The 58,121-nt window shown below is 37.9% G+C and overlaps 6 protein-coding genes across 9 annotated transcripts; 2 read left to right on the forward strand and 4 right to left on the reverse strand.

Moving 5' to 3' along the window:
* Positions 1-8,491: 8,491 nt before the first annotated feature.
* Positions 8,492-20,267, forward strand: LOC144628120 (glutathione S-transferase Y1-like). The gene is made up of 10 exons (XM_078486178.1): positions 8,492-8,670; positions 9,721-9,796; positions 10,277-10,341; positions 10,471-10,518; positions 17,460-17,493; positions 17,991-18,040; positions 18,213-18,266; positions 18,824-18,919; positions 19,514-19,624; positions 20,103-20,267. Exons 1-10 carry the CDS (start codon positions 8,635-8,637, stop codon positions 20,205-20,207), a joined length of 675 nt encoding a protein of 224 aa, XP_078342304.1. The 5' UTR covers positions 8,492-8,634; the 3' UTR covers positions 20,208-20,267.
* Positions 20,268-20,431: 164 nt separating this feature from the next.
* On the reverse strand, positions 20,432-31,556 carry LOC144628008 (DALR anticodon-binding domain-containing protein 3-like). Its single transcript, XM_078486055.1, has 14 exons — positions 31,237-31,556; positions 29,752-30,068; positions 28,637-29,001; positions 27,567-27,625; positions 27,117-27,230; positions 26,039-26,121; positions 25,821-25,879; positions 24,839-24,921; positions 23,797-23,911; positions 23,184-23,242; positions 22,443-22,553; positions 21,968-22,036; positions 21,313-21,378; positions 20,432-20,541 (listed from the first exon to the last, which is right to left on the reverse strand). Exons 1-14 carry the CDS (start codon positions 31,447-31,449, stop codon positions 20,488-20,490), a joined length of 1,767 nt encoding a protein of 588 aa, XP_078342181.1. The 5' UTR covers positions 31,450-31,556; the 3' UTR covers positions 20,432-20,487.
* Positions 31,557-32,237: 681 nt separating this feature from the next.
* On the forward strand, positions 32,238-38,710 carry LOC144628003 (uncharacterized). 4 transcript variants are annotated; one of them, XM_078486042.1, is made up of 8 exons: positions 32,238-32,323; positions 33,973-34,128; positions 34,270-34,365; positions 35,086-35,208; positions 35,308-35,397; positions 36,539-36,891; positions 37,413-37,610; positions 38,331-38,710. In XM_078486042.1, the coding sequence occupies exons 2-8, from the start codon at positions 34,008-34,010 to the stop codon at positions 38,664-38,666; spliced, it is 1,317 nt and encodes a 438-aa protein (XP_078342168.1). In that variant the 5' UTR covers positions 32,238-32,323; positions 33,973-34,007; the 3' UTR covers positions 38,667-38,710. The 4 variants fall into 4 exon arrangements, with proteins under 4 accessions (XP_078342168.1, XP_078342171.1, XP_078342172.1 ...); XM_078486045.1 differs by having other exon boundaries at positions 38,334-38,710; XM_078486046.1 differs by lacking the exon at positions 35,086-35,208.
* Positions 38,711-39,651: 941 nt separating this feature from the next.
* LOC144628004 (octopamine receptor beta-2R-like) lies at positions 39,652-40,916 on the reverse strand. Its single transcript, XM_078486047.1, has one exon. The coding sequence runs from the start codon at positions 40,757-40,759 to the stop codon at positions 39,746-39,748; it is 1,014 nt and encodes a 337-aa protein (XP_078342173.1). The 5' UTR covers positions 40,760-40,916; the 3' UTR covers positions 39,652-39,745.
* Positions 40,917-41,837: 921 nt separating this feature from the next.
* LOC144628088 (octopamine receptor beta-2R-like) lies at positions 41,838-43,264 on the reverse strand. Its single transcript, XM_078486145.1, has one exon. It carries the CDS (start codon positions 43,230-43,232, stop codon positions 42,213-42,215), a length of 1,020 nt encoding a protein of 339 aa, XP_078342271.1. The 5' UTR covers positions 43,233-43,264; the 3' UTR covers positions 41,838-42,212.
* A 2,491-nt stretch (positions 43,265-45,755) lies between these two features.
* Positions 45,756-46,894, reverse strand: LOC144628264 (octopamine receptor beta-2R-like). The gene has a single exon (XM_078486333.1). The coding sequence runs from the start codon at positions 46,873-46,875 to the stop codon at positions 45,859-45,861; it is 1,017 nt and encodes a 338-aa protein (XP_078342459.1). The 5' UTR covers positions 46,876-46,894; the 3' UTR covers positions 45,756-45,858.
* Between the last annotated feature and the right edge of the window lie 11,227 nt (positions 46,895-58,121).

A 58,121-nucleotide genomic window follows, 5' to 3' on the forward strand; every position in this document is an offset into this window, starting at 1 on the left:
TAAAAAAAATGAAAAACTCACCAAATCTGTTAAACATGATTGTGGTCCACTTAGTTTGGTCTGTCTTGGTCTGTTCTCTTTCTGGTGTAGATGTGTATGTCCTCTCGTCAGGAATGCAGGTCCTTGAAGATAAAATGCATACTCTAAGTTCAATAGTTAAACTATACTGTATTTATTACTATTGCTATTGTTTTGGTAGCTAGGGGCATTGTTCCTAATGTTTGTTCTACTGTTCTCTTGGGGGCCCATTACATGGTGAATTTCAGGCCAGTTTGCCAGGGTGGAATTTTGTTGCAATTACATGGGGAATTTCATGATCAGTCTGGGTTGAAAACTTTTACAACTAAAAACTTATTGAGGTCGCCATTTTCTTCTGTTGAAAACCATCACTGTGCATCCCCAAGCTCACTTTTCAGCCCCGGCTGAAATTTGAGGATATTTAGACTGTTTGCCCAGACTGAGATTGCCAGCTTGAAACCGGGCTAGAATTTTCAATCCAGGCTGAAATTTTTTTCATGTAATAATAGAGTATTTTTTTGTTTGTCTCACGACGTAGTCACATGTGATGGAGATTGTGACGTTTCGACTGCACACTGCTAGTCTTCATCAGGCGATAAGGTCGACTGGATAGTGTGAACTTATATAAAGCACGCTGCTGCACTGTGATTGGTTGGTTTTCAACAGCTGTGATTGGTGCATTGCCACTTCCTTGGTATTTCCCAGGGTACTGATGCATGGAGAAGGTCAGCTCTCACCTTCGTGATGTCCCTGACCCAGACAGTCATGCGCAGATGGAGAGTGCCACGTTCCTGAAACTCGAAGTAATAGAAGTAGGTGAGCACATTCCTCTCTTTGGGATCTTCAGTGTTTCCAAACAGGTGCTGTATCCACCGATTTGTGTTTGCTCCTGTGAGGTAGCTTCTGGCTATCTGCTCCAGGATGTGTGCAATATGTTTTCTTTCGCTGGAATATTCCCGCTGCAACTTGTTTCCTTTAAAATCATTGAGTTCAGATATCGCCATGACTTTGAAACAATATGTTTTGTTTCTCCTAAACTAGCTAAATTGCGAAGTTCAGTCGGGCCGAAGTTAGGAAGTTTGTATCAAAATTGACAATTTGATTCGCTAACTCGCAACGTAATTGGAAACTCGTAACAAACTTCCAATTTCCCCCAAAATATAACATAATTATTTCCACGTATTTATCCTGAAAAAGGCGTACACAAAAAAGGTCATTCCGGGTTTTACGATTCCGGGCTTTCTTATCCGGATTTCCGGCATTCCGGGTTTTAGGACAACCCAGCAATAAACATGATTTTCCACTGATACTGAAGCAGGAGACAACTGGTTGACTAGAGGTATAGCCAATTAACAATGTGGTGAGTGTTCAGACAGATAAAGATTGCCAATTTGTTTTTCAAACATTGTGGCAGTTATGGCATAGTTGTCAGACTGCTAGCCTGCTTTAGTGACAGTGGTGATAATGTTGCAAAGATTACACATGACAGTGAGTGTTAACGCAGTTGATTGACTTTCACCATGCATTTTAGAATGTAGTGTAAAACTATGCTAACTTACTTTGCATTTCGAAAAGACATGCCAGGCATTGTCAAGACAAGAAAATCATAGACTGTAGCCATGTTCGATAAATTAACCAACTGCACAATCAAAGAACTAACAAGCAAAAACCCTCTACAGCATACACAGCTGTGACATATGAACAGTCTTACATATCACAGATGAGTACCCAGAAGGTATTAAACATCAATGTAATACAGTAAAAAAATCCGAGTTAGAATCTACATTTTCCCAAGTTAGCCTAAACAGGTTCTTACATAAATGTAGACTATGTAGGTTCTTAATAGGTTCTTATTGTTGCTAATAGAATTGTTAGTGGTAGTCAGCCTTTTCCTTATATGAAATTTGTATACCATTTTATTTATTAAATGTGATTGTATTTTTGTGATTTTATGATTTTCAACATTGGCAACTGGGTTTAAACCTCTGCCTTATAATTGCTAAGCAAATTCCATCTACTCCGCCTCAAGAGAACAAAAACAGTACAGTGCAAATCACAAATCAAGTTAAGACTTTTTATGTAAGTCATCATATAAGTAAAAAAAAACTTGTATTATAATTTATCTGGCTAACCATGTAAAAAAAAAGAACGTCTAAAACGCAGACCATGCAGACTGCAGACCGTGCAGACTGTGCAGACGGTGCAGACTGAGTAATTTTTTTTCTACTTTTTTTACATTGTGTTTCACAAAACTTTTCACGAACGGTTCTAAAGTTCGTTTGAAATTCGCGAAGTTCGCTACGAACTTTAGGGGGAATTTCATTAAGTAATTGTCAATCAAATTACAAACTTCGAAACGAAATTGTGAATTTCACGTGCAGCGAAGTTGAAAGGTTGAGGAGTTCGCAAGTTGAGAAGAAGTTCGTCCAGTTCGTTTAATTTGGTGAAATGAATCCGTTCACAGTACAAGGAAAAGCAATTTCAAGTCCAGGAAGGCAGAAAATCATCGAAAGTTGGCTTCAAGGTCAAGGATTATTTTATTAAGGTCCTAGCTTGTTGAGTTTTCTTCTACTGTCAGAGAGCGCGTTTAATACACTGTAAAATTAACATTGGAACATATTAAGTTATAGGTAAAACGGACGCGAACTGAGCGGAGATAGCAGTTTATTTGTTAAGTTACATGTTTCTAGTTCAATTTTATAACGTAATCAAATGCTGCAGTTGGTACTTACACTTTGGGAATAGAGGGTTTTTCTTGAGATAAACTAATGATAAAGACAGGATTCGAGTCAGGATTCGAGCCAGGATCCGAGCCAGGATTCGAGCCAGAATCCGAGCCAGGATCCGAGCCAGGATTCAAGCCAGGATCCGAGCTAGAATCAGAGCTAGGATCCACCCTTTTTTCAGATAGAAATCCTAACCCTATTATAAAAGCTAACTGCAAGCAACCCAAGCTAAAGTAGGCTAACCGTAGTGCTATTTAGGCTAACCAGAGTGCTAGTTAGGCTAACCGAACACTATTTAGGCTAACCAGAGTGCTAGTTAGGCTAACCGAACGCTATTTAGGCTAACCGGAGTGCCATTCAGGCTAACCGGAGCGCTTAATAGTTAGTCCCATTCTTAATTATCCTTGCTCAGATCCTAGCTCGGATCCTAGCTCGATTCCTGGCTCGAATCCTGGCTCGGATCCTGGCTCGAAGTTTAGGTACCGTATTTACTCGAATAAGCGCCGCCCCCAAATAAGCGCCGCCCTCGAATAAGCGCCGCATTTGGGACAAAAAAGTTAATAAGCGCCGCCCCCGAATAAGCGCCGCAGTCCCGATGTGGCGCTTATTTGAAGAATTTCGTTTAACCTAACGGCGGCACAACAAAGCAACTCTAAAACAAGCTTGAACATTTCTTTGCATCAAAAGCGATGTTTTGCAGTTATGAGTGAATGTTTTATCGCTCTCCCATTAGTTTTTCTATTCAACACTCTTACAATACGTAGTTCTGTAAATGTTGTGAAGGCCGCAAACTTTGCCACGACAGCTAGCGCCACTTCTGTCTCAGCAAGAGACAACTACTGACAATCAAAAGACGCTCTTTTCAATAACTGTATAAAATAGGATTCTTCGTGGCGTCCAAATTTTAAATAAGCGCCGCCCTCAAATAAGCGCCGCCCTTGAATAAGCGCCGCACTTAAGGCGCGAAAAATTTAATAAGCGCCGCGGCGCTTATTCGAGTAAATACGGTATCCTCGTTTCTCTTGAGAAATCCCCATAAATTTTGTATTTCATTACACTGTCCTTAATAATAAAATATAAGTAATTCGTAAATAAATACACATTTCAATTGTTCCAAAGCAAGTGTTATTTATTGGTAAATTTATTTAAGGAAGTAAAAAAAATTTCAACCAAAGCTTATTTTTTTTACAAATGAAGGGGCGAGCGCAAGAAACGCACTTTGAGTTTTGGCCAAATTGAAAATTGTCACAAACAACTCCAAATTTCGCACGCAAGTTCGTTTACGTGTGCTCAACACTGCCCTGTATTTAATTTTGCTGGTCTTTCCTTCGTTTTCGAAAAATAACACATGCAAAAAGACAAGGTTTTTGCTGGCGCGGCGTCTTTTGACTTTTCTTTTACAAACAATAAACAAAGGAAACCTTTTGTTTCTCAAGATGATGAAGTCAGCTAAATTTTTAGGGTTACAGTCCTAGCCCTAACGCAAAGGGAACCCCAAGGCCGTAGGGTCGGGGTTAGAGTTTCAGATTAGGGTTACAGACTTAGCCCTAACGCAAAAGCCTAGCCCTAACGCAAAAAAAAAAAAAAAAAAAAAAAAAAAAAAAGGCTTAACCCTAACCCCAAGGGATTAGGGTTAAGCCGTTTCAAGTTAAGTTTAGGATCAGAGTCACGCCTCAACCTTTAGATCGCGCTTTTAATGCAGTGAGCTTTCATGCCAGTTTGCTTGCAGCTAGCTTTCACTGCGGTCTGCTTGCGGTTAGCTAATTTTTGTTGTTTCGGGCAAGACTATTTTAATCTGTTACCGTTAGCTGTAATTTGAGGTGAAAGTGAAATAAAGATTGATTGTTGTGATAGACTGAATACGTTTGCTGGTGTTGCCACTTTATACTAGTTTTGCTTTCAGTTAAGTGCCGCTGGCTTGCTCTCACTTCTATCTCCACTCCTTACATCATCACACATCTACAAAATCCCGCAAAAACAAGATAAACTTCTGAGGTTTTCGTTCGCACGAATCAATAGATTGATTGATTGATGAATATTTAATGAGACACAGAAAAAATTTTGCGAAGGGAAGGTGCCCTGCGGAACATATAAAGAATTTTTTAAAGTCTAAAACCAGGTCACTTCTCGGCAACTTTGCCGCGGCAGCACCCAAGCGGATCCTGCAAAACTCGCGTTGACCAAGTTCCCGGCAAGAAACCTCTTGTTTTAGGCTTTCTATGTGGCCAGGCTCAAAACTACCTTGGTTTGTGCAACGTTTTTTCCGAAGCGCTAAACAGCGCTGTTGTACAAAACAAAGGCAGAAACATCACTCAGTTCTTCGAGCGATGCTGTAAACTTACGGGTATTCAGACTTAATGATGTCCTTCAACCACCTGGCAGCCGCACTTACGCTAAAACTAACCAAAGGCTTTGATTTTCAGGAACAAACGGCCATTTTTTTCTCTTTCCTCTCACGTGACACCTATCAGGTGACATCGCGTCACAATGTGTTGTCCAGTCCTTTTCTTAAAGCGAATCGTCAATATGGCGGCTAGAAACTAAAAGCGTGGCTCTGACACGTTTTTCAACCTCCCCGGACAGTTAAATAACGCTAGAAGGAAAGATTTACACGTGATGTGTCGAAAAACTCATACTGCTGGCTGACTGTGGAGAACGTAAGCTTTGCAAAACGCCTTTGTTCTTTGCATACGTAATTTCTAAAAAACGAAGCTAGACCCAGCGAATTTGAATACAGATCAATGTTAAGCACACGTAAACGAACTTGCGTGCGAAATTTGGAGTTGTTTGTGACAATTTTCAATTTGGCCAAAACTCAAAGTGCGTTTCTTGCGCTCGCCCCTTCAAATATAAATTATTTCAGAGGAACAGAGTTAATCACGAACAGACAGTTGGCGCGACTTGCGTGTTGTGTAAACACAGAAGTATAACAACACGGAATTGAAAAGTTCTGGTTTCTGCGGTTTTTCCAAACTGATGTGTATTCGTGAAGAAAAACGTTTTTTTTTCTCTGTAGAAGATTTTTACGGCACAAGCAAACAGTATTTTTACATGTAAACCGGTTCATCTGTTGAAATTGTTTCCTTCGAAACTGCACACGGCAGAACTTGTAATCTATTTTTAGTCGGGTGTCGGGTGACATTGTGAAAACTCAGTTGTAACATTCACAAACCATTTTCAGGGCAGCCTTGCGTTTTAGTCCGTTGATTTCTTGCCTTACTGGACTTGGGATTGCTTTTCGCTGTACTGGGAACGGATTCATTTCACCAAATTAAACGAACTGGACAAACTTCTTCTCAACTTGCGAACTCCTCAACCTTTCAACTTCGCTGGCACGTGAAATTCACAATTTCGTTTCAAAGTTCGTAATTTGATTGACAATTACGTAATGAAATTCCCCCTAAAGTTCGTAGCGAACTTCGTGAATTTCAAACGAACTTTAGAAACCGTTCGTGAAATGTTTTGTGAAACACAATGTAAAAAAAGAAGAAAAAAAAATTACTCAGTCTGCACGGTCTGCAGTCTGCATGGTCTGCGTTTTAGACCGACCGATGGATAGAAGCCCTTTAACTTGAACTTTGTGTGTATTGTGCTTTTATTTTCCTTATTCTCTTTTGTGGCTGTGATTTTTTAATAAATGCTTTTGCAAAAGAAAAACAAAAGTTATAGAAATACTCATGAAAGTTTGGGAGAACTCTAAAAAGCGGTGGAAACACTCGCCTTCAGCTGTACTGGCTCATGTTCCCCCAGCATTTCACATTCTCCCAAACTTGCACTAAAACAAATAAATCGTCTTTATTTTACGAGGGTAGCACGTAATAGTCTCACGACTAACAAACCTGTGGTCCTAATGGATCCCCAATCGAATTGGAATTTAGAAGTGTTGATTTTTGTGGAGGGAGAAAGAACCAGAGAACCCGGAGAAAAAACCTATAACTTTTCTTTTGCAAAAGCATTTACTGAACAAAACACAACTTAAATTAAGAAGAACCCGAGAACCAACAACAAACTCGACCCCCATATGACACCAGGTCCGGGAGTTAAACCTGGGCACTTGTGTTTCTGTAACTCGTTATAGTTCACCACTAAATTTTCTCTGATTCTGATTGGTTTAAATTGATCACCTGATGCAATGGTGTTCATCTGCAAAGGGGAAATATATCAACCCATAGTACCTTTCAGAGAAAAAAGTCCAGATGGATAGTACACATACTTGCCCGTAAAAACTTTTTGTAAAGCAGGCTTACAGAGAGAAAAACCCCACTAAATTCATTGCATCTAGTCAGTTTCTTGTCTGGTTTTGTTTTATTTTCAAGGGATTTCGGTTTTCAATTAGAAAAATATTTTAGTTAGGAAGTTGCATTATTTGGAGTCGAAACAAACAAAATGAATTCCAATGAGCATTACGCACCTGTCAATGTTAAGCCCCAGGGTGGGGGGGGGGAACCCACGGGAAATTGACTCAGCCAGCCCTGGGGAGGGATTTTGACACTTGGGAGCTGCCACTGGGTCAGGGATTTGCCATTGCTGCCATCTCTAACAGAACAATTTTCCCCTAGGTGTGGGGATTTGACATTCACTAGGTGCCCAGGGGTGGGGTATTTGACTCTGGCTTCTGCAGAAATATCAAATTCTCCTGGGTCTGCCCCCCTACCCTGGGGGGTGCATTAACACCTCTATTGCCATATTTTCGCAAATGACCACGAATTTTCTGCAAGAGTTATCTTGTTTATACGTTGAACCAGAAGCTTATCACGTAGGTGATAAGCTTCTACTTGTACTATACCTGACATTAAGTTAATTTTGCCGTACATGAGCTTAACTGAAGTTTTAAACAAGAATTATTTTCAGTGTATTTTACAACTAATCTGGACTAATACATAAGCTCTTATACATTACTGTAAAGTTAAACGCTTTCATTACTCACCAATAATTGGTTTAGTCGATCACCACATTAATGTCTTAATCTTCACGCTAATAAACCAATAGAACTGCCCAAAATAGAACGCCATGCTTGCCTTTCTCACCCATGAACTTAACTAGTCAGGACTCGGTCACACGAATTTGTGTTTTCCGCCATCTTGTTGCATCATTTCACGGCCAGGGTTCCCGGATAAAGTTCGCGTGCGTCGCGTACTGCGTCGCGTGCTCACCACGAACATTTTCGCGCCTTTAATTTTGCGCCAATTCCTCCATATTGACCATCCATAACATTTTGACAACTTTTTGTTAGGCCGATAGTTTTCGTAATTTTTCTTCGATAAAAACAGCTTTTTCCTATGCGGAGAAAATTACTGCTACTTTTCGCTTGGAGAGGGAAATATGGAGGAGGTTTTTGAGAGGAGGATCGAGAGGGACCTGGCTTTACCCGTCACCCTATCTATTCCCAACCTCTTGCGGAGATACGACAGACTGACTTTCGCGGGCTGGTCTTCGATGTCTATTATGGGGTTGAGTCCATTTTTTTTTCGGCTCGCGTTTGATAAGTGGAGTAATTAGCGATTATTACAAATTTGTATGCTCCGAATCCGGAATTTGAAGACAAAAAAAAATTAAGACTAAGAAAGGCAAGAATTCCTAAATTATGGTCGGTATATAAGCCCTATTTTTAGAAAATAAGCCCATCCTAAATAGCGTGATAGAATTCTTCAGATAGCGTGTAATAAACGTTCTCAACCAGAGGATAGAATTTCCTTAAATAGAGTTGTCTCAAATAACGTGATTGAATTACTTCAAATACAAATAGCGTGATTGCCTCACATAGCGTGACCTTGGTTGGATTGCAAAATTCACTCTCATTGTGCTGCTGGTACATTGCGACATTCCTTGCTCCTAGTTAAGGGGAAATTCAATTCTAACATCACAGTTTACATCAAGATTTTAAGTTGTAATGGCTCCGATACTGGGATACTGGAATGTACGAGGGGTAAGGTTTATTTTAAAGCAATGCTAGTGAATATTTATTTGCATTTGTTCTGTAAATTATAATTACAAACACATTTATTCGACTGCAGTTTGTTAGCTTGGAATATTTTTGTATAAATCGTTTGATCATAGAAGTCTGTATGTACGACAGAGTGAGCTGAATGTATATATATTCCGGTCTTTGGTCCAATAATACGTCGAATTTCAATACAGTCCCGTCGAATGTAATTCAACTCCCATCAGAAACTGTCTGAGATAACAACTGAGGGGCGAACATCTTGCTTCCATGTTTGATTCCAAGGGAGTCGAGTGAAGCAACATTTCTGCAGCTTGGATTACAATTACATTCGCCATGGACTGTGCGACGTATAAATTGTGCTTCAATTGACCCGTCGAGTACCTTATGTAGTTGTATGTTGCTGGCTAGTTTCAAAAACACGCACATTATAGATTCGGAATAGCTTAAGCAAACAAAGCAAGACCGGCTTTTGATTAACATTTTTTTCAAAAATAAGTGTCTTGGTTTATTGTTGATTGTTGTTGATTTACTGGCTGAAGCTTGTCTGGGTAAGAATGGTACTTTCTTGTACTGAACTTTTACTAAATAAACTTCACCTAATGGCTGTTAACTGACGTTTACTTTCTTCATGTTTTAGAGGGTTAAGTAGCAGTTTCTAGTCACGCAAAATCGTATTGAATGTGACAGCGGTTTTCGGACATCCATTTCTTTATAATTTAGATGGGTATCTAGGAAAGAGGCCGGGAAACGAAGAATTTTCGGCCTGGCCTTTAACTTGAATTTTTTTACGTATAACGGGGTTCCCTCCCTCCTCCCTCCACCCCTTTGTACGTGCAAGATCGGGCTCGTCTTCACCTCCGTCCATTGACATTGCACGGCCTTTCAGGGACATGGCGCTTCGGAACGTTTGTGCTGGAACGGGAATTGGCTGGAATTGGCCCGTAGCTAGGACGGGAAGTTAAACCGACATATGTTAGAGAGAATAGCTCTGCTCTATTTTACTTATTTGATATATATTTTTATTTTTTTAAGCTCGCCGAACCCATTCGCTATCTGTTAGCTTACACTGGAACAAAGTGCGAATATTGTGATTACGTGACAGGGGACGGTAAGTTCTTTGATATGAGAAATCGACTGAAAACAGGACTGAACCAGTGAAAGGAGCTCTTTTACTGAGTTGGTATTTTGTTGTAGGAACACAGAAACCGAATGATTAACCAAGGAGCTACCCAAGCGATGGAAATGAAAAATCGAACGAACAAACGAACGAATGAATGAAAACGAACGAACGAACGATCAAATAAATGAACGAACGAATGAAGGAACGAACGAACGAGCGAACGAGCGACCGACCGACCGACCGAACGACCGACCGAACGACCGAACAAACGAACGAACGAACGAACGAACGAAAGAACAAACGAACGAGAAGTGAACAACGTAAAAATAGTCTAGTATGTCAATGAAAACAGACGATAAATGCACTCACAAAGAAATGCAATTTGTTTTTGACTTTATCATAATAAATATTACATTAAAAAGTCATCCAAAAAGCCAAGCTTGCTGACGGTTATGTTTTAATCTCTAGCTCCTGGTTATGACAAAAGCTGCTGGTTATCTATTAAAGAAACTTTGGGACTGCCGTTTCCAAACGTAAGTGTAACTAAGCTTTCCTTCAGCTTTTACGAGACGCCTTTCTTTTGGATTTCCCTGTGGCATTTCCAGCTGAATAGTTAAATTCCTTGTAAAGAGTAAATCTAATTTGCAATCTTTACTTTTCAGTTACCATATTACATTGATGGAGATGTAAAGCTGACACAGACCTTGGCTGTACGTATCAAGAAACTAGCTTATAAAAAGTCTTACTATACACTAAAACTAGCGTTATTTTTGGCTACTTTAACCCCGGATATTGTAATCTTTGACAGGCATAAACTAGTCAAAAATCATTCTTTCGGGCTACTACGTAAGTGTGGGTGGCAAGTGGTGAATAGTTGTTAATATACCGTATTTTCTCAAATAAACGCCCCCGGCGTTTATTTCAAACTTGGCTTCGTGAACCCGGCGTTTATTTGAAGCCGGCGTTTAATCGGGGCCCGGCGTTTATTAACGGACTGCAATTTTCTGCCAATTATTTCAGATTGATTTATTGTTACCGATCTTCGAGACCAATTGAGACAGTTTGTCAAGGCGGGACGATTTTTCTCTTCGTTCTGCCCCGAAAAAGTGTCCTTGGGTATCCAAAGGTGATCATTACCCACTATTACGGATTGGATAGCTTATGTTGCAATCGAGATTTGTGACAGAATATGTTTTCTTGTTAGCTTGAGCGTTTATTTAAAAACTAGCATTTTTGACCCGGCGTTTATACGAGGCCGGCGTTTAATTGGGGTCCGGCGTTTAATCGAGAAAATACGGTATACTGATAAATAAAACAATTCTCACCATAGCGTCGAAGAGCGCGCGTTCGTGAGCCAATAAGAATGCTCATTGTCATCATGGACAAGTTGGACAACATTAAAAGATTAGAACATTAGACTTTAGAACATTAGACTTCAAACCGCAGAAAACTTAGTTTTTCCCTTCCCTACCTTTTTTCGACTTTTTTGCTTGTTTACAAGCAAAAGGAAGGAGAAAAGTACGCCAAATAAATCAGTGAAAGGTTTCGGCAATTCTACTTTTTTATAAAAAGGTTAACTCTCATTGTTGAAAACAGCAGAAAAATCAAGTTTCTGAATTTAGTTCAAACAGTACAAATGCGAAATTGTTGTCTTTTTTGTTAATGCTAGTCGAAAAGGTTGAAAGTTGAAAAAGGGTACCCTTTTTTCCAAAAAATGCTGGTATTGTTAGCTTTTGATTGAAAATATTTGCACGTCAACAATCAGTGAAAGGTTCCGGCAATTCTACTTTTTTATAAAAAGGTTAATTCTTATTGTTGAAAACAGCAAAAAAATCAGTTTCTGAATTTAGTTCACACAGTACAAATGCGAAATTGTTGTCTTTTTTGTTAATGCTAGTCTAAAAGGTTGAAAGTTGAAGAAGGGTACCCTTTTTTCCAAAAAATGCTGGTATTGTTAGCTTTTGATTGAAAATATTTGCACGTCAACATTGTCCGCTTTTTATGCATTTCCCACTGTTCCAAAAAAAGCTACATTGCTAAGAAGCAATGTTATGTTTACTACAAAAAGGTACCTTTTTTAAGTTAACAAGCAATCTTATCAAAAGCGCGAAAAAGGTACCATTTTCTCACTTAGCAATAATCTCATCGAAAGTGCGAAAAAGGTACCTTTTTCGCTGCACTTAGAAATGACGTTTTTTCATGCTATTGGGATTGGAAAGACATTAAAAATCCTTCTGATTGACAGGTGTCAACTGTTGACGCCATTTGAGTAATTTGTCTGCATGAATCGACTCCCACAAGTTTATTCACTAACTAGTCAAAAGACAAATATGGCAAAATATATGGAAAGCAACGTCGCTTTAATAACAAATCTTATTAGAGACAAGTCAGTGAAATTCTCAGGCAAAACTTTCCAGAGTAACAAGAGGCTTTTCATAAAAAACGCGAGATTGTTTTGTTCTAAATATGGGATAAGACGCATAAACGAATACGAAGTGGATTCGATTGTTCAAGATTGCGTGAACAAAGTAAACTTGTAATCTTTGTAGTTTTTGTATCTATGATTTAAAACAGTTTCCCTTACGGAAATTTGTCTGACAACTTAAAATTTTAGGTAGGCCCACTATTTTCGAACTTCTTTTCGTGCTTTTGACCGGCTCCAAGGAGCGAGCTAAAATCTTTTACTCCTCGTCTGTTATTTCTCAGCAGTACGAAAAAATTAATAAAGCCTCTGCGAAAGAGAGAGGACCGGAAAATACGCTAATATTAAATACACGATGCAATAATTATAACAATATTGAACTTCCATTTCTGTTTAATAGCAGATACGGATTTTGTTAGGCCGTGAACAGCCCAACGCGGCTAGGCGTTTTCAGGGGAGTCTCAAGGGCATAAGAATCCCCTAAAAACACCTCCGTACCGAGAAAGCTAGGCTATAATGGGCTCCTAATATATTCATCAAATGGCGTCAACGGTTGACACCTGTCAATCAGAAGGATTTTTAATGTCTTTCCAATCCCAATAGCATGAAAAAAACGTCAATTCTAAATGCAGCGAAAAAGGTACCTTTTTCGCACTTTCGATGAGATTATTGCTAAGTGAGAAAGTGGTACCTTTTTCGCGCTTTTGATAAGATTGCTTCTAACCTTAAAAAGGGTACCTTTTTGTAGTAACCATAACATTGCTTCTTAGCAATGAAAAGATGGACATTTCTATCTGAAGCTTTTTTTTTGGAAAGTGGGAAATGCATAAAAAGCAGATGATGTTGACGTGCAAATATTTTCAATCAAAAGCTAACAATACCAGCATTTTTTGGAAAAAAGGGTACCTTTTTCAACTTTCAACCTTTCAGACTAGCATTAACAAAAAAGACGACAATTTCGCATTTGTACTGTGTGAACTAAATTCAGAAACTTGATTTTTCTGCTGTTTTCAACAATGAGAGTTAACCTTTTTATGAAAAAGTAGAATTGCCGGAACCTTTCACTGATTACATTGTCCGCTTTTTATGCATTTCCCACTGTTCCAAAAAAAAGCTACATTGCTAAGAAGCAATGTTATGTTTACTACAAAAAGGTACCTTTTTTAAGTTAACAAGCAATCTTATCAAAAGCGCGAAAAAGGTACCATTTTCTCACTTAGAAATAATCTCATCGAAAGTGCGAAAAAGGTACCTTTTTCGCTGCATTTAGAAATGGCGTTTTTTCATGCTATTGGGATGGGAAAGACATTAAAAATCCTTCTGATTGACAGGTGTCAACCGTTGACGCCATTTGAGTAATTTTTCTGCTTGAATCGACTCCCACGAGTTTATTCACTAACTAGTCAAAAGACAAATATGGCGAAATATATGGAAAGCAACGTCGCTTTAATAACGAATCTTATTAGAGACAATAAAACGCACAAACAAGTCAGTGAAATTCTCAGGCAAAACTTTCCAAAAGTAACAAGAGGCTTTTCATAAAGAAACGCGAGATTGTTTTGATCTAAATATGGGATAAGACGCATAAAGAAATACGAAGTGAATTCAATAGTTCAAGATTGCGTAAACGAAGTAAACTTGTGTTCTTTGTAGTTTTTGTATCTATGTTTTAAAACAGTTTCCCTTACGGAAAGTTGTCTGACAACTTAAAAATTTTAGGTAGGCCCAACTTATGGTAGTAAGTATTTTCGAACTTCTTTTCGTGCTTTTGATCGATTCAAAGAAGCTAGCTAAAATCTTTTACTCCTCGTCTGTTATTTCTCAACAGTACGAAAATATAAAAAAAGGCCTCTGCGAAAGAAAGAGGACCGAAAAATGCGCTAATATTAAATACACGATGCAATAATTATAACAATATTGAACTTCCATTTCTGTTAAATAGCAGATACGGTTTTTGATAGGCCGTGAACACCCCAACGCCCAGGCGTTTTCAGGGGAGTCTCAGGGCATAAGAATCCCCTAAAAACACACTTTATAGGCTCTGTTGGGCTCCTAATATATTCATCAAATGGCGTCAACGGTTGACACCTGTCAATCAGAAGGATTTTTAATGTAGTTTCAATCCCAATAGCATGAAAAACGTCACTTCTAAATGCAGCGAAAAAGGTACCTTTTTCGCACTTTCGATGAGATTATTTCTAAGTGAAAAAAAGGGAACCTTTTTCGCGCTTTTGATAAGATTGCTTCTTAACTAAAAAAAGTAACCTTTTTGTAGTAACCATAACATTGCTTCTTTGCAATGAAAAGATGGGCATTTCTATCTGCAGCTGTTTTTTGGAAAAGTGGGAAATGCATAAAAAGCGGACAATGTTGACGTGCAAATATTTTCAATCAAAAGCTAACAATACCAGCATTTTTTGGAAAAAAGGGTACCCTTTTTCAACTTTCAACCTTTTCGACTAGCATTAACAAAAAAGACAACAATTTCGCATTTGTACTGTTTGAACTAAATTCAGAAACTTGATTTTTCTGCTGTTTTCAACAATGAGAGTTAACCTTTTTATAAAAAAGTAGAATTGCCGAAACCTTTCACTGATTCCTTTCAAACGGCACACTACAAGCAACGAAAACGTCGCCAACCAAAAAAGTTTAATGTGCGATAATGAGCGTAGCCTGCACGCGCGTTATAAATATTTGTACATTTCTTTGCTGCCGCCTGCAAAACAACAACGAAAATCAACCGAGTTCACCTAAATTTTTTATGCTTTTTACAAAATTTCCGGAAAAGAGGTCAACCTCGCAAGGTAGACCGAAATTTTCAAAAACAATTTCCAAGAACTCTCAATTTCATTTGATTTTGCGCTACTCACGTTTTTAATTGTTATATAACGTTTGTAAATTTGACAAGTCAAGTTTTTTCTACAAGAACGGAAGTGTTGAAGCACAACTATAGAGTGACACTTTTCAAGTCACGCGCTTTGATCATCCACAGAGGAAAGTATTCCCTTGAGAAATTAAAACAGTCCCTTGAGAGTTGGTGTACTATTTGGCGTACTATTTGGCGTACTATTTGGCGTACTATTTTGGCGTACTATTTGGCGTACTATTTGGCGTACTATTTTGGCGTACTATTTGGCGTACTATTTTGGCGTACTATTTTGGCGTACTATTTGGCGTACTATTTTGGCGTACTATTTGGCGTACTATTTTGGCGTACTATTTGGCGTACTATTTGGCGTACTATTTTGGCGTACTATTTGGCGTACTATTTTGGCGTACTATTTTGGCGTACTATTTGGCGTACTATTTTGGCGTACTATTTGGCGTACTATTTGGCGTACTATTTTGGCGTACTATTTGGCGTACTATTTTGGCGTACTATTTGGCGTACTATTTTGGCGTACTATTTGGCGTACTATTTGGCGTACTATTTGGCGTACTATTTTGGCGTACTATTTGGCGTACTATTTTGGCGTACTATTTGGCGTACTATTTTGGCGTACTATTTGGCGTACTATTTTGGCGTACTATTTGGCGTACTATTTGGCGTACTATTTTGGCGTACTATTTGGCGTACTATTTTGGCGTACTATTTTGGCGTACTATTTGGCGTACTATTTTGGCGTACTATTTGGCGTACTATTTGGCGTACTATTTTGGCGTACTATTTGGCGTACTATTTGGCGTACTATTTTGGCGTACTATTTGGCGTACTATTTTGGCGTACTATTTGGCGTACTATTTGGCGTACTGTTTGGCGTACTATTTTGGCGTACTATTTGGCGTACTATTTTGGCGTACTATTTTGGCGTACTATTTGGCGTACTATTTTGGCGTACTATTTGGCGTACTATTTTGCGTACTATTTTGGAAAGTGTTGAATTTCCGAAATGCGAACCATTCAACTGAAAACCCCGGAAATTCCAGAAGCAAAATCAAATGGAACTGAAAGTTCTCGGAAATTGTTTTCGAAAATTTGGGTCTACCTTGCAAGGTCGACCTCTTTTCCGGAAATGTTGTAAAAAGCATAAAAAATTCAGGTGAACTCGGTCGTTTTTTGTTGTTGTTTTGCAGGCGGCAGCAAAGAAATGTACAAATATTTATAACGCGCGTGCAGGCTACGCTCATTATCGCACATTAAACTTTTTTGGTTGGCGACGTTTTCGTTGCTTGTAGTGTGCCGTTTGAAAGGTCCCTGTATTTGTGGCCACGATGTCATTCACGGAGTTTATTTTCAGTGCTCGGAATGCTTTTTATTTGCGAAACAGGCCACAGTGCATTATTTTTATGCACCGTAGAAATTTCCATATTAGACGCACTACCTGACCATATGCAAATTTTGTTTTGCCTTCCGTGCAGTCAACCGGAAAAGTTGGAAAATGCTGTTCCATTTGGGTCCATTTGCACTGGAATTTTCTGGAAACTCAAACCAGAAGTTTTGGTCGAACGGAAAGCGCCCGTAGTCGTTAGAAATGGCATGTGTAGCCGTAAGGTAAAGAATAACGCGAGGAGAAGCGGCTTTTGGTAATATCCAAACGAAAATTTACTTATCAATGTGGGGTTAAGACCGGGGGTTAAGATTGCGTGACGAGACAAAAGGTAACTCTGTCGTGCGTAACCTTTATCGGGAACCCTGCATTAAGCCGAATAGAAATCTTTCTAACTCGAAAGGAAGCAACTATTTCGATTAAAGGTAAGCGTCAAAGTTTACTATTTTTAACCAAGCCAAAGTATATGAGTCACAAAGCGCCCAGCCGTCGCGACTGACAAATACAGCATTTCCTCCGCGAAAATAAAAAAATGCTTGAACTGAAAGGCGTTTGAATTCTTCCATGATATGTTCGAACAACAATGCCCAGGTTAAACCTTCTACTTATACTAACTTCATGCAAAAAAGTCGATATCTCGAAGAGATCTTTGATTTTTACATGGACCTTAAAATAAAATCGCGACTGTTAACAAATAATCATTCTCTGAATAGGACCGCAGAAGGCGATCGGAAATTTTGAGACATTTTTTTAGATTTTTAAACCTGTTTCAAGCGTTTTTACATTTTAAGCTATGAACACAGATCGCTCCAGCAGTTTTACTGATAGAAAAGCTACTAAGTAAGTAAGCTGTTATTAAAATCTTTACTGACTGGAAGATCAAAGCAGCTTGTGAGCACTAAGCACCATTGTCATTATCATGCTGTTGGCAACAAGTGACTCATATATGTTCTCTTCCTAGATTATCCGGCACATCGCGCGCAAGCACAATCTGTGTAAGTCCATTATTTTACTGAAATATTTAAACCTTCCTCTAGTTCCTTCCTCTATTTCTACATCCCTTGTGTCAAAGTAACGTACCTTTCTCTCCTTATAGAGGCAGAAAAGGAGTTTATGATAGTCAAAATAGCCTGCCTTGCGGTCGTTTCTTTCGAAGCGCATGAAAGCTTGTCGAGTGACACGATGCAAAAATGTATTGCGAGGGAAAAGGAGAAGAATTTGGGTGGGAGGGCGATCCGCGATCAACAAGTTGGAAGAGGGGTTGGAAACTGAGGGCCGAAGTCAACTTTGTTTTCCCTTGGGCGAGTTATCTTTCTCCTTGCTACGCTTCGCCCTGCCACGCAAACTAGTTCTTTCAACAACTTAAAATTAATATAAAGGGAACAAAAATATCATCAAACTGAGTTTGCTATCTCGATATGCGTAGAACTAATTCAAATAAATACGTGTGTGGTAAACAGTAAGAAAATTAATATTTTGAGCTTGTCCGCAGGTGGGACCACAGAAGAGGAAATGATGAGAGCCGATGTCATTTCAGGCGAGGTACGAATAGTTTAACTTGCTTGCAGTTGTGACTTGTCCGTTTGTTTCATTTTTCGTGACAAAAGGCCCAAAGATTGTTCTGTTCAGCCGTCGTCTGTTTTAAGCAAGAAAAGTCAAATCTTAAGTCAAGCCGCCCTGTAAACTTGTTCTGACTTCATTTCTTTCATTGCAGGCCATGGACTTCATCGGTGGATTCATAAAGTTCACCTACTTCAGTCCAGATTTTGTAAGTGCAAGTTTTAGAAGTTACTTTAACAAAGCAACGGTTCAAACGCCCCAATCATCTGCTTGTGAATAGTGGAAGAAACAGGGTACGCCATTTCAACCGAATAACATGCTACTAAGATGTTTTTCGTCAGTAGACACTGGTCTGTTGTTTTGTGAAGCCGACGGTGTGACGCGGAGCACGAGGTTCTTTCGTTACATACGCAGTCGTGTAAAACCAATATACGTTTGATAAGAGGACCTTTGCGATACGGGGTGTGTGTGTGTGTGTGTGGGATGGGGGGTGGGGGAGTTGCAGTCGTCTAGTGGTAAGTGCGCTGGACACTCAATCGAGCGGTTCTGGTTCATGCCCTGGCCGGGGTCACTGTATTGTCTTCTTGTGCAAGACACTTCGCTTTCTCTCTCTCCACCCTGGAGTATAAATAAGTACTGGCAAACTGTTAGGGTAACCGGCACTGATGGGCCACCTCGCTCCTTTAATCCCCGCCAGTGGATTAGAACAGACGCTTCTCCGAGTTTCATTTATAACAACTTACTTTTGACCTTATTTGTAACTAGGAAGGAGGAAGGGCGGAGTATTTGAATTCTTGCAAAGGCTTCCTTCAGCGTCATTCTGACTTCCTCAATACTTCTCCTTATTTCACTGGGGATCATGTAAGTATAACCCAGGCCTACACGTTTAAATCTGTAGTGTATCAATGATCTCTGTCCGAAGTAGTAATCGTACATTAGATTTGCTCTTTCTCTTTGCTTTAGAAAAAAAAAAACGTTCTCACTATCCTTTGAAATGAAAGCTATTAATAGTATTGTATTATAACATAGCTAGCAGGGCCGCGTTATCAAATTCAGTACACGTAAGCGTGCTCAAAATCCAATGCTGCATGCTGATAGCGTAAGCAAATCGCTTCCAGGTTTGTTTTCTCTCGCGCGAGGTTTTGGCGCGGGTCTAGATTTACATTTCCACTGGCAATGTTATAAAACAATTGGTTCATGCTTTAGCTGTGCACTATCGCGTTATGGAACACTTGGGAGGTTTGGAGAGCACTCAAGAGGCTAGAGTTGCTCTCGGCTATCGCCTCTAGTAACTCTTACACTTCTTTCGTGCTCTCCAAACTTCCCGCGTGCTCCATGAGCTCGATAGTGCACGCTAAAGAACCAATTGTTACATAAGTTTAACTTATTACTTAACGGTACAGTGACATTTGTATAAATGCCATCGATTAAACATCGCATTTATTCTTTCCACAGATTAGTTTTGCTGACTTCATGATGTATGATTTTTTGGATCAACTGCGAACCTTTGAACCATTAACTCTCGATCCTTTTCAAAACATAAAGGATTTTATGGCGAGGATTGAGGTAAGGGGATGTATAAAGAACAAACTTATGACTCAAGATAACATTGTTCTGAGATCCTGGTTTTTTTTTGACCGAAAAAAACCGAACAAGATTGGTTGATTGATTGACTGACTGACTGATTGTTCGATCGATTGATTAATGCAAAGCTTTCTCTCACAATACAGTGCAATGTTTTGTCTTGTATATTGTAAATAGACTGTCCACAGCGCTCTATTTTCTCGTGTTTTTTTGATCGATGAGCACGCGGTGAGAATGGCAAGAGAACTGGACGCCATACATACATACATACATACATACATACTTTATTTGAAATAGGTTAAAAACTACAGGCAGCCAGAGGCCATGGACTTCATGCCCTGCCCCCCTCCCCCGGCGCGCTCGCGCTTCGCGCTAGCTTCGTTTGCTTTTTTGCGTTAAAAAATCGAGAGGCTGTGGACAGTCTATATTGTAAACTATAACTTTCTTTTTTCTATCCCAGGCCATCCCTGCCATCAAAGAATTCCTTGACTCAGAGTACTTCCGTAAACGACCAATCAGCAACAAGATGGCTCACTGGGGAACCAAGCCTCTCCCACGTAACTAGTGCCAGTTTTATGGGTCAGCATACAACACATCCAGAGATGCACAAACAGTGGACGAGAAAGAGAATGCTGTTAAATCTGCCGATTAGTTGTTTAAAATAAAGAGATGCTTTATAAATTGTGTGAAGCTTTGTTGACAGTTCAACCTTTTATTACCTTTTAATTCAACTCAGTTTCAATAAGAATATATTTTTTCAATAATATTTCATCATCATCATCATCATCATCATCATCATCATCATCATCATTGGATAAAAATCAGCACACTGTGTGACTCTTGCTTTACATCTGAGTCAGAGAACTGACATTCAGGAGTTGCAGACAGTTCAGAAATATCTGCAACCGAAAAGTGTTTTTTAGTCTGTGAATTCAACAAAAAGAAAGCCTTATTCTCAGACAGCCCGTGGTTGTGCGTTCCTACCTCTTCCTCCGAGCAACCTCGGACTAAGGCTGACGAACGATAAGCTTAGATACTGGCATACATTGATGCTTCTATCAGAGAACAGAACAAGTAAATTTGTTTTGTGAAGAATTCCTGATTCAGAGAATTCGCTTAGCCTAAGGGATAAGCATTTGAAACCCCTAGGCCAATTTTGAAACACCCCTGGGATACACTAAAACACCTGGAATTCTTTTAAATCCCTGGATGTCCATAACCGACCATAAGCAGGGCTGTACCTAGGATTTTTTGTCTGCGGGGGCAAAGTCCGCTGAACTCCGCTGCGGGGGCAAAATCCAATATAGCTACAAGAAACAGACCAGCAAACTCAAACACTATGTAAGAAATTTAGTTTTACTGGCAGGGGCAACTGCGCCCTCTGCCCACCACCCCCCGCTATAGGTACGGCCCTGATAAGCCTGTCTCTGTATCTGTCAATACCAAATCAATTACAAAAACTCTCACAGTAACCTATCACCTGCAGCAAATTGTAACAATTGAACTTAACATGAGTGATCAAAATCCAGTTTCTCGTTACAATATTCATACAATGTCAAACAAACAGGTGATGAGAATAGAGCAAGAGATCTGACTGGGGAGGACTGGGGAACAAAAACTGAAAAGAAATGTCTGGCAATAGTTAAGAAAAATTACTAACTACTGCTGACCTGTTGAAGAGCTTTCATTAGATAAAGTCTTGCAAACATTGTTGGAAAAAGATGTTGCCTTGACTCCTGGAAAATTATTTTACAAAACAAAAATACAAATAATATTTTAAAAGTTCTTGCAGTTGATTCTTGGAGAAAACTTTACTGACAGCAGCAGTTGTTTTCATGACATGTTGTGTTCTTAGGGAAGACTTTTACTGTCACAGGGTCTCTTTCTACACAGGCCTACATGTTTTAACAAAATGCCAGGGGAGGGAGCTTATACCAGAGACTTCAATTACAGAGAGCTAAAATAGAAGTCACATTGTTTCTAAAAAGACTATTGGCAAAAGTGATTACAACCTTTGGCAAGTATGAGAATGTGCAGCGAGGCCAGTCACAGTTGCACGTGTATGGTTTCATTTAAAGACTCTCTAGACCGTAATGCATTGCATGCCTCGCCCGAGGTTTCATAGGCTATGTTGTCCATTATTTATCTACAACATGCTCTATACCATATTCATCCTTTTTTACTTGATTGATATCAATTGTGTTTTCTTTTATACTCCTAACTAGTAAGTGTTGCTGTTCAGCTTGTACATTTCCACTGGCAGTTTAGTCAGAAGAGGAATTATATCAATAATTTTTTTATAGCTCCCCCCCCCCCCTCACTCACTCCAAGGATGTGCACTCGTCCATAGTACGAACTGAACTTATGACTCAAGTTGAACAGGAAACAACAGATCTGAAAAGAAGTCAAACATAAAACAGTTAATTTTCTACTAAAAAACAGTTCTGCAGCAACAGAGCTAAAGATTGAGGTGATTGAGTGTTATGGGTTCCTGCAGGCCTGGCCAGGTTCACTGTGTTGTGTTCTTGAGTGAAAAAACATAACAGTAAATGGGTAACTGTGAATAATTTGCTTTGCTAGGGCAACCTGCAAAATGCTAGTCACTTCATGCTACAGAGGGCAGAATTGAATGCTGGCACTAACAAGCTGCTGACGAGCATGAGCCGCTAACTCCTTTGACTTAACCTAAAACAAGGTTAATGACTGGCATAACCTAACACAGGGCCCATCAAATGGTTATTTTAAAAAATAAAAAAATTGTGTCCTGTTTAATATTAAATAAACAATAACATTAATTGACCTTGTTTGTGTGGATGGTGAAATTGTGTGTCTTGGTTGTTGTTTCTGGGACAGCCTCCTTCACAACCGATGGAAATGCCACAATAAAGTTTAAAGTCAACTCCCATTCAGCCTGTTGAAGAAAGAAGAGAGAAGTGCTGCATTAGTCAGAGACTAGTTTGTCATTCATATTCTTCTCTGGTTATTTGTTATAACACCTTTTTGAAACTTGGTTTTTTATCATCATCATCATCATCATCATCATCGTCATCGTCATCGTCATCATCACCAATAGTGAGAGATTGGTTTTTATCTACCTTAGTAATTTAACAATATGAGTTTTCCTTTTATTTTTAACTCAGAGAAATTACTTCTTAACATCATTCAAGAATGAATACCAGTACAGTGACATACAGTTGAATCCCTATAACTCGAACCCTCAGTAACTCAAACCTCCCGCTAACTCGAACCTTTTTCGTTTTCCCTTTAGGTCATATTCTTACTAATTTTACCCTTGATAACTCGAACTCCCGATATCTCGAACCTTTTTCAATTTCCCTTGAAGGTTCGAGTTATCGGGACTCAACTGTAGTTATTTAAACATATAAAGTTTTCTGCCTTTTCCCTTAATAAAAAAATAGCTGGCTCTTCCATTTTGTTAATCTAAAATGGAGAGCCCCAATTGTTTTCACCTTCTAACTGATTACCGGTAACAACCTAAACCCTTTCTTTTGAGAAAACTGAACTGTAGTTTGCAACTCACTTGGTCACGCAGGAGGTTAAAATCCACTTCAGTTACTGGGGGTAGGGCTGGATAGACACCTATAAGTCAGAACAAATGCTCCAAAGGGTGAGAAATAAACATTTAAATTAACAAATTTTGCTTAGTAATTTCAGTAATTTTATATAAAAAATAAATGCGAGGCAGAGCTTGAAACTTTGAGAACTCAATTATTATATCAGCCTGCACACTAAAAAACTGTCTTGTTTTTTATATAAATTATATCTTGTTTTCATAATTATGTTATTGCTCATATAAGAAGCCAGTTACCCATATTTACTTAATCTGCATTCACACTGGTATTATTTTGATTGTGCTATCATTTTTTAGACAAGCCTGAGCCTCTGTATTTTTCAATGCGAAAAAGCAGTTCTCTCGTCTTTCTTTCCCCACGCTCATCAATCGAAAAAAATATGAAAAAAGGGCTGTGAACAGGTCTACCGTTGCGCACACCATGGACCTTAAATAAAGCATCTTAACTTATCTTAAATGCAAAGGTTTTTTCCTCATTTGTACTGCAAGTGAGTATTTATATGTGCCAGAACTCTGGAGCTGTTTTACCAATTGCTCTATAAATAGGTGGAGTTTATCTTACCTTTCTGGACATTTTCGTCAAAGTTGTGGAAAAGCTTGGCAAGTCTGGCACAGTTGTATAAAACAAAGGTGGCCTGCCGGAATTCTCTTGAAGTTTCGCACAAGTTAATTCTTACCTAGAAATGCAAGATTGCAGGAATGAATATGTGTTTACATATAATTATTTTTTAGAGCAGTTTTCGCTTGAGTGACAAAAGAAATTTGCATTGCTTTGGTTTTGCATTACTACTCTTAGTGATTGGTTTAAAAACCTGGTTCACTTTCTCGATTGAAAACTGCTCTATCAATTACCATTATTTAACATTACAGCAAGGTGCCCAAATGTGTGACCACTTTTAATTTATTCACATTCTTTCGTGCAGATTTAATCCAATCAAAAGCCGTGGATAGCTTGCAGTTGACTTCTGATTGGATTAAATCTGCACGAAAGAATGTGAATAAATTAAAAGTGGTCACACATTTGGGCGCCTTGCTGTAAATTGTTACATATCTTAGTTGCGCAAAAAGGAAGCATAAATAAATTGCAGATGGAGTTTAAACTATAATACAAAAATTATAAAGCCTATCCCCTTAAATCCACTAGAAAAAAAGTAATTGATTTTGAGAATCTCAACCCACAATCAAATACTATAGGGAGAAATAATCATCACTTGATAATGGTAATTTAAAAGAAAACCTTTATAATTAATTTTGATGAAGCTATTTGATTTGACCTTTTTTTGGCTTTTCCGTTGATCAATACAGAAAAATTTATGAAGTTGATATTATTTTATGGATATTCTTTGATGAGTCTCGCAAATGTGCGAGGCAGCGAGGCATTGCAGCGAGGCATGCGAGGCAGAAACACCCTTCTCCAAATAAAAAGGATAATCGCAAGCTACATAAGCTAACTGTAGGCTAACCGGAGTGCCATTTAGGCTAACCAGAATTCTGTTTAACTTTAAGCAAACCGGAATGGATTGCATGCCTCACTGCCTCGCACCTGTGCCAACACTTCTTTGATCTTCAACTTTCTTGTCCCTGAGAATCTTTATAATACTCACTTCACTGTTTGGAGCTGGAGAAAGAATTTCTAGTTTGATAGCAGCTACTGCCATTTGCCTGATTGATATGTCCCAGCCATGACCTGAAAATACAGCGAAAATAGTTACTGGAAAACAGATATATATGCATAATATAGTTAATGGTTTAGAATAAGAAGTATCTCAGTAAACCAGACTTAACACCACCAACAGACAAACCGGCTACAACATGACTCTGAAGATGACTTCCACTCAGGTTCTTAAAATATATGTCAGTTCACAATTCCTTTTCAGGACTAAAGTACCCTCACCAAGATGATTGCACTATACAAACTACAGATATGAGTACCGGTAATATTATTGCAAGTGTTTGTATATCTATTTTATGCCATGACTGAAATGTGCACAGGCCTAATTGCTAGTGTAAAATTATGGGCTTTAACCCTGAGGTTAAGCATTAGTGTGCTTGACCAAAACACTTAACTCTCCTAGTGGCTCTTTACACCCTTGTGTTTCAATGGGTACCACCAAATCCCTGGGGAAACCTGGCTGACATGATAATAACTGAATAGAGGGTTACCCTATTTGGGGGAATGTCGGAATGATGGACTGGCGATAGTACATTGCCATGACCAAAAAAAATGCTAACCGCAAGCAAACTGGAGTGAAAGCTAACCACAAGCAAACTGAAGTAACAGCTAACCGCAAGCAAACTAGTGACATTCAGACCGCCATTCCCCTGAATAGGGTTACCCCTGAAAAGACTATTCTCAGATGCTAACTGTCATAAATTTATATGCCATCCAGGCAAAATAGTTTCAGATAAAACAGTAAGTTAACACATACTGAACTAAATGAAAAGATTGAAGTAAAACATAACTTTTGTATACAAAACTATGATATGTTGGAATTTGCAAGACAAGTAAAAGTCATTAAATCTACATGGGTTTGTGTGCCACCTATACAAATATAGCAAGTGATAAACTTTGATTTAATTTCATACCTTCTACTTTATCACCATATTTTAGAATGTAAGATTCTCTTAGTTGTTTTTCACGTATTCTACCAAAATAAAATAAAAAAATATATCAATAAACAACCATTTAAATTTCTAAATAAATATCTTGTAATATTTTTCTGTGAAAATGAAGTAATGACAAGTCAGAAAGAGTTGACCATACAATTTTTGCATCTTGGTATAAATAAGAAAATCCTCCACACCTTAGAAGATCCACTGCATTGAGATGACCTTGGATCTTTTCTTTGTCATTATACACTGTTATTAACCCATGGTTCAGGTAAAACTGTAAAACAGCAACAAAATACACAAGTAAATCAACCAACAACATAAAGGTAACGGAGTAAGTTATGGCAGTGTGCCAAGCAAGTGTTACTTGGGAATGCAATTACTTCTTGGAAAGTACAACGCATCTGTGGTTTTTGCCACTGAAGTAGTTAAGCCGACATGATGCATCATTAAAATGCTGCCATTGTAATTGTGAAAAAGGCACCAAAGAAAATAAATAACATGAATTAATTAATCAATCAATCAATCAATCTTTATTAACGTGGTCAGCACGCTTAGCTAAAAATCCGGTTTACAGGTGTGCCACAAAATGAAAATACAAAATAGAAAAATAAAAACTTCTTAGAAGTGTATAAATTAAGTAGAAATTATCAGCAACAGTGTTTTGATTACCCATGCTAAGACTACCTCTGGCACTGGTATGTTGCCACATTAGGGGTGTCAAATGATAAATGCGAGACTCTGCGAGCCCGCGACCTTTTGAGAGCTTTTTAGCCTTGCAAAAGAAATCGAGACTCTGAGAAGGCGTCAAAGAAAAATTCGAGACGACGTGACCATTGAAATTTGACTAAAATTTTGCGAGACACACATTTTTTGAAGGACCATTCACCACCCCTCACATTACATTTGGCACCAATACCCTTACAGGTTGATAATCAGGAGTGTCGGCATGCTAAAATATAGTCAGCATGGTGCCAAAAATTTGCAGTGCCAATTTTTTAACACATCAATGGGGATATAAATGTATAGTTCATACAATCACTCAATTCTGCTTCATGTACCGTAGTTATCTGTCTAGTAGTTATCTGAGGGCTAACCCCTTTCCTTTTGTTCTCAACTACTCAGTGTAATTGGTTCTGGCTTTTGCTGTTTGTCAAACTATTTTCAATTGTATTTAAGATGCATATATGGGTACCCTTACTATTTGCATTTTAAATTTTTATAGTGAACATCACGGCATTTCTATGTGACTAGATGGTATAGTTTACATGCCTGTTTCCTGGTAAGTGGATTTGTAGAAGTCATTTGCCACACAGTTCTGATTTGCTGTTGAGTAAACGTTCTTCTACAGCTTGTAACATGAAGAACCATATCTGCATTTGCTGCCTGATGACACAGAAATAACCGTAAGATAGTGAAGGGGGAAGCCTCAAGGCCATGCGGCCCATACTGCCAAAGTTTATCCCAGTTATTGTAGCATTAAGTGGCTAGGAATATTTCTACTCCCCCCTGAATACAATGCTAGTCCATGGCAGGGTTACCCCCAGCATTATTTTGCCAGCAGAGAGGCACTAGGAGAGTAAAGTGTATTGCTCAAGACACAGGCCGGAGCTCAAACTTGGACTGCTCGATCCGGAGTCGCACTAACCTTTAGGCCGCCGCGCCTCCTAGTTACAGTAATATCAATTTGCGATACTCTTATTCAATATGAAGCTGCCTTACATTTTTTCCAGCTAGATCCAGCTTTGCCACATCTTTAAGCAGTGAGCCTGAGAGTGTAACTAGAAACAAATAATATAATTACTGGTGAAACTGAAAAATTTATGGAAATATTTCACATTCTGCAAATTGTGCTGTGTGTAATAAGGACTGCTGCATAAAGATTGGCAATTTTATTTTATTACCACGTATTTTTAAAGTGGTAACATGTTAACCAGGGCTGTTATTAAAGGCCGTAACCCGTAACACCTGTTACGGCTGAGTTCACTCAATGTTACGGGTCAAGATGCTGATTTGTGTTACATTACGCTGTCTTGCATATGGAATGAAATGCTACCGGTGATAACTTCAACGTTGCGGCTGCATTAAAACTTTATGACAGCCCTGTTAACTAGCTAGTGTCCCTAGTTAATTGGACACTTTTTCTAATAAAGTTACTAAACATAAAATATTTCATTGTCAATTTGTCTGTTTATCCTATAGTCTTCTACTTTATGATTAATTTACTCTCAAAACAGCAGCCTGGGTATATTTGCAGAACACAGAATAAAAATCCTAACCAACAAATAAAAGCTAATGGCAAGCAAACCGGAATGAAAGCTAACCACAGGTAAACTGGGTGACGCTAACTGCAAACAAACTAGGGTTAACCACAAGCAAACCAGAAAGAAAGCTAACTTCAAGCAAACTAGGGTTAAGCTAACCGCAAGCAAACCAGAGTGGAAGCTAACCACAAGCAAACTGAAGTGAAAGCTAACGTCAGTGACCATCATTCTGCATTCTGCGTTCTGCATTCTGCATAATACCCCTGCCAATCTTAAAAGCTGTTAAATGCCAGAAAGAAGGGAAACCAAAAAAGATATCATGCTATTCATTGGATTTACAAGCTTATATATTGCTTATATAAAGCACATGTTTGCTAATTATAGTGGACAGATCATTAGGGCATGCAATCAATTACAATAAAAAAATAAAATGGAATGCTTGTACCACAATCATGTACAATTTGATTGTATTTAGCAGCGATGAGTTCAATAGCAAATAAGACAGAAAAAATTACATGTGAACCTCACCTTTAAACTGTTTACTATCTTGACAAAACTCATCCACATCCAGAGTAAATACATCAAAGTTAAAATCAGAGTCTTTACAGTCACAATCATCTGCACAGCTGCAACTGTGAGTGTTGTTAGTGACCTGGGTACCAGTTGATTCTGCTGACTCATCACTTTGTTTGCTATATTTGCGGCTTTTTAGCAGTTCGTAAAGTTCTTTAGCTTTAATGGTAAGATCTCTGTCTGTCCATGTACCAGTTTTACTTGTAGTAAAACATGATGGAGAAAACAAGTGACATGTTTCTTGCACACTCTGAATGTTTCTGAGTTCATTTTCGTGTTCCATTTCGCACACATCACCTGGTGTTAATTTTACAACAGTACTGCAATAAAAAATTAAAAATGTGGTAATTTATTGACATCTGCATTCCATGAGAATATCAACTGTTAGGGAAGTCAAAAAATCTCTTTGAGAAATAATTCAGGGTTCATACACTTTTTCAGGTAAAAAATTCAAGGACTTTTCAAGGACTTTCCAGGACCCTTCTTGGAAATTTCAAGGGCTTTTTTCATGAAATATACCCCAAATCAATTATTTCCAGTCTGTTGTGCAATTGATGTGCTTGCTAAAGAACTAAAAAAAAATTGCTTATTTTGGTGGTCTTCTTATTTCCTTGCAGCCTTTTGACATTCAATAAAAAATCAAGGACCAAAACCGATTTCAAGTACTTTCAAGGCCTTGAAATCAAACTCCTGAAATTCAAGGGTTTTCAAGAGGCGTGTGAACCCTGATAATTACCTGTATGTTGCCTTAGTGGAAGAGTGGGTTTTGAATAAGCTTTACATTCTGTTTTTCACAGCTACAGGGATTGATTTTGTCAGCCAAATATAAAATTAAGTTGAAAAAAAGGAAGGGAAGGGGTATAGTAGGGAATATGTTTTGTTATAGACACTGCCTAACAACCAATTTTCCCAATTCCTAGCCTTAACCCACGTAATATATTAATTTTTTGTACATTACACCACATCCATCTGTAGGACATAAAATTTCAACGAAGAATCGTTGTACATTGAGGTTATAATTTTATTAAAACAATTTTCAGAAAATGATAAGCCAGTATTAAAACACATACCTATTAGCTTCTAAAAGTTCCTTGGTGTGTTCACAAATGAGAACTGTTCTTAGCTGATCAAGATTTAAATGATCTTGATCTCCATCATGTGATCTCAGTAAAATAGAAGGATTCAGCAACACACTCTGAGCATTTTCTCCAGTTGATCTTCCATACTGGTCTGTTTTACTCACAACATTTTTCAGTACAGCTCTCATGACCTCAGCCTTTTTTAGACTCAGTAGAAGATGACCTGCACTTGTTAATTGACAATGTTTTACAAACTGAACTGTTGATATGCAGTCAATGATTTTATCACACATGCTTTGGAATTCAACCTAAAAATGCCAAGTACAGTACACAAAAAATGTTAAAATATTGAAAAATACATCAATTATACAATTAATTTAATTTTCCCTTTTTGGTGGACATCGTGTTGGAGAAAACAAAAGAAGTTTTTTTACCTCCAACCCTTCAATACTGGACTGACCACAAGCTTTCCTTGTCTGTTTGTATACCATAAACAGTACACCTTTATAAGCCCCTTAACCCCCATTATAGGCCCATTTACATGTAAACAAAAAGTACATCCAATTAACCCCCACCCCCAGATATAGGCCTCTGTAGTTGTCCTTGTTTCCTCAATACTTCAACCAGAAAATTAGGGAAGGTTGCAGGACAATAAAGTTCATTACTATGTTACTATTATCTATTTTAATATTACAGTCGAACCCCTATTAAGCGGCCACCCATTAAGCGGCCACCCCCTATTAAGCGGCCAGTTACTAAAGTCCCGAAAATATTGTCAGTATAATACTGTAAATATAACCCCTTTTAAAGCGGCTACCCCTATTAAGCGCCCGCGGCTACCTTTCTGCTGTCCGGATGAGCGTTCTTCTATTGTTTTTACCTCTATTTAGCGGCCAATAAGAATGTAAGATACGATATTTAAATTATTTCCAACAAGCTCAGACCGTGACGGCCGATAAAATCATTCAAACACAGGTTTATTGTCGTCTTCCTGTGATTACATTATTCCTTTTCACCTTATATTGTATTGAAATAATGTAACCTTTTAAAAAGACATTATGCTAATTTTTGACAAACCCCTATTAAGCGGCCAACCTCTATTAAGCGGCCAGTTGCCATTTCCCCGAGGGTGGCCGCTTAATAGGGGTTCAACTGTACTATCTTGTTAATACCGTTAAAGTAACTGTTAAATGTTTAACTGTAGTGTTACTGAAAGTTAATAACAGTTTGAGAATCTGACAGGCATATAAACAAAGAATCTCTTTAACAGGCTTCAAATTAAAACTTCAAATAAGCATTTCTGTCAAAGCTTGATGTAAATCCAGTAAAATTAAAAATGTGTTTCGACCAGCACTGCTGTAGCTTCTGTGCATTATCTGTATTCTAATCAGTGGCCTTGGATAATAAAGCACTACATTATTAGATTAAGATAGTGACATAAGCTGAAAAACCTTCACATGTATTGATGTAGCTTACCTTGTCTCTGTCGACATCGCCAAGACAGTTTCGTACAAAAGCAGGGATAATCAATTCTCCATGTGCAAGTTTCTTATTTAATTTCAACGAAAATGAATCCATTCTGCTTTGATCCAGACCATTAACCGTTCTCAAAGCTTCGCAGAACAAGCGTTTTAAGTACGGTAATAGATCACTACTATCGAAGACATTTTTGTCGCCTACGTCCGCCATATTGCAGATATGCCACCTCTCCTTTTACAGAATTTGAGAGAGACTGGAAGCGACAAGGGACAAAGGGACTCGCTAAAAAAATATCAGGAACCCTGGCACGCAGCCTAAATTCGAGAAACCCGGAATACGCATAAAGGCGCATCAAACTTGTAAGCGGTGTCCATAAATGTAGAGACACAGGCCGTCGTACAAACTATTTTGTTGGTCGCAAATTCAGCGGCAAATTTTTCTGACGATGCCCGGCAGTGAGGTGAAAATGAAGTGAAAAACGCCTTGTTTGTTACCATTTATTCGAAATCTAACGCCAAATTGTTATTTTTTTTTATCGCAACTGGTTCAAACATAATCTGTTCATTTAGTTTATTTGAAGGTTCTTTTATAAGAACCTTGAAGCAGGTACAGGCGAAGCAAACAAACAATGATATTTTAATGGTTATGAAATATTTGCCGTGAAAATAAAGATTGCTTAGCGACGACATAAAATTGAAATGTATGAAGGAAACCGAACATGAAATATACAAATGTCCACGGAAAACGATGGATACCGGTAGTTTAAAAAACGTATTTATAAAAATCATATTGATAACGTTTAATTATATTTGATATTCAGGATTTCTGGTACATTAAATACTTTCCTACAACACATTCTAGGATTTGACTTTTTATTTTAACTAACTGACTGTTTTAGTGAGGAGAAAAGAAATTTGCATTGTAAACTGACTTATAAAAACCCTTCATCAGCTGTCAATCAAAAAATATGCGTGGAATAAAAATATTGTTTTGGATGAGATACGTTGAACTTTACATTTGAACATCTCTGTTCCGCTAGGATATAAGTGCCACTTCCAATCAACTTGTACAATAACAGTGAAAGGTAGGATAAATAAATACTATTATGTAGTTTACAAACAACATGAAGTGAAGCGTGGATGAGGTTTTTTAAAAGGTGTTCCGGTTATCTGCCTTCGTGGCAACTGGTAAGTTTAGTCGATCGGCTCGTGCGGAGAAACGCCGGATGTTATTATTTCTGATACCAAAAAAATTGTTTAATATCATTTCGTGATTCACACATGCACCAAAAGCTGGCTTGTTTTCATTCGAAATCCCCAGACTGAATTTTAGTTATACGTCAGTATTCAAGTCATGACATGAAATAAAGTGAATATAAACTCGTTTCCACTATTCCATAAGTGATATAAGTATAAGCCAAGCTAGTAAAAATCAATGCGACATTAGCGCAAGCACGTGTGTAGAAGATGCTTACACAGTATGCGGACGGGTATCGACAATACCGTAGGGCGAAAGCATGAGTAGCATGAGTCCAACTGAAAACCAAATTCTCGCGATATTATGTCTAGCTATCATATAGCTTCCCGGCACTATACCCACCTAGGGTTATGGCCATAAGTATCATATAGCTTTGTCAGTCGGGTTGTACAACTCAGCTGAATTGAGCATAGTGAAAATATGCGACAACTAATTCGCAAAGTTGATGAGAATCGAAAAAGACAAAAATGTGCATCAGCTTGTTCTTGTGTCGCTCAAGTCCTCTCGGTCTTTAAATATGACGCAAGAGTAATAGTGTAATACTTTTACTGAATACTATAATTTTAATGACTTTAACTATAGTTCATTAAATAATAGTAAAATTAAACAGTATATCAATATCATGAAACAGAAGTATATTTCACATTGGAATCAGACCTTACAAAACTCGCAAAAACTTAATTTTTATAGCACTATTAAAACAAATTATAGCCCTTCTACCTACTTAGATTTAGCAAGAAAGAACCCTTTAAGGAAAACATTAGTAAAACTGAGAATAAGCTGTCACAAACTTAGGATCGAAACAGGTAGATACGACAATACACCTCGCAATGAAAGAATATGCAACTTCTGCAATTGTAACAAAATTGAAGATGAAACTCACTTTTTGTTAGATTGCCCAGCTTATACTCAGATACGAGACATATTCTTCTCTAAAATAGAATCCAAACTTCCATTACTACGATTACTACCACGCGAAACCCTATTATCACATCTTATGAATTCCACTGACTACTTTGTAAACATTAAGCTGATCTCATTTATCTCAGCATGCTTTGAATTGAGAGACAATCTCGTTACAATGATCACCACTTCGAATAGTTAAATGAACAATTATTGTTAGTAATTCTTTCTTAGATTATTGTTATTATTATTATTATTATTTTTTTTTTCTTTGTTATGTTATGTTATTTCCATCTTAACTAATTATCCTAGTTAATGAAATTATATGTAATTAAATTCAAGTAGCTTTCGCAATTACTACCAAATTTCTACGTAGTCATGCAAATAAAGCTTGTTGTTGTTGTTGTTGAGTGACTTCTAAAATGAAGTAACTCTAACGTAGTGTTTTTGTTACGACCGATAATTGTTTGCTTGTTGTACATTGACTGCATGTAAGCCGAACTGATAAATGTTATTCTCGATGACTTTTTCCAAGTATTAACCCAAATAAACAATTTGTTTTGATATTTTTAGTTTTTTAGTTTGTGCTTCCCAGAATTATAAAGGAAATGTTTCCTCGCGCTCCTCGGTTGTTGCATCTGGTGTTTGTGGCAGCTTGTTTGGTGGCTGCAGCAGTGTTCATAACTTTGTGGCAAATGGATAGAATACATGATGAAAAGGTTGTCACGGGTATGTATTGCAAACAAGCATTAAAGTGAATAAATATTTTATATTTAAGTAAAATTTTCATAGTAAATTTCATTAAGTATTGGTAAGGTAAAAACAAACAAATAAGGCTTAAGGTTCCCAAGAATTAAAATTCTCTTTCAGATAAAGCGAACCATGGCAGTATTGTTAGTGATTCAAACACTGCAAACCAGCAAGACTTTGAAAAGGAGAAACCCTTACAAGACGATCTCGACGATGGTAAGAACTGTAATTAATTCAATATCCATAACACTATTAAATCACTAAGGTACACATGTAAACTACGACTAACTTGAGGTAAGAAGTTTATAAGTTTGACTTCTGTTGACATTGATTCCATATTATTACGTTGCTGATACATTTTTCTCTAAAGCAAAAATTGACTATGTTTACTGAATTAAAAGAAAAACCGTAATATTATGTACCGTAAATGATCTAATAAACGCCCGGGGCGTCTATTAAATTTTTGGGGTCCTAGGGGAGGCGTTAAATAGATATGAAGCGTTTATTAGAAAGAGGCGTTTATCTCAATTTAACAGTAACAACGTCAACAAAACAAATAGGATGCGTAGTTTGCTAGTGGAGTAAGATACAAAACAGAGTTTTTGGGAAGGAGACTAATCTTTTCTGCGCTAATACATTCAAACTTCGATATCGATGTTTTCATCGTCGTTGGGGTCAACCACGTTGGTGTAGTTGGTCTCTTCGATGTCGGAGTCAAGCAAGAAACTAACTATATTGCGTAATTTTATTCTTTGGAGCATTTCCTTGGTTTTTGAGGTGATTCTTCGAGGGGGGCGTATATTAGACACGGGGGTTTATAAGAGGGGGGCGTCTAATTAACTTGACACTTCAGGGGTGGCGTTTATTAGATACGAGGCGTTTATTTGAGAGTGGGCATTTATTAGATCATTTACGGTATTTATTTTTACACTCAAGAATTAGAAAGATATTCAGATGAAACGAGTGATGGAAGAGCTGTCAGTGATTCACAGCCCGCCGCAAACCAGCAAGACTTGGATAAGCTGGAGAATTCCTTACAACAAGAACAAGACAATATTGGTATGAGCACTTATCATCTGATATCAATAATTATAAATTAAGACTAGGAAATGAACTTAAAAAATAAGAAAGTGACTGAATGTGAAACTTCTGTTTCAGATCAAACGAGTATTGTCAGTGATTCACAGCCTGCAAACGAGCAAGACGTTAAAGAGGACAAATCCTTACAACGGGAAGACGCCGAAGATGGTAAGAAGAACACTAAATTTACAGGCGTGTGTTGCAAATTGACATCATTAATTATAAATAGGACTAATAAATCACTAAGATCCACAGGTAAACTGCGATTGAGCTATCTTAATCTCTATGTTTCCTCCGATTTGAAAATGATTGGTTCACGCTTTGCACCGTTAATTTAACTGAAAACTAAGGATAAATTGTGGCCTAATTCTGAGAACGTATTGTAGGGTAGCAAAGGGTTTATGCGTAACACGAGAAAAGGGCAAAAATTAGACCGTGACGCGTGAACTGAAATAGCTAGAAAAGACACGTGATTCGTGAATTTTGCTGTTTCAAGTATACGTGATACGTGAAATTGGTTACAATTTGTGCGTGAAACGGGATCACGATCCCCCCTTAATTTGCTACCCTCATTGCAATTGTGGCGAAGTTCAGACGGTTTCAAAGACTTCATTATAGCTACAGTACTGTACTTAATATTGCAGGCGAGTTGTACACCCCTCAGGTTGCATGCTGCCAGATATTTCTAAGTTCTATTCTGCGTATTAATGTTATCATTGTCACGAAGTTGATTTTAAACAAGTGACAAAAGTACAGTTTTCTTAAGTCTAAGGAAAGTACTTATCAAATCGTTGCTATTAAATCGAGGGAAACCTCAAAATAAAAGCTACTAAGGGAAAGGAGAGGTTAAAATAAAACAAAAAGACATAATGATTCTAAAGACTGAAAAAGATTCAAACTGATTACAAGTGACAAACTTGACAACTTTAGGCTGAAGTTTTCAAGGTGCGCCGTCCATGACAAATCATTTCTGTAAGCAGTGAAATATTTCACTCCTAAGTAAATGGCCTTTTTCACACTAGAAGACGGACAAATTGTCTAGACAACGAATTGTTCGTCTAATGTGAATTTAAGACGACTTTTAGACGACTTGTCCGTTTAGACGACTAAGTCGTCCTCGAAAAGTCGTCGTCCTAGAAGGCCAAATCGACGGACAAATTCAGACGTCTTGTACGTCCAAGATTGTGTCAGTCCCGTTTTTACACTAAGACGAATTGTCCGTCTCAGACGGTTGGTTCGTCTGTAGTGTGAAAACGGCCAATGTCACATTAATTTGGTCATTTAAACGATTAATTTGTATCTTCAACAGAAGAGTCTACAAGTGAAAACCAACTATACAGAGCCTATGACCATTTGACCACATTGCTGTTGTTTGTTGGCTACTCACGCAGTCGTCACAGCTTGGTGTCTTCGTTACTCGACGCTCATCCTCACATGATAGTCGCAGATGAATCCTACGCTCTGAGAAAATGGGTTTCAAACCCAGATTGGAAGACAACGAAATCAAAGTACGATTTCTTCGACACAATGATGGGAAACTCTGTACGGTCTTCCAAACACGGTCGAAGATCTCGCGATTCGAAAGGAAGTGCTGCCAATCTCCAGATATTTGGTTACAGTATTCCTGATCAGTGGCAAGGAGCTTACGATGAATATATACAGGTACAAAATTGTTACAGTATCGACACATACAGGTACAATATTGTTTCAGTATCGGCTCTTACAGGTACAATATTGTTACAGTATCGCCACATACAGGTACAACATTGTTACTGTGTCAGCACATACAGGTACAATATTGTTACAGTATCGACCAATATAGGTACAGGTGCAGGCTTGTGATTTGGTTTTTACTTTTGGGTGTCGGCGCGCGTGTTCGCAATGGGTTTATTATAAAACTGTGGGATACCTGGATTTCGAGCGCTCTGAAGTCCTTTTCTATAATCTGTTCCCGCGTTTTTTTCTTTCTGAAGTATAAAGGACGGATAAGGTGCAAATATTCACCTACGTGGTGCTAATCAAAATCGCTTAACCGTTTCAAGCCATGTAACAAAACTCTTTCTTTCCTTCCTTCATCGCACATCGTTACCATTGGCTGATTATCATAAGATCAGTCCAAAGGTCCGCTTTGATACAATTCTTCGCTTTTTAATAATCTTTCTTTTTTATGATACAAACTTAAGGTCATTGGAGACAAGACTGCATGGGACACCGCAGTAATGCTTCGTCTAAAAGGCACAGACGCAATTTACGAGATGGAGGAGAAGCTAGGCGTGAAAGTCAAATTCCTTCATGTTGTAAGAAATCCCTTTGACAATATTGCAACGTTTGTCCTACGTCACAGAGATATCCAGGCAAGAAATGCTGATCCGGATATTAAGGTATACACACGTGTTGTTTTGAGTGTTAGCATTGCAATTCGATTCTGATGTACTGCTAGTGCTCGAAATGTCATACAGCAGATTAAACTTGGTTGGGGAGATAACCTTTAATTTACTTTGCCGCTGACTCAGCAAGACAGTGTTGTGATGTACTTTTTCACTTGTATCCGAATCAATCAATTTAGGGTATAAAACATACACTGTCATAAGGCCGTTAGCCCGGACAAGTTTATAAATAACAAACCAAAGGCAGGCGAATTGCAACCTTTTTTGTTTTTCTAGCATCGAATGTGCGATGAACCATAAAAATGTCTCAAAATATGTGGTGGTCACTTCGTCCCCTGCGGTGATTTATGAAATCGCGGCACCATAGGTTTTTTCCTAGCGCACTGTTGGAATCAGTAAACAACTGGTTTAAACAAAGACATGTCCCGTTAGCAATAAACGCCATTCGGTGTGCCTTTTGCGGTTGCAGTAGTTGGCTAGCCTGCGTTGCAGACGAACTAAACCCCGGGTTTATTTCATCTGAGCGAGGATTTTGGTTTAAGTATAGCCAAATAAGCTGGAGCTGTAATTAGGCCTTCTAAGTGAACAAGCAAAAATAAGCTTAACTTCGACCAGGCTTCAGTTTTGCGTGTTGAATTTAACATAAAGATAATAAAAACGCTACCAAATATCACTGACTAATAACGGTTATTTCCTCTCAACTTGAACCGTCAGCAGATTAATGCAAGTGATATTCTCGACACAAAGATACAACTTTACAACAACTGGGCGGAAGGGACCTATGTGGCACAGAAAACCTTCCCAGAAGCCTTCATGAACGTAGTCAGTATGGATGCCGTGAAAAAGCCAGCGGAAACACTCAGAAAAATATGCGATTTCTTAGATGTTACTTGTTCAGAAAAGTATATCCAGGACTGCGCGGCTATAGTGGACCCAGTCCCCTCCATCACACGACATCGCATTGTATGGAAGGACGAACAGATAAACAGAGTGAATGAGATGATGAGGAAGTTTCCTTTCTACGACAGGTTCACATTTGAAGACGAATGACACATCGTCAAGATGAGAGTGATAAAATTACCTACCATATTACTTCGAGTTCAGCCTTCGGCGTTTTTTTTTCTTTTTTTTTTTTGGGGGGGGGGGGGGTGGGAGGGTGGGAAGAAGTTTATCAAAAGACCATTCCGAAAACGAAAAACTTTTGAATAAAACATAATTCTGTTCTTTTTTGTAAAAGTGATAACAAGTGAAGAAAAGAACTCGATTTTAAATATCTCCCACACGACTGGAATCAATTAGCTGCATAAGGTGGTAAGCCTATTTGAATAAATAAGCGCTGCTCTAGATCTCAATGCGCCGACTAATCGTCGTGTTCCTGTCAAGACGTGTGGCGCTTTTTCGAGGGTTCTCTCGGCGCGGCCGTCACGTAATCGAGAGAGGTGCTTTCTGGAGTAAATTGACTTAAAGCGACTATTAAGCAAACTCATATTTGACTTTGGTGCTTAATGAATCCCTTTAAAGCTGAATTACTGTGCATGTGTTCAGCCTATTTGATGAACAAAATAATGGCTCTGAGGCCACTCAAGATGCAAAATATTTCTCTAGCAAGTGTGTCTGCGCTTAATCGATTTTATCTTGAAAGCAGGAAGCCCCATTTTCCTTTAAATTTATGTTGGGCACTAAATTGTCAACACGAACATTAAAAAAGTGTTTTGAGCTCTGAGCTGATAGTGTTAAAGAAGTAGCTTTAGTATGAAAAGTGTTAAAAAATAATACAACTCCAACAGAATAAATTGAATGGACCATTAAACTTCTCTATATAGTTTATTTAAATTTCATTTTTTCCACTCTACAAAGGTGAAAGCTAACCCGGCAATAAAGACTAAGTATCTTGTCACAAAGGCTTAAAATTACATGTTTAAATTTCATAATTTACGACGGTTTTAAATGTATTTCCAATAGATAAATCATTCAAAGTACAAATAGCTCCTTCTGTCAATTGTTTCAGAATAAAGTTACACGCAAGTTCAAATTGTTAATAACCAGAATTTTTCTCTTTAGAGTAAGTGTTCTGCAGATCAGTTTTCAGGACAAACCGCGACATAGGTTCTAGACGGCGTGTTCCAACGTTAAACGACGTTCTCAGGAGTGTCATCCACCACATTTGACGCTGTTTTGTTGACATCAGTGTCTCTTGAAAATAGTGGAAACGAAAAGTGCCGTGATCGCTCGTTTTTACACAAAGATTTTAATGCCGTCTTAAAATCTCGCCTAAAGAAAGTATACAAAGCAGGATTTATAATAGAGGTAGCATACCTAACGAGAACAAACACGTGCGCTGGAGTTTCCAGCCCTTCTACTGCATTGTCGATCACCCTATACAACAGCATCAAAATAAACCATGGCAACCAACAAACAAGGAAGACTGTTGCCATGGAAGCGAACAAAATCAAGCACCTTTTTTCGAGACCAGCTTGACGACAAGAATGTGCTCTCGAACGAAAGCTCCCTTTGCATTTTCCCTGATTGGAAATTGACTTAAAAATAACCACAAAAGCATAAATCATCAACGCATATGGCAGCAGGAAAACTACAACGAGGCAAAATATCACATGCCCCAGGTCTAATTTTGCTTGGGTTTCTCTGTCTTCAATGGTCACCCAAGCGAACGGAATGAAAGCCAAAATGAAAGACACCACCCAAACAACTTTGAGCACATTAAACACTGTTTTTCTGGACATCAACCGATGTGTTACTGGCCAGATTATGGCCAAGTATTTCTCTGAGGTAGCAGCCAGTATGTGATAGCAAGCTGATATGGCGGTAAAATTTTTAAGCGCGCTCACCAAATCAATCGTGTAAACTCGAAAACCAAACGATACAAAAACCGATGTGAACGCGACTATGATGAACAAGGGAATGTTGATGATTCCGGTCATAAAGTCGCAAGCTGCCAAGCTGAAAAGAACGTAGTTTACCGGGGTACGGAGTTGTGTTCTTTTCGCAAATAAAACCAACACCAAGCCATTTGCGATGATGATCAAAAAGGCAACAGGAACTAGTTCGGCAATTGCTTCAGTGTCGATGCCCATGGTCTCGTTTTGGGATGGTTGGTGTACTTTTGCGTTCGTGTTGTTGGACATTTTAAACTCTTCCTTGATTATTTCTTTTCAACTATAACCTGCAAGAGCCGGGTGTGAAATGAAATTGCCATCGTTTTTCTCTCTTATATCCTAATTGGTCTTACGCGGCCAAAAATCAATTAACGTAACAATATATCCGTAATTTATTTTTAAGTGACTACAAAATTCACCGATTAAAAACATACTAAGAGATCCTCTCGAAAGACTTGAAAAGGTTGACTTTTTTTCTTAATTCAACTGCAGCCATCAACTTTATAGTATACTTTTAAGTTTCGCGCAAAGTAAAAAGGTTTCGCAGGGACATGCTTTTTAAAACTTTGCTTTTTTAAACATTTCAATTAAACTGTAAAGTCTAGAATAAAAATACGCAAAACTTCATCTATCGCGGAACTAGAATAACAGACGGCAGTGTTTCACTTCATCATCATAATTTTCCTGTTCTTCCCGCAGTTCTGATTGGTCGGTCAAGGTGTTACGTCACGGCCCCTTAAAATGACAAAATGTCAATGTCACTGTCTCCTTCACAATCCGAATCAAGTATCTACATCTGAACACAGCCTCTTCAAATAATCGCCGGTCTAGAGTTCAAGTGCTTAAAACAAGGTCGCCTTGTTGTTGAGCACGCACGCCCCTTATTCGCGGGAGGGGAGGGGAGGGGGCGGGAGAGGAGCTGTTAGTAGGGGAAGGCTTTTCGTTGAGTAAATATGATACTTGGGAAATTAAATGACGGGTGGGCGGGGACTAAAAGCGAATATTAAACAAATTTGTATTTGACCTTGGTGCCTAATGAATCACTTCAAAGCTAAGTTTCATCTTACTGTCTCACTCTAGTTTGGTGTCTTTAGACCACAGCTGACTTAACCTTAGAGTGCTCTTTTGTTGCAAAACTTTTCTTTAGCAAAACGTTTTCATTCTTAGCCTGCATGCAGATGTCACGTTTTCCTTTCGATTTATATCTAGCTTTTTAAAACACTTTTGGCCCTGAGAGTGATCAAAAGCTAGTTTCTCCTTGCAATTTCCAACACACTGTTAAGCAGACAGGGGATGAGAATAGGAAAACCATCAACTAGGAGAAAGGGCTTGATGGAAAACGAAATTCTCAGAACCGAAATTAAAGAAATGTATAGAATAAGAACAGAGAATTTATATTTTGAGCTTGAAGTGCTAAACTGGCTCTTCGATCAAAAGTGATAAAAAGTAATATAACCCCGCCAGTAGGGTCATTAAATATTAGAATGATCCATTAGGTGATTCATTAAAAGTCCATCAACCTCCTTCAAACGTCCATTAGGAGGCTTACAAGCTGTCAGTTACCGGTGATTAAGTTACAAGCAAGTTTTTGAATATTTGGCTACATTCAGGTCTCTTAGAGCAGTGTTTTGATGACAAGATTTCGCAGCAAACCGACACGCAGGATCTCGTGTAAACAACGTTTATTTGCAAGCAAGCCGTGCTAGACGACGACATTCTCAGCTGTGTCCGCTGCCTCTAGATTATTCAGTGGTGCATTTAAGCCTCTGTCTTTCAGTGAAACCATCGGAAAGGAACAGCGCTGCGATCGCTTGTTTTTAAACGAAGACTTAAGTGCGCTGTTAAAATCTCGCCTAAAGAAAGTGTACAAAGCAGGATTTATGATAGAGGTAGCATACCTAACGAGAACAAACACATGCGCAGGAGTTTCCAACTCTTCAACATTGTCCTTTACTTTGAACAACAGCATCAAAATAAACCATGGCAACCAACATACAAGGAAAATTGTTGCCATGGAAGCGAACAAAATCAAGCACCTTTTCTCGAGAGCAGCTTGTCGACTATGATGTTCTCTCGAGAGAATGCTCCCTTTTGTTTTCCCTTGATGGGAGATTGATTTGAAGATAACCACAAAAGCATAAATCATGAAAGCATACGGCAACAGGAAAACTGCGATGAAGCAAAAAATGACATGGCCCAGTCCTAATTTTGCTTGAATCTCTGTATCCTCCATGTTTGACCACGCGAAGGGAATAAAAGCAACAATAAAAGATGCAACCCAAACAGCTTCAAGCAAGTTAATAACTGTTTTTCTGGTCATCAATCGGTGCTTTACTGGCCAGATTATTGACAGGTATTTCTCTGTAGTGGCAGCTAGATTGTGATAGCAAGCTGATATGGCGGTTAAAGTGTGAACAGCAGTGACCAGATAAAAAAGGTAGAATCGGAATTCAAACGATGCAAAAACCGATGTGAACGCAACTATGATGAACAAGGGAATGTTGATGATTCCGGTCATAAAGTCGCAAGCTGCCAAGCTGAAAAGAACGTAGTTTGCCGGGGTACGAAGCTGTGTTCTTGTTGCAAATAAAACCAACACCAAGCCATTTGCGATGATGATCAATAATGCAACAGGAACTAGTTCGGCAATTGCTTCTGTGTCGATGCCCACGGTCTCGTTTCGGGATGGTTGGCGTAATGTTGCGTTCGTGTTGTTGGACATTTTGAACTCTTCTTTGATTATTTCTCTTCAACTACAACCTGCAAGAGCAGGGTGCATGTGAAATGAAATTGCCATCGTTTTTATCTCTTATATCCTAATTGGTCTTACGCGGCCAAAAATCAATTAACGTTACAATATATCCCTAATGACTACAAAATTCACCTATTAAAAACATACTAAGAGGCCCTCTCGAAAGACTCGAAAAGGTTGAGTTTTTTCTTAATTCAACCGAAGCCATCAACTCTATAGTGTACATTTAAATTTCGCACAAAGTAGAAAGGTTTCGCAGGGACATGCTTTTTAAAACTTTGCTTTTTTACGGCAATGTTAAACTTCATCATCATGCTTTTCCTGTTGTTCCTACAGTTGGTCAAGGAGTTACGTCACGGACCCTTAAAATGAAAACATATCAATGGCACAGTCTCCGTAATCCGAATCAAGTATCCACATCTGAACTCAGCCTCTTCAAATAATCGCCGGTCTAGAGTTCAAGTGCTTAAAACAACGTCGCTTTGTTGTTGAGCACGTGTGCCCCTTATTCGGGGGAGGGGAGGGGAGGGGGCGGGAGAGGAACTATTAGTCATCAGGGCCCGGTTGTTCAAAAGAGGGTTAACTCCTAACCTCGGGTTAAATCGACTTAACCTCCGGTTAATTTTTATCCGCAGGTTAGTTCTGTTGTTCGAAGGTACGTTAACGCTAACCTCGGGGTAAACTGCGGGTTAAATTTAACCCACCTAGCTAGGTGGGTTAAATCGTTAACCTCGGATTAAATAGTAAAATTCAATAGTGAAAGTCAAACAAAACAGCAACACTCGACGTTATCATGCAGCCGATGCAACATGTCTGGGAAGTCTTTCTTTGCCGCGAAGTTTAAAATTTTCCACTTTTCGCGAGCTTCGTGTACAATCCGCATTTCCACGCCGACGGCATTTATCGCCACGGTAGATTCTTGCCATACATCGTTCTGTTTTCGTTTGTCACGCTGTTCGTCAGTTTATTCTGTAAAATGATCAAGTTCTCCTCTACTTTGTTCGTTAAAATGGCTATTTGGGTCGCGCTAAAGCCTTGTTTTCTCGCCAACAAGCCTTCCGTGCAGGTATCGGTGTCGCGGAAGCTATTTTTACCGCTGGCCCGAAATAAAACAGATAAACAAAGAATATTATGGGATGCTGTCCGCGGGTTAGCGCGCGTAACCCGGGGTTAACTAACCGGCCCGCTAAACGTGCTTTGAACAACACCATTTTATCCTCGGGTTAATAAACCTGCGGTTAAGAAATTTAACCTCTGGTTTAGCCTTAACCCAAGGTTAATTTAACCCTCTTTTGAACAACCGGGCCCTGAATCCTAAGTCTCCTCTGGGAGAATAGGGCCATAAAGGAGCTGTTAGTAGGGGTACGTTTTTCGTTGAGTAAATATGGTACTTGAACTGACTAAAAGCGAATATTTTAAAAACAAATTCGTATTTGACCTTGGTGCCTATTGAATCACTTCAAAGCTAAGTTTCGTCTTACTGTCTCATTCTACTTTAGTGTCTTTAGACCACTGCTGACTTTATACCTCAGAATGCTCTTTAGATGCAAAACGTTTCTTTAGCAAAACGTCTTCATTCTTAGGCCCCGTCCAAACTGACCCGGGTAAATTTGAAAACGTATCTTTTTTCCCCCGGTTAGGCCAACCGTCCACACTGAAACGGCGTTTTTGGTCACCGAAAACGGGGCTTTTCAAAAACGCTCACCAATGAAGCCTATCGTTTTCAAATTTACCTGGGTTAATGTGGACGGAGAACATTTTACGCGGCGTTTTCAAATTTCTCCGTTTTCAAATTCACCCGGGTCGGTGTGGACGGGGCCTTAGCCTGCGTGCAGATGTCACGTTTTCCTTTCGATTTATATCTAGCTTTTTAAAACACTTTTGGCCCTGAGAGTGATCAAAAGCTAGTTTCTCCTTGCAATTCCAACACACTGTTAAGCAGACAGGGGATGAGAATAAGGAAACCCATCAACTAGTAGGAAGGGCTTGATGAAAAACGAAATTCTCAGAACCGAAATTTAAAAAAATGTATAGAATGCGTACAGAGAATTCATATTTTGAGCTTGTAGATGAAAGTGTTAAACTGGCTCTAGGATCAGAAGTGAAAAAATTAACACAACTCCGAAAGTACAGTCATTAAATATTGAAAGGACCATTAAACTGCTTTACATATTCTATTTACATTTTTTCCCTCTAGTCTCGACAGTGTCTTATGAGAAAAGCTTTAACAACTACTGTAAGATTAAAAAGCCCCACCCCCAGGCTTATATTTACCCAACATCTCTTTCAGGTTGGTATTTTCGGGAGGGCGGACTTATCTTCGGAAGTTCAAGGTAAACGTGTTCAAATTACCTTATGCACCACCACTTCTGATGCATGCGCTTCCATTAGGCGAATCATTAAAAGTCCATCAAGCTCTTTCAAACGTCCATTACAAACTGCTTTAAAAATGATTAAAAATGATTAAGTTACAAGCAAGTTATTGAATTGTTGCCTACATTCAGGTCTCTTAGAGCAGTGTTTTGATGATCAGGTTTCGCAGCAAACCTAGACGCAGGATCTCGTGTAAACAACGTTTATTTACAAGCAAGCCGTGCTACACGACATTCTCAGCCGTGTTCGCTGCCTCTAGATTATTCAGTGGTGCATTTAAGTCTCGGTCCTTCAGTGAAACCAGCGGAAAGGAATAGCGCTGCGATCGCTTGTTTTTTAACGAAGACTTAAGTGCGCTGTTAAAATCTCGCCTAAAGAAAGTGTACAAAGCAGGATTTATAATTGAGGTAGCATACCTAACGAGAACAAACACGTGTGCTGGAATTTCCAGCTCTTCTGCATTGCTTTTTACTTTGAACAACAGCATCAAAATAAACCATGGCAACCAACATACAAGGAAAATTGTTGCCATGGAAGCGAACAAAATCAAGCACCTTTTTTCGAGAGCAGCTTGTCGACTACGATGTTCTCGAGAGAGAATGCTTCCTTTTGTTTTCCCTTGATGGGAGATTGATTTGAAGATAACCACAAAAGCATAAATCATGAAAGCATACGGCAACAGGAAAACTGCGACAAAGCAAAATATGACATGCCCCAGTCCTAATTTTGCTTGAGTCTCTGTATCCTCCATGTTTGACCACGCGAAGGGAATGAAAGCAACAATAAAAGACGCCACCCAAACAGCTTCAAGCAAGTTAATAACTGTTTTTCTGGTCATCAATCGATGCTTTACTGGCCAGATTATTGACAGGTATTTCTCTGTTGTCGCAGCTAGTATGTGGTAACAAGCTGATATTGCGGTCAAAGTGTGAACTGCAGTAACCAGATAAAAAAGATAAGATCGGAATTCAAACGATGCAAAAATCGATGTGAACGCGACTATGATGAACAAGGGAATATTGATGATTCCGGTCATAAAGTCGCAAGCTGCCAAGCTGAAAAGAACGTAGTTTGCCGGGGTACGAAGCTGTGTTCTTTTCGCAAATAAAACCAACACCAAGCCATTTGCGACGATGATCAATAATGCAACAGGAACTAGTTCGGCAATTGCTTCAGTGTCCACGCTTATGCTTTCGTCTCGGGGTGGTTGGCGTACTGTTATGTTTGAGTTGTTGGCCATTCTGACCTTAAACTGGATTTTTCTTTAACTGCAACCTGCAAGAGTCGGACATGAATTTAATGTTTTTCCCTCTGATATTCTAATTGGTTTTATACGACAGAAAATGCGGCTTTAACATAACAATAAAGTCCTAATTTATTTTAAAACGACTAGGCAATTCACGGATTATAATTACCACTAAGAATTTTTTTTCGAAATGTCGCATTTGCATGTATGTTAATTTCAAAGGAACGCATAAAGTGGATAATGTCGGCAGAAAAACTATAATTGTTTCTTAGCCTGGGCACGTTAAAGCCTTACGCTCTTTTGCAATACCCTTAAATTATATTGTTAAGACTAGGGAAATATAGACTTAATGTTAAAGCTTTTACGCCTTATTATCATACACTTCAATTATATTGTTCAGACTAGAGAAATATAGACTTATAGCTTAAGCCTTTACGCCTTTTTATCATACATTTCAACTATATTGTTAAGACTAGAGAAATATAGACTTATAGTTTAAGCCTTTACGCCTTTTTATCATAAACTTCAATTATATTGTTTTGACTAGAGAAATATAGACTTAATCCCTCGCAGAAGCTGCATAACAAATGGTAGTGTAAACTAAATTAAGCTTCATCACACTTTTATGTCCTCAGCGCAGTTCTGATTGGTTCTTAACGAGGCTACGTCACCGATGGCGTACCCTAAAAAATTAGCCTAAATTTTAAGTTCACTACTCGATGTCTATGTTGTAATTAATCTTTTCAGAGTAGTTCCTTTCTGGTTAATCGCTTCCTCTTTGGTATATTTTACCTAAATAAACCATTATTTTGCGATTTCCATATATTTGAAAGTTATTTTGCACATCGTAAAAAAATGGCTTTACATGTCATATGAAAGCTTCTTTAAGGAAAACACAGTCATATTCATACAACACAAACTCAATTTAACTCCGTGTCTGATCCGAAGGTGCCTTGCTTCCTTTCGGGAACTTTGATATCAAGTGGACTAAAACATCAAGGAAAATGGTGTTAAATGGTAATCTTGACTGACTCGCTAACAGGCATGATAGCCAATGGTATTTCGACAACTCAGTTCCACTTACAAAAGCTAAGCAAATAGAGGAAATTCTAGGGATGTCATTTCTCACGCCCTTCAAGGGCATTCAAAGCTTTCAAATAAGAAATGAGCTCTTACATTTATTAGTAAAAAAAACTTGGAGCTCATTTGTTATTCAAAAGCTCTGTTCGAAGGTTGCTTTTCATTTGTCAGAACTAGCCGGCCAAACCGGTATATTCGAGAACAAAATTCCGTTGTTAGTCAGATTTTGTCCTGTCAAATCAGTCAATACATAAGTATTATTCATTGTTATGGTGGATTTGTGGGAAAATCTCTTGGAAAAGGCCCATTTTACATTCAAAACTACTCGTGGCCCGGCCGGCCAGTTCTGACAAATTTAAAGTGCCCTAAGAGTAGGTGGAAAGACTTTTTACAGTTAATTAGCTGAAATCTACCATTTTACCAAAAAATGTTCACTTAATATTCGAAGAATTCAAAAGCTACACTGACCACCTGGAATTTGAGTTAAAAGCTTTGAGAGATCAAGTCACGCATGCGCAAATTATAACATCTACTAAAATGCTTCACAACTAAAATGCAATGGACTGGAAAAGTATTACAACTTTAAATATCGTGATTTCCTACAAGAACTTCAATAAACTGATACTTTTAGTTGGGTTTGGGGATAGAAAAATTAGATTTCATCTGAAAATTCCTGCTATTGCATAAACATCTTATTTATTTATGAAGTAAGAAGTGTTGTGATAAAAATGTGCAAATAGATAATTGAGAATACAAGCGAGAAATGATCAACAGGAAGCCAAGAAAAAAATAATCAAAGGATACAAATTAGGATTTCAACTAAAACTTTGTTTTCTATGGTTTTAGACTTCAAGTATTACCAAATATTACAAATACGAATGTTCCGCAGACGTATTTGTGAATTGCGTTTGTTTGGAACAGCTAAGTTGCGAAATAATTCAGTAATATGAATAATACACGTGAACCGAGCGAGTGAAACTATAAAGCGAAGCAGTCTCAAAATTTGCTGGTATAAACATTGAGAATTATTTCACACTTACAAGAATGTAGGGAAGATATAAGAATTGTTTGTATTTGCCGAACTGGAAAGGATACACAAATAAAGAAACTTACTTTGAAATTTTGTATCCACTCATCCGCTTCAGTTGTCGATTTGAAGCCGTTTGAATTTATTATGTACTGCGCATCGACAGATAAATTGACATCCCTCTTCCAAAACAATGAGTATCCTAAGGTTCGATTTTAAAAAATCACAAGTTTGACAATCGAAAACTAAAACAACTTCCTTTCGTAAATGAAATAAACCTTTTATGACGTTTATCGCAAATAGGGTCAAAACCTATTTTTATGCCACAACAATGTTATCAGTTGCGCCCTAGGCAAAATGACGCTGACGAAACAAAAGGATTTTAAGGATTTACGTCTGTGACTACGAAGATGTTAATGTATTAAGTCATTCAATCCAGAACTTAAATTATTAACTCTCAAATACCTGATGGATTTACATGTATTTTAGACAATATCCACAAGTAAATAATTTCCTATATTCTTACCACTTGTCTCAGCTTGATGATATAAGGACATTGTTAGGAGAGTTTACATGTTGAACACTTTAGAAATTTCAAAAACGCTGTCGACTAGTTCTCGAGCTAAAATACGAATGCTGCTTATTTTTTTTCCTACTCTTGGCTCTTGTAATTATTTACCGCGTAGAAAACACTTTTCCTATTGGCTATTTAATCGTCTCGCTGGTAATTGTTTGGATTTATTTCGAATAAGCTCTCGATAAGCTACAGCGCCTCTTTATCGCTCACACGTAAAGATTAAAACGATTATTTTATATACATGGTAGTTTTCATTTATATCTTTCAAATATCAGTTAAGTGTAATTTAAACTCAAACTGGGATACTGTGGGTATTACCACAAATCGCCAATCGAAAATGAACCGAAAGGTCTGACAGTCAAAAGCCGACTTTTGTTGATAATTTTAGGAAATCTTTCGAATTTTTCGAATCAGGAAACATTGTTTTCGAATCAGAAAGCTTGAACTTGAACTTAAAGGGACATGGTCAGCGTTCTTACCGCGCTGACCTGGACACTAGTTTTCACGTTTTGAAAAAAGACCACTGTGGACTTTTTTCAAAACAAACCTTCAGAAATCTGCTTCAATCTTCTCAGTGTTTCACTAAATGGGAAAATTTAGAAGAAAAAAAAAACACTGAGAAGATTGAAGCAGATTTCTGAAGGTTCTCTACGCGTATTTTGATTTCGGGTTAAGGTGGACTTTTTTCAAAACGTGAACGCTGACCATGTCCCTTTAAACATTATTTCCCTACCGACTTTTAACAAAAAATTAAAAATTACAACCTTTTTTATAAGCATTTCAGTAAAGCTAAAGATTAAAAGTTTCAAGCAAGTATTGAATGCAAATCTTATTCGAAGTAGCCAGCAGGATATTAAGAGCTCTTTAAACGACCAAGATAAGTCAGATATAAGCAAGACAGGGGACATGCAAATAAAATTAGCATTGACATATTGACAAGAAATAAATTCACTAACCTCTGTGATTTTTTTCCTTTCAATCAACAACTTTGGTGATACGTCAATCAGTTGAAAATTAAGATAAGACGGGGTGATAAAGAGGAGGGCGTTGGAAATCAGTGAAAGTGTCTGATAATTCTGGTTTTAGATCATAATTGTCGAAGAGAATCTGGAAACCAAATGGGAAAAACGGAAAGCCATGTCAGATGCCAAATCTAAAAAAAAACTGGTATTTTCTTTTTTTTTTGCTCAAAACCGAAAACCAAATAAGAAAAGGGAAAAAAGGAAAAAACGCAAACCGCAAAAGACTACAAAACCGAAAAACCACGGTTTTGGGGTGCGAAATCCGAAAACCGATCTAAAAATTAGCCAAATCTGCAAAACTGAAAACGCCAACCCCTCCCTCTCATAAAATGAGAAGGGTTTGTTATCGTGTGATTTTCTAAGTTAAATGATGCTGCAAAGCGCACTGTTCATTAGTTTTGACATTAGATTTAACAAGACGACTTGTTAAGAATACCCTGGGTGCCAGAGGGTTTTTTCATTTTTGCAGGAGAGACGTTCGATCGTGGCTTCGCTACTCTATTAACGATCGCCGCTTCGCCGCTCTTTTTCTCCGCAAAAAAAACCTTCTGGAACCCAGGGAATGTTAAGAACGAATGTTTCAGAAAAAGTCAAAGTGTAACTCATATCTTACCTTAAACCGTGAACATTTTACTTTCTTGCTTTTACTTTTGCTTTAAAGCTCTGTACGTACACTGCCCGGCGTCACAGTTTTATTTTCATGTTATAAGCTATTTTACGGTTATCTCTCGGAAATACACCTTACTTATTTGCATGTTGCTAATGGACGATAATCCACATACTGTACATAAATGGACGGTAAAACGCTTAAGTGACAAAAGCGTTATTATCTGTTCTGTTCTGTATTTATGGAAACCACTCAGGCTCGTGCCAATTAACTGGCATCGTGTAATTTCCAGGAACGTTTTCTTGGAAGTGCTTCAAGGCCAACACAAAGAAGATTAACAAGCACATGAAACAGTGAGTAATTCCATCTTTAACATAGATTGAAGTGACAAAGAAAACGCGATCACGATGCAATAGATCAGAAAAGAATTTTTTGATATAAATTTATATTTTCGAACTATTGTCTGATATAAACGACAAAAAAAACGGCGATCGTGACTAGCTATATAGCATTCGAGCCACTAGAAAACGTCTCTTTTCAAAACCTCTGAACAAAGAAAAGCTGCTTTGTTGTTTTTCATGATTTAGCACTGTTAAGTGTCACTCACGTAAATTTACCGCCAGCAACCGAAACGGTGGATTCTCTCCAAAAAAAAATGTAAAGTTAGTATCAACATACGCTTAAACAATTAACAAAGGCTTTAGGCAAACCACCAAAAAGTCGAGGCCGGACACGGGATGGAATTCAGGAGCAAGACAGCAAAAGTAGCTGAAAGTACACGCGGTTATCGAAATCGAGTTGTTCATTATTTATAACGATTTTTACTTTTTCTGGGTTTGACATCAAATAGCCGATCTGGTATTAAAAAGGAGTCGTACCTGCTTAACTTAAATTTGAATAGACGCAGTTTGAACATGATTACAATCGTGGAGCGCCAGCTTATAATTACTGAGCGAGAACAAAAGGTGTTACCATTTTGATTTGATCATGAACGTGATATATTACATGTAAACGTGGCTCGACCAATCAGATGGCACATCAGATCTCGAGGATGATCACTTTACGTGTAAGTGCTTGTAATCTATAGATCTCATATCTGGTTGGTTTTTCCTCGTAACTCAATAACATTTGTCAGATACAGTAAAAACCCGCGAGTAAGAACCTAGTTTTTTCCAGAGTAGCCTAAACAGGTTCTTACATAAATGGTAGTTAACACAAATTTAGGCTATTTAGTAACCTGCGGTCAGGCTTTCTTTTTTTCGTTGACTTCTCCGCCGCGAGAAAAATACCCCCTGATCGCAGGTTAGCTATTTAGGTTCTAAATAGGTTCTTATTTTCTGAGAAAAAATTTACATTGTTGCTTATAGAACTTTTAGTGATATAAAATTTGCATACCACACAAGTACTTATGTAAAAGTGAAGCACTAATCATTTAAAACATGACATTGTATACAATGAACATGTACAGTAAAGCTGTGTCCAAATTTATTTTCCCAAAATTAAACATTTTTAAGCTATTTTAGAAAATAACAACCTGCTTTCAAATTTTATGCTAAATAGGTTCGTATAAAAATGGGGTCTAATTTGAAAATTTTAGCCTAACAGGTTCTTATATGTTAGATTCTTACTCGCGGGTTTTACTGTAGTTCTTGTGTACAAACGTTACTGATTCGTCTGATTTGCACTGTAAAAATAACTACTCAGGGTATAGGGGCGGTGATTTGGTTGTTGTGGGATTTGCGCGCGCAGAAGGCTTTATTCTACAACACAAAAAGCTGTTTTTAACTATTTTTTAGGAACATATTTATTCTGAGAAATTGCGGTTGAATTATTCATAACACACTATGACCACTATAATCTACCCTGGGGTTTAAACCAAGAGTGCTATTAAAAAGGTAACCTCAAGGCTTTTGATCCCAACCACTCGAGATGGCATTTAATACTTCCGTTTATGGTTCTCACTGCATTGTTTTTGATGGCTGAGTTAAAAAAAAAAAAATTAAAATCAACGACATCGTGCATGGAGTATGTAAAATGCTTGAATAAGAATAGATTTCAATAAAAGATAATTTTCAGAGGGTTTTGGCTCAAGAAAGGATCAAAATCTTACTTTATACGAATAAAGAAATTGATCCAAGGACCAGCTTTTCATATAGGATGTACAACATATAAGATACTCTGAGTCCTATTTCTGCAGAACACAGGCTATAAACTGTTCGCGCGAACAGCGTAGCGTGAAAAGCCACATGAACACCCGATTATTCAAAATCTCTGAAAAAGCGAGCAAAAAGTTTTGTTTAACTTAACGTTTTCATTTACATACCTTGTTACTCCACCAAAGAAGTTGAACTGTCCAAAACCACCTAAACAGATTTCAAAGGCTTAAGGGGAAAGTCGCTTTTGTGGAACAGCAACAGAAATTAGCACCTTTTAAACACATTATAATTAACGCAGAGCAACTGACAAAGTTCCACGAAAGCTTCCTGCAATGCTATCTTGGTAATTACCACTTTCGGGAAGTAAACCTTATATTGTGTTGTGACATTAGCAAAATATTTGAGTGAAAATCATTACTTCTAGCGAAACACCTTGGAGAAAGATGTTATCGGTTTTCAAATCCGTGAATCCGTCTTTTTTAGAAGCTTTTAACGGCAAAGTAAATCAATGTTAGTCTTATCTTTTCAGAATAGCAGTATTGTCCAGACCATAAATAATAACTCTTTCGCTCGCACAAGTGTCCAAGTTCTAAACTGAAATTTTTAAAAATATTTTGTCCCAAGTTTTATTTCTAATACGTATGACCGACCAAACGGAACCACGTAAAATTTAAGTACCACAAGCTAGCTAAAACACACACACTAGGGGTACTTCCACAGTGTTGGTAATCAGAATGACCTTGTACAGCATAATAAAACTGGCGCCATATATACGAAGTGCTTGAAAGCCCAGACAAATTACCAGGTGTCATTTTAGAATAGGAAAAAGATTCAATTTCCAACTCTTGAAACATTATCACCGCACTTAAATTGCCCTGTACCTGCTGTACGTGTCAAGATCGATATATATTGGTTACACGCCAATCAATATTGGTTACACACCGATTTCGACCCACTAACCATACATCACTCTAATCCTAATTAAGATGCCAAATTATTTTTAACGACAAGTTCTGACACATTGTTTAATTTCAAACCGCAAAACATCGATTAAGAATGAATACTGAATTGCTTTAAACGGTAAAAAAACATTAAAAGCTGCGCAAAAGAAATTCACCCGGTTCATTCTCGTCTCCAAAACTGTTCTTTTTTCTTATGTCATTTGTTTTACCGACCACGTGACCAAAAGAAACAAAGGAATCTGGGGACAAGTATGCGGTCAGCAGGTGATTGCATGGGAAATAATTTTATGAAACGGCGTGTGTTGTTCCATATGACCGTTAGATATTGGAATTTTTTATTATAACTTTTATCAGTTACGTGTTAATGGTTTGGGAAGTTGGCTAGATTATTCGTTGTTTCCCATTAAAACCCGAGTACCATTTTACGAGGTTATTCTTAGAGAAATTGTTTATTGAAAAAATCTTCTTTTGTCTTAGCAACTTTTCAAAACACAAGGCTGATAATTGAACAGTAAATAAATATAATTTCAATGCGAAAGGCACTACCTTTCCAGGGGCGGATCCAGGATTGAAAGGGTAACACCAATAAACCACAGTCTTTTAAACATGTAGCTTTAAGATCTTTTCAATATATATTTTTTAATATGTAGTTTTTAAATGTTTTTTTAATATTCAGTTATTTTATTTATTCTGTGTACCTAAATTGTCAAATACTTTTATCATGAGCCTCTTGCTCAGGAGATTGGGAAACCACTCCCCGTGTATTTTACGTAAAATAAATTGCCTTTACTGCACCCTCCCCCAAGATCCGCCCCTGCTTTCTTGTTCTTTACGGTCTTTCAAATAGTGACTGAAGTCCGAGTTTATTTCTTTGTAAGACCCTCAAGAAGAATGGAAGTGCCTTTCAAAATATTGGCATTGATATTTTATTCCTTTACTGTTTAATCAGCCTTGCTCTTTCTTGTTAATTTGTAAATTTTATAGTTGATTAGATCCTTCCTTCTGTTTTTTTTTTACGCTGGTCCTTGCTTACACAATTGAATTCAAAACACACTCTGAATACTAAGGTATCCTTTCGGCATGGCGATTGGAAAGGGTCGGATAATGAACTATTGTCACTAATTATTTCGTAGGTTTTTTGAGCATTTTGACGTTACGAGCATTTTATTAAATACAGCGTGATTTCTGTACAATCTCGAGCCAGATCTCCCACGGCCAAGCGTCAGACAGAGTGAGATCTGGATACGAGATTACTGTGTGACTGAACCACTAGTCATACGTATCATACAATATTGTCACTAACTGGTTTTGACCAGTTTACCAGCCGCACGTATCACATAGTCAACACCAAAACGTAAAGAACAGACAATTCTTCAGTAGAAAATCGAGCTTTTGAGCCTGAAAGAAAAGACAAGGAAACGCTGACACTGTTTTCTTCTTATCCTTCCCAAGTAAGATCAGTAAAAAAAATTTCTCTGTATTTAGACTCTTTGGTCATGGAAAATGATTTTCTTGCGGGTAATTTGGCTTGGTTGTTGAAATTTTACGTTGGTATAGTTCGAGCGGTCTAACCCAGGAAACCAGAAAAAAGGACTGGGGGCAAGTCTATGTTTCTTCGCTATAACATTATAAGGGGCAGACGCACGACTTGAATTCGAATCAATCAAGATCTTTAATAGACAACTGAAGTACTAGCATATCTAGCTGTCTTTCAGAAATCCCTCAAAACAGTAAAGAGTCTGTTACTGGAATTAAAAGCATCCAGTAGAACTTGCCCGTTTCAAATAAAATTCATTAACTTGATAATTCAAAAGCATGTGTGTCAAGTTTCATTTGAAAGCGTCATCCATGTGTTGTGAAAGGCGGGATGCCACTTAATTTTTCAGCATAATATTGTCAAGCATTTGATTTTCAAGACATTTTTCCTTCGATTTGTAGTCTCACTAATGAAACAACTAGCTACAGACATTAAATCGTGTTCTGTAACGATACAATATGAAATAAAAATTGAGGTTAGGTCTTTTTACATGTTAATTTTTTGCGGTGAGACCCAGAAAATACAGTAGGAGGTTACAATAATAAACAATTTGGTTCAAAACAGCTGCGTATATTTATGACATTATTGCTCAGTTCTCATGGACTTGACGGTTGAGATGAAACGCGTTATGTTGTTGCATGATATTCTGGCGGAAAGTTGAAAAAAATAAAAAATAATCCTGGCATTGCAGTTGATACATCCAAGTAAGAAAGCTAAATTAACATATAAAATAGAACCTTGAATTTGCACAAATTGATTCATTTGCAAGTTGAACGGCACATATTCTTTCATTGTGATTGCGACAAGCGCTTTGTAAATCCCTTTGGTTACTTTGCAAGGCTTTGTTTTGTCTTCGCGAATCTTTTAACTCTGAGGGACATGTTAATGCACTGTTATATAGTTAATGCCTGGGGAATAGACTCAATCATCTAAAATTTGAAATCTTTCAAATCGCGGTGTTTCACGATTGACAGTGTTTTATTTTGCGTTTTAATCAAACCTAAGTGTCAAGGGCAGATAACACAATAAAAGAATCGAAAAACCATTAGTGATATTCGAGCAAAGAACGCAAATCGATTAACGGGGTGATCGCGGTTTCTTGCTTTTACCCAATATATTTAAAATGGCTAAATACTGCGTTTCTAAGGCTTAGAAAAAGCCTGTGCAAAAATCCTTGGTAATCTTCATTGTGTCGGCCTTATTATCGAGCTACTTTTACGAAAACAGTTTCCAGGAAATTCAATACCAGTTAATTATTTTGCAAGGAAGCGGTTTAGATAAATCCGGCATCGGAAGGTTGATCAATTCTGAGCCATTGTGTTCGTGCCGTGCAATTATTTTAGATGATATTTACGGAAAGGTAGATTAGCAGAATGCAAATCAGCAGATAACCTTTCCAGGAGATAAGTTGACGAGTTGATAACTATTAAGCGGGCAAGAACAGCATCAGTACAGCACACCGTGAAAACCACGCAAAAGGAACTGATCAAACCCAGGCAATTTCTTAAGGAAAATTCGGTAAGGTAACATATATGTTTTTGACCGAGAGAACTCTTTTCGGGAAAAAAAACGTTCGTTTTTTTCAAGTCGTGACCTGCACCTGCCTTGAATCTGAAACTTATATTTTAAAATTTCGTTTGACAATTTATGAACGCGAAGATTTTGCTACAAGCTGTTCATAACAACATTCTCTCGCGTTATCTATTCAGGTAACATCTTTTAATTTTCGACGATTGATTAATCTCTTGAAGCTGTTGATTTAAAATCACAGGGTGAAAAGCAAACATTGTCAACAAGACTTCCAGGTGTTGAGATTAATTTTCTCTTCGTTCAGCTTTTCGTCATCGTATGTGTTGCGCTGTTTATTATTTCTTAAAAAATTACGTTTAGTATTCGAATCTTGCGTTGTCATCTTGGAATTTTAAGCTATTCCCCAAATCATAAGGAAAAATTGCTTCAAAAATATTCTGTTTAAATTGCACTGAATTCTTCGCGCTTATCCATTCCCTTTTTCCGGATTGGCAGAAAAAAAAACTCAGTAGTACTTAAGTTCGAGTCTTGCAATGTGACACTGGAAAAGTATTGTTGAGGTTTTTTTCTGAAACTGTGTGTATCCTGCGTGCATATAATTTATACATGAATTTTCATATGTAGATGAAGAACGTTAAATAATAAAGGAAACCAGCTTGTTAGAAGCAAATTTAAAAATTTCCTACCGAGAAGATTGAATAAATAGCGAGAAAAAAAAAATTGTTAACGACTAAACAACTCC

The sequence above is a fragment of the Oculina patagonica genome, chromosome 10, assembly GCF_052425735.1.
Source record: "Oculina patagonica isolate OP01 chromosome 10, crgOcupat, whole genome shotgun sequence".
In the NCBI taxonomy this organism is placed as follows: domain Eukaryota; kingdom Metazoa; phylum Cnidaria; class Anthozoa; order Scleractinia; family Oculinidae; genus Oculina; species Oculina patagonica.

Bases quoted from the DNA above. Each gene is read 5' to 3' on its own strand.
- LOC144628008 (XM_078486055.1), bottom strand. From the start codon at position 31,449: ATGGCGGACGTAGGCGACAAAAATGTCTTCGATAGTAGTGATCTATTA. The intron at 27,626-28,636 runs GTGAGGTTCACA...ATTTGTTTCTAG, and splicing joins AGATAGTAAACAGTTTAAAG to TTACACTCTCAGGCTCACTG. The intron at 22,554-23,183 runs GTGAGTTGCAAA...TTTCTTCAACAG, and splicing joins TTAACCTCCTGCGTGACCAA to GCTGAATGGGAGTTGACTTT.
- LOC144628264 (XM_078486333.1), bottom strand. From the start codon at position 46,875: ATGGCCAACAACTCAAACATAACAGTACGCCAACCACCCCGAGACGAA.
- LOC144628120 (XM_078486178.1), top strand. From the start codon at position 8,635: ATGGCTCCGATACTGGGATACTGGAATGTACGAGGG. The intron at 9,797-10,276 runs GTAAGTTCTTTG...TTTAATCTCTAG, and splicing joins TGATTACGTGACAGGGGACG to CTCCTGGTTATGACAAAAGC. The intron at 18,041-18,212 runs GTACGAATAGTT...CTTTCATTGCAG, and splicing joins CCGATGTCATTTCAGGCGAG to GCCATGGACTTCATCGGTGG.
- LOC144628088 (XM_078486145.1), bottom strand. From the start codon at position 43,232: ATGTCCAACAACACGAACGCAACATTACGCCAACCATCCCGAAACGAG.
- LOC144628004 (XM_078486047.1), bottom strand. From the start codon at position 40,759: ATGTCCAACAACACGAACGCAAAAGTACACCAACCATCCCAAAACGAG.
- LOC144628003 (XM_078486042.1), top strand. From the start codon at position 34,008: ATGTTTCCTCGCGCTCCTCGGTTGTTGCATCTGGTGTTTGTGGCAGCT. The intron at 36,892-37,412 runs GTACAAAATTGT...TACAAACTTAAG, and splicing joins CTTACGATGAATATATACAG to GTCATTGGAGACAAGACTGC. The intron at 37,611-38,330 runs GTATACACACGT...TTGAACCGTCAG, and splicing joins ATGCTGATCCGGATATTAAG to CAGATTAATGCAAGTGATAT.